This window comes from Lolium rigidum, chromosome 5 (genome assembly GCF_022539505.1).
Source record: "Lolium rigidum isolate FL_2022 chromosome 5, APGP_CSIRO_Lrig_0.1, whole genome shotgun sequence".
NCBI classification, from domain to species: Eukaryota; Viridiplantae; Streptophyta; class Magnoliopsida; order Poales; family Poaceae; genus Lolium; species Lolium rigidum.
This window is the reverse complement of record NC_061512.1, coordinates 90,785,670-90,857,543: the sequence shown is the minus strand read 5'-3', so window position 1 is coordinate 90,857,543 and position 71,874 is coordinate 90,785,670. Positions and strand designations below refer to the sequence as shown.

Below are 71,874 nucleotides of genomic sequence, written 5' to 3'. Positions count from 1 at the left end.
TATTAATGTTTTCTTCATAATACAGTTAGAGCATGACATGAAACTAATTATGAATAATTGACATATAATGAATAACTATTATTATTTGTTGCTAGAGAACTATCTCCAACAGTCTCCCACTTGCACTAGAGCAAAAATAATCGAGTCATATTTGTCACTCATCATAACACCATACTCTTATGAGCTTATGATCATGCTAATTTGTGGAGCAGGTTGTTTTAGTGTCATGAATTATCAGATTCATATGTTCTTTAGGCATTTCATAATCCTCACTTTGATAAAATAATGTCAAACAAGGTGACAATATGAATTTGCAAAGAACATATGAATATGAGGATTATAAGTGGGCAATATAAGTATTGTAACACGATCATGCTATATTGAGCTCAATGTTACAATGTTTATAACAAGTGCATAGTAACTTAATCCTTAGACCATGAGGTCGTATTAATCACCATCTCCTGAGGTTTCCTTAGCTCATCAACCGTCACACCGTAGTAGGGGGATCATAAAGGTGTAGTTAGGTATACCGATGGAATGGTTGAGGCCTACGTTATCAAGAGCGGGGATACTTTGTAAGGGTCCACTCGGTGAGATTATATCCATGAAAGCTGCAGAGCATATGACTAGGTCATGGGGATATAATCGCATCTGAACGAGCTAAATAGTCTTGTCGGTAACAAGATCGAACTAGGTATCAAGATACTGATGATCATGTCTTAGAATAGTGCCGGTGTCGAATGAACAAAAGGATTACGACTATTTGCATAGGTTCAAACGATGATCATATCTTCGTGAAATTTATAGTGATCGCAATGGTTCCCTAGACCCCCTAGTGATCATATGGTCGGTGACCTAGTCCTGTTTCATAGCTATGTTATTCCAAACCGTAGATTAACAAACTTGAGGGTTCAACGAAACTACAGATGGTTTTGGATTCATTGAAGTTGAGAGATATATCTAGAATAGGGTTCCGGTGAAGTCCGAAAGATGTTCGGAATAGTTCGGGGGTGTCTCGGACTAATGGAAATTAAAGGATATATTTAATATGTTGATTAGAATTAATATATTAAAATATATTTAATTTAATATAAATATGATTTTTTATTTAATTAAAAAGGGCACCCAAATTTTATTAGGCCCCTGGAAGGGAGCGATGCCGGGATCTGGATCTAGAAGATCTACTTCCGCAACTTCGCTGGATCGGAGCCGGGAGTGTCGCTGAGCACCGTACGTGTGCGAAACTACGAGGTGCTGCACTTGCGGCAATTGACGTCGGGGAGAGGACTTCTTCACAACCTCAAGGTCGGCGCCGACTGTTCGACTACATCATCCACTTTCTAGAGGACGTTAACCGCTATCGATCTACGAGGGTACGTCACCGATATCACCTTCGGTACTGCATTACTACATGGATAGATCTTGGGCGTATTATGGTTCGCGTATAGTTAATTTTTTTTTTGTTTTCTGCTGCGAGACCCAACAACTGTTTGTGTGGGCTTGACCATGTTGTTGTAGGTTTTTGTCCGAAAACACTCTCTTCTTATTTAATAAATGAGGCAAAGTTTTTGACTCCGTCTTTTTAAGAAAAAATAGGCTCGCAGTTGCAAGTTCTAGAAAAGAACTCTTTCTTCTTCCTCATTCGTGAACTTGGAGTTCATAAGATTCCATCTTCTTCGACGTGATGCTGAGAAAACAGAAACACCACTGTGTCGACTATCCAGAACTGACCAGCCATCGATAAAATGGAAATAGCCACTACTTTAACTTTATGTTCGAACAACAAAACTACTCCTACTAAAAGATCAACACAAAAGTTGCACATAATAATTTGATGTCACGAGTCTTTGGCGGCCAGTGTATCATGGTCAACAGGCCATCCCAAATCCTCCCCCTTCTTGATCCTTGTCATCCTCGCCATCACCTCATCAAAGGCTACGTCGAACGCATCCCTCATGTCCCCCTGGAATCTCTCCCTGGGGTTCTTGTACAGAAACCTGGGGATCATGTTAATGACCTCCTCCCTCATGGCGGCCACCTCCTCGTCTGTGTACTTGGCCAGCACCTCCTCGATGTCCACTTTCCCTTGGAGGACTTGGTCGGGGTCGATGAGCACCCAGTACCGGCGTTCGTCGCCGTTGCTTCTGTCCGGGTCCGGGTGGTGCCACCGGTACTGCTTCTTGAAGGTGGACTCCTCGTGGAAGAAGACGGGGATGCATCCGGCCATGATGGAGTCCACCGAGGAGCGGCGCATGAAGGAGTCCCCATGCGGCTGCAGGCAGAAGCGGGACGAGGCGAAGGCGGAGACAAGCCTCCGCGGCGACCGGCAGGTGAGGAAGCCCTGGAGGCCGTGGCTGCAGTCGACGAGCCCGCACCGGCTCGATGAAGCGCACGAATCGATGATGCGGTCGCGGATGGGCAGTATCCCGTTGGCGCGCCGCGCACCGGCGAAGGCGAAGAGCCGAGGCCTGTCCGCGGCGCGGGCGCGCGCCTGCCACGCGGCCACCGCGTTCGCGGACGTCGGGTGGAAGTAGCTCGGGTACGGCACGGCGAAGTCCCGGCGCTCCCAGATGTGTGACTCGTAGGTGAGCACCGTCATGTTGCCGGACTCCGGGTGCTCGAGGAAGTTGTTTCCGCACACCCTGTTGGTGGCGTTGCCGTCGCCCTCAAGGTGCCGGAACATCCAGGTAGTCTTGGCGGCGACCATGAAGTGGTCGCGGCCCCCGAAGGCTGCCCACTGCGGCCGCGACGACAGCCACCGGAGGAACTCGGAGGAGGGACCGTTGCGCACCGAGGCGTTGAAGCCGCAGCGGTGCTGCTCGATCTCCAGCGCCGGGTAGTAGGGCACGTACACGGCCGTGGCTGCAGCCGGGTCGTCGGTGAGGCACTCGTACCGCCGCATCCGGTTGTGGACAATCACCTCCAGGGCGTACTGGTCCGTGCTGTACCTGTACGTCCGCAGCTAGCTCGTAAGCACCATATATACCATACGAATACTTGACTTGGTACTACGATCTAGGACTAGGAGTTTACCACCCGGTCCCGGTGTTGGGGATGACGCCGGTGTCACCGTCGCTGCCGTTGCCGGTGGCGGGGGGGAACGCAGGGCCCATGCCGGCATTGGCCATCAGGGAGCACATATGGTACTCATCCTGAAACACAGGGGAACCCTCGACGCAGTCCCTCAGAACATCGAATCGCGACGGCACATCCACCATGTACACGTACCTCCCCTCGCACGACGGCGATGCGGCCGATGAAAGCCGGCGCAGAGCGCCATCCTGATCGGCGACGACAGAGGAAGCTGGATGCTGGATGCTGGTGTCGAGCCCGTTGGGGACCGATAGCGGCAGGACGATGGGCGACGCCCGGGAGCCTTGGGCTCTAGAGGAGAAGAGGGAGAGGTGGACGAACTGGAAGTGGAGAAGGCAGGAAATGAGCCATGAGCCGAGGATGAGGAGGCCGTAGAGGACGTACTTGGGGTAGTGAGCCTCCATGGCTGTCTAGCTAGCTTGGCAGCAGCTCGATGAGGAGGTGGGCAGCACGCATCTGGCTAGCAAGCTGAGGGGTTTAGTAGGGGATTGGTGAACCATACCAAGTACTAATAATTAACTAGAGTAGTAAGCGCTATGCATCCAAGTTTGACCTTTCCCTCCCTCTTAACTGATGGAATTACAGTGTCTGATGATATATTCTAGTTCCTCATGTACAACACTATTTCAGGATTACTTGTTATATATACTCCAGGTACGCATTGTGTGATCTTGGTGCAAACTAGGAGTAGTACTTACTGCTATAGTAGTTGGTATGCATATGCATCCAAGATTGACCAACTCTTAACAAATGGGGATACTTCTTACTCGCAATTTAGTTATTTTGTTATGTGTATCAGTGTGCGTGGTGCTCAGACCGTGCTCAACTAAACTTGTTCCTGATTATCGCCACTGGCAGACCTAGAAAAAAAAATTCAGTGGGGGCAGAAGGCTTTGACTGGGAGCAGTTATGTTGTGAGTACAAAATTTTCAAGTTTTTTTCTTCAAATTTCTAAAGGATTTGAGAAATTTGAAATTATCGTCACTCAGCTCCTCTTGGGTCCCCCCCCCCCCCCTCCCTCCTGATTATAGCAAAGAGATTTGACAGCAAGTCAGCAACCATGATAATAATATTGAACTTGCTCGTATATTTTAGGGTGGTAGCCAGACTAGTTTGATCCTCCGTACTACTTGATACTGTATCTCTCTAAGAGAAATCTGTGTTTCTTTGTAGCTAGCTACTCTGTTGTAACTACTTCCGAAATGTGCAAAACAATGCCTACATTTGGCTGTCAATATCAAAACGTAATTAGAACTCCATGGAACTGCAACGCATAGCTAATCTTCCTTCAGACACACACATCATATTACTTGGGGTGCTGTGCTAATCGTCTGCTTGGATTGTACGAAATGCAGCCTAAAAAATAAGGCTGGTTTTGTTCGATCCAAAGACTCAAGTTAAGTCGAGCTGTCTCCAAGAAACTCTTGGTGCTACGGTTCTTGTTTATGCTGCACCTCTTGTATTCTTAATCCCAACTTGGCATTCCTATGCATTGTTTAAACCCTGCATTGTGAATTGACTTGAGCTGCTCATTAAGCTTTGCTCATCGGGATTCCAAGTAGACTCCCGGAGTAAGATTCTAGACATGTTTCAATTAAAGAAACCCGTGTGAATTCTAGATCGAGGACTTGATTGATTATGTGTAACAGATTCTACGGTCATCAAGAGCTCAAGGCAGCCTTGGACTCTTGACCCCTCTGGCTTACCTGCAGTTATTCAGCATAAGCTCACATTTTTTTCTCTTGTTAAGAGTATATTGACAAAAGGGTAAACTGATTCTTGGGTGATAAGCGGCCCTGTGACGATTGATAACTATTATTAGTGGACTTCTCCCAACATGGGTTCCACGCGCACTGCACGCGACAAAGCATCTACGAGTAGATCTGTTTTTCAAGGTTCTGTTGACGTGAAAGTGGGGGAACTTAAATTGGCATTGCATATACACATGTTCTGTTGACGGAAACAAGCAAGCAAACAAACACTATATCACTGGAGCTCATGTTCAGATATTATTTTCCACAGATAAAGAGTTTAGGATCCATTTTTAATAATGGTAAAAGGAAGGATATTTGTGTCCCGCCTATTTTTTTTCTTCTCAGGTTCATTTCCAACCGCACTCAAATGGAACTGAACATTTTGTATCAGTATTCACCATGCCCTTCAGGTGGAAGCTATTGCTGCTAGTTTTCTCTTCAGCAACAGGCTGGAGACAAAAAAAAAATGATGTTGGTCACTCGTCAAGCCAGCCGCATGAGCCTGGTTGAGGACGCAGGAACAAGTGCTTTGGCGCAAATGAATCGATGGGCTTCACCCGATGATGGCCAATTTCTGCCGGCTGAGGGGATTGAGATGGTTTGGAGGACGAGGGGCGGTCGAGTTGCTCATCTTTTTCGAGTATATCATGCTCCTGAGGTGTACCTCTAGCCCTTTTTGATGCAACAGGATTTCTCCCATCTGGAAAGAAAATATGATCCCTCATGGGAGTTCCCAGCTCTGGTTGAATTTCATGCTTCCTGCAAATATTTTAAGAATTCATCAGGTCTGGATAGGAAAGAGAGACAACGAGCTGAGTGTGTGATCGAGAAAGTAGGAGAATTTACACACATGCAGTAGATCAAAATTTGTTTGTGTAGAATTTTCTCCCACGCCCTCCGCGGATTACCCGTTTCTTCAGACTCTTCGAAGGAAATATCACTGCAAAACAATTAGCTGTTAGGAAGAGAATCTTGTTTACACCAATGAAGCATAACCAAAATGAGACAGGGTGGAGAATAGCAAGGGCATATCCATCTCCAATCTCCATTGCAAAGGCAAACCTTGGCAAGCACTTCCGGTGGTATGCAGTTGGACAGCGCCTACAAACTGCAAATTGCATCTCTTTATAATCCTTGTTCTCTGCTTCCTTACACGACTTACATTGATGCACAGGACACTCAAATTCCAGTCCACCAGCAATATGTTGCACATGAAGTACGGCCCGGGTTTTGCTATCAGGGTTGAGTAGTTCAGCAACACAGTTAGGGTGGTAAAAGTGCCCACACTTTTGATGCTTACATTGGAATACCTGAAAATACATGAAAAAGTTGGCAGAGAATCAAGTATTTTCAGATGTCAATTTGTGGTGGCAGTCCATCGACCTTTGATTACACCACTTCCCAATTTGAGTCAACCGCTTGAAGTGACATGGGATGTGTGTATTTTTGATTTTGCATGGATGTCAGAAAGTAATTAACACAGCATCTTTTTTAATCAGCAGCAAAGCAGGGGTATTGTGCTAGTTTCTTAAATTTTACTAGGAAAATGCTGCAATAGAAAAAGGCATCTTAAGATACATCCTATATCTTCTGGCAGTCTGAAGTCAACAGAAAAATGCTTCATACCTCAGGTCCTGATGCCAAGTCTGAAGACCCCAACAATCCACAAGCAAAACACTGATGCTGCTTATACTGGCAGTTCTTGCAGGTATACAAGGCCGCATCCTGAATTACCATCGAGCAATATGAAACAGATGTCAACTTCTATACATAAAGAAAACAAGTGATAAATAAAAAGAACCAGGAAACTTAATCAAATATACCCCTTGTGCTACATGCTTTTGCCACTGTTCTTCAGGCATCCCAAGGGTTGCGCACATTGAGTCTTCACCATGTTCTTCGGTTGGGTGAAAGGATCTCTGACATCCACCATCACAGCTAAAAAAACAAGGGAACAAGGAACACTGAGATAGAGCACGGTATATGACACATTCAAAGCAACAGGTATTTCAACAACATTCATCAGAGACGTTAGGAATTTAGGAGGCACTACATGTTGCATCTGTAACATTAAAAAAAAAAGCGGTGCTAAAAACACATTTGACGACAAGCTTGAAAATCCATATATATATATATATATCATCGAATATTGGTGGGACTGAATCCAAGAACTTCTGAGCATAGTGAATGTGCTATCTCTATCTGGAAGCAACTATCATGAGAAAATCGGCTATCGAAGTAGATAAATGCAGTATAATCTTCTAGTACCGTTAGTTTAATTGACAAAACATGAAATCTATTGCTAAGAGAATACATATTAACTACGTACAATATCACACAATCACTAGCTGTGTATATGTCAAGAATATAAATTGAGGAGAACAAATTCTTAAGAAAAAAATGTGAATTGGCGACCGCAACTGCCCATTTATTAGAGATGAATCCACCGTTAAGGGTATACCTACCAGATTAAATCACCACCATCGTCGCACAGTACACAGGCACCCCTCTGCATAAGAAAATAGACATCTTAGCAATGTATTACTGGATTAATCTTGTCAACGAGTTAAATAGGAGGAAGAGAACTTTTAAAAAAAAAGCCAGGCGGGTGAGCAAAATTGAAGCGCACGTGCACAACAATGATGGGTGCTCTTCTTGCGCGGCAGCGCAGAAGTAATCCACGAGAAGCAACCGGTAAGGCAACCGAATAGTGTAGCTCTAGAGAAACAAAACAAGCAAGCAGATCAAGCTATCAGGTGAATTTTCCCGGTACCTTCACCTTCTTAACAGGCCTCTCGCCACCGGCCCTGTTTGGGTTGCTGCCCTGTTCCCCCTTCGCCTTCCGGCGCCTGCTCACTGGCATCTTTATCACGGCCATGATCTTCCCCCGGGATGAGACAAGCCAAGACGCGGATTTGGTTTGGGTTTCTTCCTAGGGTCCCAAACGAAACCCACCCGCCAATCGCCCTCTCCGCTCGATCCGCGGTGAAGTCCGTCGACCGATATGTAGATCGGACAGGGCAGCAGCAGGAATAGCTCACCAAGAATCCTCTCAAGTGTCAAACTAGTGCTAGGCGCGTTTCTTGAACTCGGGGAGGGGAGACTGGTGATCGCAGTATATAACGACGGGGGCGGAACCGACGAGCCACCGGCGCTGAATCCGATCCGGTTAAGGTGGACGGTGAGACTGTGAGAGGATAGCGTCGCCGCCTCCGGTACGGAGTCCGTTCTGCTCCCGGTCCCTGTATTCCGCCGCCGCCGTACTGGCGTTACGGCTTGCGACGCGTGGGCAGTGGGCACACCTTTGCCGTACCGTCTGGTCATCTAGCGAGCAGCATAACTTGGATCTATTCTGTCAAAGAAAAAAAAAACTTGGATCTATGGGTACCCACCCTGGGCTGGAATGGGCCGGGTTTTGGGGCCTTTGGGCGCTGCCCAAACCCGACCTAAGTATTCCCCAACATTTGGTGTTTTAATAAAGGAGGCGGATGGTTTTGCTCCCAAAAAAAACAAAAACAAAGTCGTGCGTACGATTGAAATGTTTGGCGGTTGAGCTCCAGTCATCTTGTTATTTCAAAAAATTAAAAAAATCATATTTATAAGTGTTACTGTATAATTTTCTAAAATCCAATCGGATGTAGCGAATAATGTATCCCAAAAACTGCAAAATATCAATTTCAAATAATTTATATTCCAGATCGCAACAAAAGTAACACAAGTGTAGATCCGAGAATGCATGTTTTCAAATCTCCAAACGTTTTTAGATTTTATCATTTTTTGTAGCCCATAATATAAAAAAATCACGTTGCAATTTTTCCTGCTTGTAAGGGCATCTCTAGCTGGGTCACGCAAACGGACGCTAAACGACCGTTTGCGTCCGCCCGGGCGAAAATGCGTCTGGTACAACTTTCAGCGGAGGAACGCATAGTGACCGGGTCGTCCGCGGCGACGCAAACCTGGCCCAAATATGTGTCAGGTTTGCGTGTCTGCGGACGCAGCGGTCATCCGCCTGGTCCTCGCACGGGCCCGCCTGGCAGGGGCACAGATGTTTCGTCTTCCGCGGCATTACTTACGGGCGGCACGCTGCAGCTTTTCCAGGGCCGCGTTAATGACGCGTCTCGGCTTCCGCGAGCGTGCGCTGCTGGGCGGCGTCGCAGTGGCAGGACATTGAAGGCGAGCTGGCGTTCGAGCCTCTTAAAGGAACGTTGTCGGCGCCCATTTCCCCGACCACACCATTGTTTGAGCCCACCCTATCCACCCGACCGACGCCATGGGGAAGAAATGCTAGCCGTTCCGCAAGACCAAGAACGACCACGAGGCTAGCGGGTCCGGCAAGAAGCCAAGGGTCGGGCGGTACGTCCGCATCAAGCTCGCGCGCCGCCTTTCGGAGGATGCCGGCCGGTGCCATGGCCAGACGCAAACCTGCCTGGATGGGGCTGGTACCTCAACTTCAGGCGCATGCTTGTCCCCCAGTGCCGCGCGAGGGCCAAGAGCGCTGGTACGAGGTGCGCCTCCGTCGAGCGATCTTGCCGCCGGATCTCCAAGAAGATCTGGCGTACGCGCTCAACTCCTACAACTGGATCTCGTTCGGGGCGTGGGAGTTCACCGCGCGCCGCCGCACTGGCTACCTCGGCGACGTTGAGTACTTCGACCGCGAGATCACCGCAGAAGAAGAGGAGAACAACCAGGAGGACGAGGACGAGGACGAGCACGCGGAGTGCGCAGACTACGACCACGAAGACGGCGCGCTGGCGTGGGATCCGGAGACCGGACATTACCGAGGAGTAGGCCATTGCCATGGCACTGGCCAATAGCGAGCTCGACGAGCTCAACGAGCTCGCTTTGTGGGACGGGCTCGCAATCCAACTCCACGAGTCCGCGCTGGCGCGGGGGAGGCCGGCGAATCCTCCGGCCACACCGACGTGTTCCAACGACGGCGCGCCGGCTGCTGCTCCGGCCTGGGATCCATGGCCACCTTCACCACAGCCTCCTGCGCATGCGATGGCCTGGCCGCAGTTGTCGTAGCCTGCCCTACCTCCTCCACCGCCGGTGTACCAGCTTCCATGGTCGACGCCGGAGTTCATCGACCTCGTTAACGACAACGACCAGTAGGCAGTACCTAGTTTTACCACTCCTTTATGACCTTTTTAATGTATTTTTATGTTTTTTTATTAATGTAAATTATGACTTTCATGAATGGAAAAAAATTATGCTTCGTGCAGCTGGAGCCACCCCGACACAAACGCACGCGCGGTCGATTTCGATCATTTGGGACGACGCAAACGGACACGGGGACATCCAAAATGTGTCGCCCCGATGGAGATGGGCAGGTTGAATGCGAGACGCCTCCCTAGGGGGATGCCCTAGCTGGCGGTCGACCGCCAGGTTCTTATTGCGCGATGTGTTTCCGACAGCCCAATTCGGGAAAAAAACCGTGTTTCTCTTTCGTGGTAAGAAACGTGCGGGAAGTAATTTGCGCGTTGTGGACCATAGAGGTTACGTGTCGTAATGTATTTTCTTTCTATCGCACGTGTAGAAAACACAATTCCCTTTCCTGTGCGATACAATTTCAGAGTCGTACGTTATTTTGCTTTCTGTAGGACCGTGCAATTCCCTTTACTCGTTGACGAAGCAATTTTTATTCCCTTTTTTGGCTAGTGAAATTTTAGGGTTAAAAAAGGGAGGGGAGCAGCATAATCCACTTGCAAATGAAATGAACTACGACTTGCAACATGTATGAAAATAACAATTCCCTTCTTCCGCAATTCCGTTAGCCTAGAAAGGAGGTAGGTAACTTCAGAACGTAGGTGTTGGTTAAACGTTGAGATACATGTTGATGAAAAGTAAATGGCTGGGTTGATAAAACATTGGGTTACCCGTTGATAAAAAGTGAACAGGAAGGTTGATAAATAGGTTTCCCTTCTTCCCTTAAGAAAACAAAGGACCAAATTTTCCATGAGAGAAAAAGAAGGACGTAACAAGAAAAAAGGTTGGTAAAATAATAAGTTACATGTTGATGAAGACTGAATTGGAGGGTTGATAAATAGGTTCCCTTCTTCCCTTAAGAAAACAAAGAATCAACTTTTCTATAAGAAAAAGAAGGACGTAACAAAAATAAATGGGTTGGTAAAATATTGGGTTACCCGTTGATAGAAAGCGAATGTGAGGGTTGATAAATGGGTTCCCTTCTTCCCTTAAGAAAACAAAGAAACAAATTTTCCATGAGAAAAAGAAGGACGTAACAAGAAAAAGGGTTGGTAAAACAATGAGTTACCTGTTGATGAAGACTGGATGGGAGGGTTGATAAATAGGTTCCATTCTTCCCTTAAGAAAACAAAGAACCAACTTTTCTATAAGAAAAAGAAGGACGTAAAAAAAGAAATGGGTTGGTAAAAACCAATGAGTTACCTGTTGATGAAGACTGAATTGGAGGGTTGATAAAATAAGTTCGCTTCTCCCCTTAAGAAAACAAAGAACCAACTTTTCTATGATAAAACGAAGGACGTAACAAAAAGAAATGGGTTGGTAAAACATTGGGTTACCCGTTAATAGAAAGCGAATGGGAGGGTTGATAAATAGGTTCCCTTCTTCCCTTAAGAAAACAAAGGACCAACTTTCCTATGAAAAAAAAGGACGTAACAAGAAAAAAGGGTTGGTAAAACAATGAGTTACCTGTTGATGAAGACTGAACAGGAGGGTTGATAAATAAGTTCCCTACTTCCCGTACGAAAACAAAGGACCAAATTTTCTATAAAAATAGAAAGAAGGACGTAACAAAAAAGAAATGAATTTGTACAACAATGAGTTACCCATTGATAAAAAGCGAAAGGGAGGGTTGATAAATAGGTTCCCTTCTTCCCTTACGAAAACAAAGGACCAACTTTTCTATGAGAAAAAGAAGGACGTAACAAAGAGAAAATGGGTTGGTAAAAACATTGGGTTACTTGTTGATAAAAAGTGAACGGGAGGGTTGATAAATATGTTCCATTGTTCCCTTAGGAAAACAAAGGGACAAATTTTTCTATAAAATAGAAATAAGGAGGTAACAAGAAAAAGGGTTTGTAAAAACAATGAGTTACCTGTTGATGAAGAGTGAATGGAAGGGTTGATAAATAGGTTCCCTTCTTCACTTGAGAAAACAAAGGACCAACTTTTCTATAAGAAAAGAATAACGTAACAAAGAGAAATCGGTTGGTAAAACATTGGGTTAACTGTTGATGAAGAGTGAATGGGAGGGTTGATAAGTAGGTTCCCTTGTTCCCTTAAGAAAACAAGGGACCAAAATTTCATATAATAAAAAAAGATGTAGGTAAGAAGGAAAAGGGGTTGATAAAACATTGAGTTACCTCTTGATGAATTGTGAATGGGTGGGTTGATATTTATTGTTTCCCTTGTTCCCTTAAAAAAACAAAAGGCCCAAATTAAATACAAATAAAAAAGGAGGTAAAAAAGAAAAAATGGTTGGTAAAACATTGAGTTACATGTTGATGAATAGTGAATGGGTGGGTTGATATTTATCGTTTCCCTTGTTCCCTTAAAAAACAAAAGGTCCAAATTTCGTATAAATAAAAAGAGGAGGTAACAAAGAAAAAAGGGTTGGTAAAAAACATTGAGTTACCTGTTGATGAATAGTGAATGGGTGGGTTTATAATTAGGTTACCTTTTTCCCTTAAAAAAAGGAAGGCCCAAATTTCATATAATAAAAAGAAGGAGGTAACAAAGAAAAAGGGTTGGTAAAACATTGAGTTACCTGTTGATGAATAGTGAATGGGTAGGCTGATAAATAGGTTCCCTTGTTCCCTTAAAAAACCAAAGGACCAAATTTCTTATAATAAAAAGAAGCAGGTAACAAAGAAAAGGTGTTGGTAAAACATTGAGTTTCCTGTTGATGAAGAGTGTAACATCTCAAAATTTTAAAATAGGAGAAAATTTCCTTTTTTCTATATTTTCCAAAATTATGGTTTACAAAAAAACTTGCCATATGCAAAATATTTTTCCATAAGGTGTTTGGTGAATGTTTGAATTATTCCCTGACTGTCTGTTCGGAGTGTTTGAAAATGTTTCTAAACCCAAAACCATGCCTATTGGATCAAAGAGAAACAAAGCAAAAAAAAAAAAAGAATAGAAGCATATATGAGCAAATGGCCACATTTGCAAATATTAGCATATGCCATGTTTACTTTGTTTAGATGGTTTGAAAACATTAATAAACTCAACATAATACTCACTGAACCAAAACAAAAGTGAAAAGCAAAAGAAAAATAGCAACATGCATGCAATGGTCACTTCTGAAAATATTATCAGGATGCCCACTTTGAGCCCCTGTGGTTATTCTTTTCTAAACCAAGCATCCTAACCTTTTTGCTCAGATCACAAGTACACATGAAAGTGAGTAACTTGGTGTTGGCCAACCTTACTGATTCACTCTCAAATGCTTATCATAAGCATCCAAAGTGGCAACCTTAAAACAGAATTAAGATCACCCATTTTGGGATTTTCATCTAACCAACCTCATTTTGCAAACCAATGCCACCAAGGAATGTCAAATAATATTAGATTCACACCCATGAAATATTTTGGCAAAATTCAATTAAAGTTCTCTTGCGGCCATTTTGACAAACACCTTGTGAGCAGAATAATTCAAAGGTACAAACCACTATTTGTGGCACAATTCTGACCTCACCCCACTCTCCTAGCTCATTCACAGTGTTCCTTTAGTACCTTATTAGCTTTCCCAAGTCAACTTGTCATATGCCATGATTATTTGCAACCATGGCAAGCAATGCCAAGCACATGCCACTCACCATGACCTCATCCATGCCACTCTTCTCTCCTCTCACTCCCACCATGTCCTGGAGGTAGCCCTCACTCTCCTGATCGAGATCGTGCCAGCCCAGGGAGGAGACAAGGTGCGAATCGACGAGACCAGACCGTGCCCATGCCCTGCGTCCACGCCAGCGCGTGCACGACCACGCCCACGCCCACGCGCACGCCAGAGCACAGCCTCGCCCCGTCGCCTCTGACCTCCCACTGCCCTCTCTTTTCTCCCACGCACTCACCCATGACCCAGCTACCTCCCAGACACGGCCGTTTGTCCCGGAGCGCCCTGTACCCGTCGTCATCGTAGCCGATGCTGCCACTGTTCCGCAAGGACGCCGCACGACGCTCGTTGATTGAGAGCCCCATTCGCTGCAAGGAAACGTCCCTGACGCTCACCAGACGACGCTGCCCCGTCCACGCTCCTCGCACATGCCTCTGCGCCGCTGTAGCACCGTCGACACCGACGACCCGCCCGTGCCCCTCAGCCCTCTCGCTCTCCTATAAAAGGAGACCTCCCCCGCTCGATTTCTTCACACCATCGTACTCCCCTCTCTTCACCGATCGCACAAGCACACTCGCCCTTCCCCTTAGCGGCCTAGTTCGCCGGAATTTCACCAGAGCTCGCCGCTGCAGTAGCCAGACCGAGGCGATGATTCCGACCACCTCCGCCGCTCCCTCGACCCTCGCTGGACTCGCCTTCGTCTTCCACCCAATTGCCCACCTCGCCGACCCTCGCCGGACCTCCGGTAAGCCGTAGTCGACCCTCTCTGCCCGGGCTCCTGACCAGATTCGTCGAATCGCCTTGTTAAAATTTCTTAAGTCGTGTACCCCGTACCTTTTCGCCATGTGTCGTCTTGTAGGCCTATATAAGGACCCATGACACCCCCCTTACCTCTTTAGACTAAATCCGAGCTTGAAACTACTTTTGAGCTTTGTCTCCCTAGGGTTAGATCCCCTTTGTAATCAAGGCTACTCTTGTTGAGGATTTGGATATTTGTGAGTGAGATTCAAGTGTTCCACTCTCTCTCTCTCATCGGTCTCCGTCTCCAACACCAATCTCTCCTCTCGGAATTCTACCTCGAGTCTCTTTCGGGTGGATTCTATTGACGTGGTCCATCGAACCATGAGGGTAAGAATCGGTTGTATCGGGTTGGTGTGCGTGGTTTTGTTCTTCGTGTTCTTCGTGTTCTTCGTCCCCTACCTCTTTACCCCACTTGGATTTGGGTCAATCGCGAGATCGGGCCACACACGGGGTCTTAGACCTCATCATATGGTATCAGCAGCTCTTGGTTACCGCGAATTTGACCCCCCACCCTCCCAATTTAGTTTCTAGAAAATTTTCCCAAAAACCAAAAAATAGCCCTAAATTGCCTTTGGATGGATCTACGATTTTGTTGAGTTTTTGGTGGTTTTGATCCGTGGATTTGGTGTTGTTAGTGTTGATCTACTATTTCCCCCACCTTTTAGCCTCCAATCCCTCCGTTTCCCTTCGATTTGCTCTTTTGGATTTGGTTTGGGGAAGAACAGGAGAGAGAAACTCGCGCAGCCGGTTGAGAAAACCGGTTGACCGGACCACAGACCGGACCGCCAGGCCCAGCACCCAGCCGACCGGCCGCCAGACCGGAGCAGTCGGCCCCAGGCCCGGCTAGACCGGCCCCCAGACCGGTTTCGTCTGCTAACACCACCGCCGACCACCACCACCACCACCATCATCGCAAGTTGAGTGTTCATCACCGCCTACACATCTTAGGTATAACTTGCATTTCCCCTTGTCACCCCTCTTCCTTTTGCGATCTATCCTATCGACCATTGCTTTTCAAGTGTTGCGAGACATTGCACGTGGCCCCGATTGTGAGGTGTGTGTGTAGTGTGGAGTCAAGCTTATAAGCAAAACTCGTGTGGAAAGATACAAAAAGCGAGGCTAACGCTAACATAGTGTGAGAAAAAGCAACAAAAACACAAAAAGAGTGCAAAGTAGCACCATACATACAAAAGAGTGCAAAGTAGCACCATACATACAAAGGAGTGCAAGTGCCACCATCGATACAAAAGAGTGTGTGTACCACCATATACAAAAGAGTACAAAGCTTTTAAGCAAAAGAGAGAGAAGAGAAGAGAGGCCGCGTGTGAATCTTGTTGTCTCTCCAATTGCAACCAAGCTTTGATCTCTTCTTGTGTTAGTGTGACACCGAGCACCACCTTGCATATAGGTTTTTGTTTTTCCGCTCATTCCTTGGTCGCACTAACCCCGCTTATCCCGTGTGTGAGTTCCACAACTTTTCCGTGTTTATAGTGATCTCCACTTTTGACACTTGATTTTTGGACCTTACCCACCTTTAACAACACACTTAATTTTGGATTTCATCTTTTGGCTTTCCACCACACTCTCCTAACACCATATTTGATAGCTTTTGCGTGTGGCTTTGCGTGTGTACCCGATACAATTGACTTTGCTCTCGGTTCGGTTGATCTCCTCAATTCTATCACACCAAGGTAAGAGTGCGAGGTAGTTTTCTTCCACTAACATCCACAACATAGTTCTTGTCTTGCTATCATGGATAGGCACGGAGACGAAGCTCGGGACGATGAAGTCCTACGCAACACCGAGAGGTTGGCTACCCAACACAATCTATGGGCACAACGCCAAGAGTTCAAGGAGCAACTCACCTTGTTCGAGACACGCATCGACGAGCAATATGAAGAAGTGTCCCACAACTTCTCCCAAGTGAACCAAGATATATCTCTCCTTCGCGAAGCTACGGACAACTTGCATGGCCAAGTGACGGCCAATGATGCAAACATGGAGCGGCGCATGGATAGTCTCGAGCGCGCCATCAACAACTTGGGCCGCCAACATCGACATCGCTCTACTTCCTCATCATCATCAACATCGTCACAAGCTTACTACTCTCATGATCGCCCTACGTCCTCAAGCTCCGACTCAAGGCATGGAGACCATCATCGACCTCGTCGCCCGCATGCTCGTCAAGAAGACTCTCGCTCTAACTCAAGGAGAGGAGAATTCCATCGCCATGCTCGTCCTCATGAACGTCCTCCACAAGAACAAGTTCTTCACCAAGATCGTCATCAAGCGGCTCGCCATGCCCACCATGGGCATGACGACCAACCCCACGACAACGTCATCCACAACATGGAACCGGCACCTCATCGTCAAGCACATGTTGATGCTCAAGACCAAGGTCATCAAGATCCACCGAGGCGTGATCTCCGAAACCACCCTCGCCATGACCAAAGGGGTCGAGGAGAACCGCAACATGATCAAGATGAGAGGGCCATCCATGGACATCGCCAACAACCTCATCAAGATCCTCAACAACATCATCAACGTGAACGAAGTGAAGCTAGTGTTCAACTCCACCGCCAACCCAATGCTATGGTTGGCCGTGGAAGACCTCCTATACCACCTCAAGCCGCAAGAGATGAAGGCATCCGCCCTCGCCGGCGAAATTTGGAAGATGAAGAGAACATGTATGGCAAACTCAAGTTCAACATGCCCAAGTTCAAAGGTGAAGAAGATGCCGAAGCCTACCTCTCATGGGCACTCAAGGTTGACAAGATCTTCCGCATCCACAACTACTCCGGTGCCAAGAAAGTGTCCATGGCATCTCTTGAGTTTGAAGACTACGCCAACACTTGGTGGGAGCAAGTCCTCACTCTACGAGAAGAAAAGGGTGAACCTCCAATTGACACTTGGGAAGAGATGAAGGAAGAGATGCAAGCTCGCTTTGTCCCAACACACTACATGACCGACCTCTTCAACAAACTCCAAAAATTGAAGCAAGGCACCAAGACCGTTGAGGAGTTCTTCAAGGAGATGGAGTTAACTATGATGCGAGCCAACATCCAAGAGTCCGAGAAACAAACCATCGCTAGATTCTTCAATGGACTCAACTACCCCATCAAGAGAATTGTGGAGTTCCAACAATATTCCAACATGGTTGAGTTGGTTCATCAAGCCTCCAAGGCCGAGCGCCAAGTGAATGAGGACATCAAGTACTCCAAGTCCAAGTCATACTTCACCTCCAAGCTCGCTACAACACCTCCTTCAACAAGTGTCATGCCCGCCGTGTCCTCTACACCATCAAAGGAACCGACTATCCAAAGTCGCATGAAGCAAACGGTGTCCTCCACCGCCTCCTCAAAGGCCTCTAAGGGACCCTCTAATGTCACTTGCTTCAAGTGTGGCACACAAGGCCACAAGTCCTTCGAGTGCAAGAACACCAAGGTCATGATCACTATGGAGAATGGCGACATAGAGACGCTAAGTGAAGGCGAATATGAAGCGCTTGTGCAAGCCGCCGTCGCCAATGAAGAAGATTATGATGAAGAAAGTGGAGAAGACCCTCTCTTATGCATGCATGATCCAAGCCCTTCTCTTGTGGTCACTAGGGTGCTAACAACTCAACCTCAAGCTATGGAAGACCAACGTTGTAACATCTTCCAAACCCGTGCCGGAATTGGTGGCAAATCAATCAAGTTCATCATCGACGGCGGAAGTTGCCACAACTTGGCAAGCACCAAGTTGTGTGAGAAGCTCAACCTCACACTCCGCAAACATCCTCATCCTTACCATGTCCAATGGTTAAGTGACAAGGGCAACGTCAAGATACAACATACCGTCACCGTCAACTTCAAAATTGGACCCTATGAAGATACTATTGAGTGTGACGTGGTGCCCATGACGGTGTGCCACATGTTGCTTGGCCGCCCATGGCAATTTGACAAGAAGGCTATACATGACGGATACTCCAATGCATACACCTTCACGGTCAAGGATAAGAAGTTTGAGCTTCGCCCAATGACTCCTAGCCAAATCATCGCGGCCAATGTGAAGGATTTAGCGAGGGCACAACAACACTCCCACCATAGTGAGTTGAGAGGAGAGGGCGCGACCCACCAAAAGGAGAGTGAGCGCCACAAGCCATACATGAGTGAGCGAAAGAGCGTCCTCCTAGCCACCAAAAGCGAGTGGAGAGAAGTGCAAGAAAAACCATCCACCACTTTGCACTATGTGCTTATTTGCAAGGGCCCGTCATCGGAGACTAACGTCTTACCCAACATTCCTTCGTCTTTGTTGTCTCTTTTGAAGGAGTTCCAAGACGTCTTCCCCGACGAGCTACCTCATGGACTTCCACCGCTTCGAGGCATCGAGCACCGCATCGACCTCATACCCGGCGCTCCCCTTCCAAACTGTGCCACCTACCGCACCAACCCCGAAGACACAAAGGAGATTCAACGCCAAATACAAGATCTCCTCGCTAAAGGGTACGTTCGAGAAAGCCTTAGCCCTTGTGCCGTTCCGGTGATTCTTGTTCCTAAACCGGATGAGACGCAACGAATGTGTATGGATTGCCGCCCCATCAATGCCATTACCGTTCGTTACCGCCATACCATTCCATGTTTAGATGACATGCTTGATGAGTTGAGTGGTGCCACTACTTTCTCTAAAGTCGATTTGCGTAGTGGCTACCACCAAATCCGCATGGCAATTGGTGATGAATGGAAGACGACATTCAAGACCAAACTTGGTCTCTATGAATGGCTCGTCATGCCATTTGGTCTTTCAAATTCTCCGTCTAATTTCATGCGTCTTATGAATCACATCTTGCGTCCTCTCATTGGCAAGAGTGTGGTTGTCTATTTCGATGATATTCTCATTTATAGCCACAATCTCGAGGACCATGTGCAACATGTGAGAGAAGTCTTATGCATCTTGCGTCATGAGAAGCTTTATGCCAATCTTCCCAAATGCACTTTTGCCCAAAACAAATTGGTTTTCCTTGGTTTTGTGATTTCCACCAATGGCATTGAAGTGGACTCTTCGAAGGTTGACGCCATACATAATTGGCCCACGCCGACCACCGTTGGTCAAGTTCGAAGTTTCCATGGACTCGCCGGTTTCTACCGCCGCTTTGTGAAAGACTTTAGCACCATTGCTTGCCCTTTGAATGAGCTTACCAAAAAGAATGTTCCGTTTGTGTGGGGCAAGGCCCAACAAAATGCTTTTGATGAGTTGAAGAAACGCCTTACCGAAGCTCCCCTTCTCGTCCTTCCAAATTTTGCAAAAACGTTTGAGATTGAGTGTGATGCGAGTGGACTTGGTATTGGTGGAGTCCTTATGCAAGATGGAAAACCCGTGGCATATTATAGTGAGAAGTTGGATGGTGCACGCCTCAACTATCCTATATATGACAAGGAACTTTACGCTTTGGTTCGTGTTCTTGAAGTTTGGCAACACTATCTTTGGCCAAAAGAGTTTGTTATTCATTCCGACCATGAGTCTTTGAAGTATTTGAAAAGCCAACACAATTTGAACAAACGACACGCAAAATGGGTTGAGTTCATTGAGTCCTTCCCGTATGTAATCAAATACAAGAAGGGCAAGGACAATGTAGTAGCGGATGCGCTTTCCCGCAAACTCACCCTTTTACTCACTCATTTGGATTTTCATGTCTTGGGTCTTGATGAAATCAAAGAACTATATGCCTCCGATGCTTTCTTTGGCCCAATTATTGCGAAGTGTTCAAGTGAAAGGGGCATCGATGATTTCTATTTGCACCAAGGATTCTTGTTCAAGGGCAACAAACTTTGTATTCCTTCATCGTCGCTTCGCCTTTTTCTCTTACAAGAATCGCATGGTGGTGGTCTTATGGGACACTTCGTACGAGAGAAGACATATGCCATGCTCTCAACCCACTACTATTGGCCAAGAATGTACCGCGATGTGGAATGCCTTTGCCGACGGTGTACAACATGCTTACAAGCTAAGTCCACTTCCAACCCCTATGGCTTATATACACCGTTTCCTATTCCTTATGCTCCTTGGTCCGATATAAGCATGGACTTTGTACTAGGCTTACCACGAACAAAGCATGGACATGATTCGATCTTTGTGGTAGTGGATAGGTTCTCCAAAATGGCTCATTTCATACCATGCCATAAGACCGATGATGCTTCACACATTGCTTCATTGTTTTTCAGGGAAGTGATTCGCCTACACGGAATACCGGCAAGCATTGTGTCGGATCGAGACGTCAAGTTTATGAGTTATCTATGGAAGTCGCTCATGGCAAAGTTTGGAGTGAAGCTCTTGTTCTCATCGTCCTCGCACCCTCAAACCGATGGACAAACGGAAGTGGTCAATCGAAGCCTCTCTACTCTCCTACGAACACTAGTGAAGAAAAATTTGAAGTCATGGGAAGAGTGTCTCCCCCACGCGGAGTTCGCCTACAATCGCGCCAAACACTCCACAACATCACGGAGTCCGTTCATGGTCGTATATGGCTTCGAACCACACACGGCGCTCGATCTCCTCCCACTACCTCTTCATGAAAGGACCAACATGGACTTCGACAAGCGCACCACCGCCATGAAGAAACTACATGAAGACACAAGAGAAACCATACAAGAGCATGTACTTCGCCAAGCTAACCGCCTCAACGCCAAGAAGAAGGAACGAGTGTTTGAAGAAGGAGACCTCGTTTGGATTCACCTAAGGAAAGAAAGGTTCCCTCAAGAACGCAACTCCAAGCTCAAACCAAGAGGAGATGGGCCTTTCAAAGTCCTCAAGCGCATCAACAACAACGCCTACGTCATCGACATACCAACCTCAAAATACTTGGTGAGCAACACGTTCAACATCTCGGATCTCTCACCCTATCATGGAGATGAGGAGGAACAAGAGTCGAGGACGACTCTCTCCCAAGGGGGGGGAGATGATGCGGGGTGGCCTTTGGACACCTCCTCACCAACACCAACAAGTCCCCCAAGTGGACCAATGACACGGGCTCGAGTCAAAGCGCTACATGATAAGGTGAACTCGCTCCTCACTACCCTCGATCTCGGTACACCATTGGATGGATTGCTACCTCATGCCGACACGCTTTGTGTTATTAGGTACAAGGAGCATCAAGACCCCGGAGAGGAGGACACACCATGGTCAAGAGGAGGAGAGGAGCAGCTGGACGAGAAGATGCCCGTGGAGCTGGACCCGACGTCATCCGAAGCGCGCCAAAGAAGAGAAGGAGCCACCCGGTCCAGGACCCGGTCTGACCGGACCCCTGACCGGGCACCCCCGGTCGAAACCGGAATCTGCGCTGGCTGCGACCGGGCGCACTACTGAGCCGCCGAGACCCTCCCCGGTCGAGCTCCGGTCCAGACCCGGTTTGGACCGGGCGCCCCGGTCCCAGGGCCGGTCTGACCGGGCTCCTGACCGGATTCGTCGAATCGCCTTGTTAAAACTGCTTAAGTCGTGTATCCCGTACCTTTTCGCCATGTGTCGTCTTGCAGGCCTATATAAGGACCCAGGACGCCCCCCTTACCTCTTTAGACTAAATCTGAGCTTGAAACTACTTTTGAGCTTTGTCTCCCTAGGGTTAGATCCCCTTTGTAATCAAGGCTACTCTTGTTGAGGATTTGGATATTTGTGAGTGAGATTCAAGTGTTCCACTCTCTCTCTCTCATCGGTCTCCGTCTCCAACACCAATCTCTCCTCTCGGAATTCTACCTCGAGTCTCTTCCGGGTGGATTCTATTGGCGTGGTCCATCGAACCAGGAGGGTAAGAATCGGTTGTATCGGGTTGGTGTGCGTGGTTTTGTTCTTCGTGTTCTTCGTCCCCTACCTCTTTACCCCACTTGGATTTGGGTCAATCGCGAGATCGGGCCACACACGGGGTCTTAGACCTCATCAATTGGTCTAGACATGGAGTACTACAAGAGCATCAAACTTAGCCTAGATAGCTAAAATTTAGTTAGCACCCCTCATGACTAGTTGCTAGTGCTAAAACTAAAACTGACCACTCTAGATGGAAACTTGTGAATCAAATGACTTTGAAAACCTTAGAATGATGAGTCATTCTACTGAAAGTTTTGAAGGTGAATATGACCTTTGAATGACAAGGTGAATTTGACAAAGACTGATGGTTGGGTTCGGATGCGATACCATTCCAATTTTAGAGTACCCCCACAATACCTGATAATGGGTAGGGCTTAACTGGAAATTTATGCACTTTAGTATGGGTTCCCTCTGAACAAGCGTCATAGGGGTTATGCCGAGGCTGCCTCCGTGAAAAGTGAAATGACGTGAAAAAAGAGATGAATGTCCTACCCAAGCCCTGTGCAGTTCCCAGGATGGCAGATTGCCATCACTGGGAGGCCAAGCTCATAGGGGAGGTGCATATACTAGGGTATGTAAGTGAAAGGTTAATGGTTGATGATCCGCATACTGAGTATGATTATTCAGGGCTATCCCTGACGGATGTAATCAAAAGTTGTGGCACAAGTGTACAACCTCTGCAGAGTGTTAAACCTATTCGAATAGCCGTGTCCGCGGTCATGAACGGTTGGATGGCCATACTATTCCGTTGTCAGATGTTTTCTGAAAATGACTTGTGACTTGAAAGATGAAGTTGACTTGATCACAACAGAGTTGTGGGAATGACACTGATGTTCCCACTTGAGTAATTTTAGACAAATAAAGAGTCTTTGAATATTAAGTGTTTATGAAATAAAACTAGCTTTATGCAAATAAAACCTAGAAGCTTAAAACCCTTATTAGAGCTACTAGTACTTCTATTAGTGTTAGTTTGCGAGTACTTTATAAAGTACTCATGGCTTTGTCCCTGGCTATTCAAATGGCCAGACTATGAAGAAGAGCACTAGTACCAGGAAGATGGACAGCAGGATGTCTATGATAACTAGGATCACCTCCCAACGTCGAGCATTGCCTGTGGAACAGATGGACCGCTACTACGTTTCTTCCGCTATGTGTTTTGTATATGATCTTTAGATCAACTTATGTTTTAAGATTGGATCATGAGATCCCTTGTTGTAAGACGATTATGGTTTGTAATGAATAATGTTCTGTGATATCGACTGTTATGTCTCGCAAAAACAATCTTCCAGGGATTGCGATGTGTCGCATAATAGGCATCTGGAATTAAAAATCCGGGTGTTGACAAGTTGGTATCAGAGCCATTGTTTGACCTTCGGAGGCCCTAGTTATAATGGACGTCTGAAAAACTTAGTTTCAAAACAAATTAAGTGAATATTTATGAAAACTTATTCTCACTCTTATCCTTGAGATGTTTTCCAAAATGAGAAATCCATGCTCTACTTTTCCTTGTGTTTCTACATAAAATTTGGCACACTTGATCACTTCACTAACTTACTCATCCTAATTGTGCACAGATGGAGTACAACTATGAGTTCTATCAGCTTGGCCACGGAGGAGACCTAATGTTCGAGAAGGATTTGGAGCAACTAGCTGAATATTTAGGACGTCCGTATCCCAAGTTCTTTGGAGTACCACTCAATAATTAGTCAGGAAAACAACCTCAGTGGGTAGTTACTGCAGATCTGAGAGGAAATCTGGGAGCCCCAATTTGGGAAACCGTATGGTTTTCTGTGAGGGAGAACAATCGGATGGATGGAATAGCCAAAGCCATGCAAGAAGCACTTGCCCGTCTGTGTGGACAAAATGTGAACAAGATCAAGAACACTCGCTTCTTTTACTACCCAAGACATGACCCCATGGGAAGGCCAATAACCATGCCACCGCACCCGGAGATGAACCACTATGTTGCATACCTAGACTTCATGTTGTACAAGACCCGCAAGGAGTTGGACAACGCCCGCGCCTTTCGCCAAGCACATTACCCATGAAGATGAAGAACCCACCATTCCCGATGAGGAGTAGTATCACTAGAGCACTTGCGTAGGTGTGAGTTTGTATTAGACCCCTTTGTATTGTAGAACGATGAGATGGTTCTAAAAACCATTGGTGTGTTAGCTTGTAATGGTTGTTTGGAATGAATGAAAGTGTTGTTTGATTTCAACCTGATAAGTACTCAAGTTTTAAACTTTTAAAACTTTACCCAAACAAGCCATAGAAAATTCCCTCTTATCTTATGATCTATCTCAATGTTCAGATGGCCCCTCCAACACGCAGCAACCACCAAGATGCAATGTTGCAGATTCTACAAATGATGGTGGCAGATAGAGAAGCCGAAAGAGCTGAACGGCAAGCCAACCTTGCCGTACTACAGCAGATAGCCCAGAACAACCAAGGACATGGACCTCATGATCATCCTGGGTCTAAGTTGAAGAATTTCCAGAATACTAATCCTCCAATATTTAGCAAGACTGAAGAACCCTTAGATGTAGATGACTGGCTCCAATCAATGGAGAACAACCTGGAAGTTGCAGGAGTTGAAGCTGCTGAGAAAGTGTTGTTTGCCACCCATTATCTGTCAGGACCTGCTAGAGCCTGGTGAAACAGTACCCGTGCAATGAATGAAGGACAAATGATGACTTGGGAGGAATTCAAGCTCAAGTTCAGCAGATACCATGTGCCACTGGGTTTGATCAAGAAGATGAGAGATGAGTTCAGAGAGCTCAAGCAAGGAAGAATGTATGTGGTGGAATACCGTGACAGGTTCCTTACTCTTTCTAGGTACGCCCCGGACGAGACAGACACCCATGAAAAGAAGAAGGAAAGATTCCTGAATGGACTGCATGATGAGATGCAGACAGTGCTAGTGAATATTCAGTTTGTTGACCTGGAAGCCCTAGTTGACTCTGCTATCCAGATGGAAGGAAAGCTCAACCAAGCCAATGAGAACCGCAAGCGCCGTATGATGCACCAGAATGGACCCAACAATGCACAGAAGTACCGCACCAGTTCACCTGCAGGATTTGCACCAAGACCCAACAAGCCACCTGTTCCGACGTCCCGTCCAAACTTCACCAACCACAATGGAGGACACCCGAAGCCCGGAGGCAACAACAACAACAACCATAATAGTAGCAACAACAACACCAACACTGCCCCAAGGACTGGAAGCAATGTTGTCCCCATTGCCCCAAAGGACAAGTCAACTGTGACATGTTATGAATGTGGAGTTACTGGGCATTACTCCAATGAATGCCCCAAGAAACTGATGAAAGCAGCACCCAATACCGCTGCACCTATGATACGTCTCCAACGTATCTATAATTTCTGATGTTCCATGCTAGTTTTATGACAATACCTACATGTTTTGTTCACACTTTATATCATTTTTATGCATTTTCCGGAACTAACCTATTAACAAGATGCCGAAGCGCCGCTTCGTTTTCTCGCTGTTTTTGGTTTCGAAATCTTACACAGGAAATATTCTCGGAATTGGACGAAACAAAAGCCAATCTTCCTATTTTCCTCGGAGGGTTCCAGAACATCGAAGGAGAGTCGAAGGCGGCCAGCAGGGGACCCACACCATAGGGGGGCGCGGGCCCACCCCTGGCCGCGCCGCCATGTGGTGTGGGCACCCCCTGGCTCCTCCGAGGCTGCCCTTTCGCCTATATATTCTCTCCGCCACGAAAACCCTAAATCATCCAGTCATATTCCACGAAGAGTTCCGTAGCCACCGCCGCCATCGCGAAGACAAGTTTCGGGGGACAGAATCTCTGTTCCAGCACGCCGCCGGGACGGGGAATTGCCCCCATAGTCATCTCCATCGACACCACCGCCATCTTCATCGCCGTTGCTGTCTCCCATGATGAGGAGGGAGTAGTTCTCCCCCGAGGCTGAGGGCTCTACCGGTAGCTATGTGGTTCATCTCTCTCTCCCATGGTGTGATCTTTATGAATATGTAGATGTTACTCTTGTCTATTATGCACTCTAGAGGTTACTTTAAATTTGAACTCCGGATTCACCCCACGGGTGACAGTCTGTGCATCGTGTGTGTTTCCTTTATGAAGTTGTGGAGCTTGTTTACTCCGGGTTGAGGGAGCTCTTGTAGCCCTACACAATGAATGGTGTTTGTTATACAACAAGAGAGTGTTTGAGAGTAGCATTTATTTGTTCATCTATGTGATCATAGGCTTTGCAATCTAGATGTCATATGCTATTCAAGTGTTTTATTATGTGAACTTTGGAGTTACTCGTGACCTCGGTGTAATGGTGACAGTGTGTGCGCCGTGTGTAACTCCCTTATGAATTGTGGTGTGTTAGTACCTCCTATGAATGCTCACGGTGACAGTGTGGGGTGTTTATTAGTACTTGGGAATACGCCTTTGAGGTGTGCTTTTGCACACTTGCCCAATGAATTTGAGTTCTTTATTCAACAGGAGAGTAGTATGATGAAGTGCTTATATTTATATTCAATTATGATTGCAATGTTGAGAGTGTCCACTAGTGAAAGTAGGATCCCTAGGCCTTGTTTCCAAATACTGCAAACATCGCTTATTTACTGTTTTACTGCATCTTTACTTCCTGCATTATTTACTTCGGATCGCAATTACCGTTTACCACCATCTATACCATCTGTGTTTTTATATATCTTCGCCGAACTAGTGCACCTATACATCTGACAAGTGTATTAGGTGTGTTGGGGACACAAGAGACTTCTTGTATCTTAATTGCAGGGTTGCTTGAGAGGGATATCTCTGACCTCTACCTCCCTGAGTTCGATAAACCTTGGGTGATCCACTTAAGGGAAACTTGCTGCTGTTCTACAAACCTCTGCTCATGGAGGCCCAACACTGTCTACAAGAATAGAAGCACACGTAGACATCAAGCTATTTTCTGGCGCCGTTGCCGGGGAGGTAAGGTAAAAGGTATTCACATCCTACGACTACTAAGCTATTTCCTAGCACTGTTGCCGGTGTGTGAGTGCTCGAAGCTATTTCCTTTAGATCCTGCAATTATATCTTTTTGTCTCTTGTTTTTATTTTCACTAGTTAGGCTTAATGGAAAACAACAACAAAATTAGAGATCTTTATGAACTTTATCTTGTATTAGGACATGATGTGTTTGAAGAGAGAATTAAAAAACCCATGGAACTTTGTTTGCAAAATAGTTGTAGCAATGTTATTAGCATGAACTCTTTGAACACTATTATTGCTAATGCTATGGAAGAATTTAAGCTTGGGGAGGTCGGTTTTGATGAAAATGATATTTTTAGTCCCCCAAGTTTTGAGGAGAAAATTTTTTTTGATGATACTTTGCCTCCCATTTATGATGATTATAATGATAGTGGTATTTTGGTGCCACCTGCTATGGAGGATAAAGTTTATTATGATTATACCATGCCTGCAATTTATGATGATTACAATGATGGTTGTGATAGTTTTACTCCCACTATTACTAATAAAATTGACTATGCTTATGTGGAGAGTAATAATTTTATGCATGTAGCTCATGATAAGAATGTTTCATGTGATAGTTATATTGTGGATTTCATCAATGATGCTACTAAAAGTTATTATGAGAGAGGGAAACATGGTTATATGCATCTTAATAATATTAAGTTTCCCCTCTTTATGTTGAGAATCTTGAAGTTGAACTTGTGTTGCCTTTTTATGCTTGTTGCTATGTGCTTTCAGTACTTGTTCCCTTACAAGATTCCTTTTCATAGGAAGTGGGTTAGGCTTAAATGTGTTTTGAATTTGCTTCTTGATGCTCTCTTTTGCTTCAACTCTTATTTCTTGCGAAAGCATCATTAAAATTACTGAGCCCATCTTAATGGCTATAAAGAAAGCACTTCTTGGGAGATAACCCATGTTTTTATTTTGCTACTGTTTTGTTGTGTTTTGGAAGTTGTTACTACTGTAGCAACCTCTCCTTATCTTTATTTTATTGCATTGTTGTGCCAAGTAAAGTCTTTGATAGTAGAGTTGATACTAGATTTGGATTTTTGCGCAGAAACAGATTTCTGTCTGTCACGAATTTGGGCAGGGTTCTCTGTAGGTAACTCAGAAAAATCTGCCAATTTACGTGCGTGATCCTCAGATATGTACACAACTTTCATTCAATTTGAGCTTTTTCATCTGAGCCTGTTAAGTGCCTCTTAAAAATTCATCTTTACGGACTGTTCTGTTTTGACAGATTCTGCCTTTTATTTCGCATTGCCTCTTTTGCTATGTTGAATGGATTTCTTTGTTCCATTAACTTTCAGTAGCTTTGTGCAATGTCCGGAAGTGTTAAGAATGATTATGTCACCTCTGAATATGTGAATTTTTGATTATGCACTAACCCTCTAATGAGTTTGTTTCGAGTTTGGTGTGGAGGAAGTTTTCAAGGGTCAAGAGAGGAGGATGATATACTATGATCAAGAAGAGTGAAAAGTCTAAGCTTGGAGATGCCCCCGTGGTTCATCCCTGCATATTTCAAGAAGACTCAAGCATCTAAGCTTGGGATGCCCAAGGCATCCCCTTCTTCATCGACAACTTATCAGGTCACCTCTAGTGAAACTATATTTTTATTCCATCACATCTTATGTACTTTACTTGGAGCGTCTGTGTGCTTTTATTTTCGTTTTGTTATTTTCATTCTCTGAATAAATTCATCCTTGTGTAGAAGATTTCTTATCTGTCACGAATTCGCGTTTTTCTCTCTGTAGAAGAATCAAAAAAATCTGCAAAAATTCATGCGTGATCCTCAGATATGTACGCAACTTTCATTAGTTTTGAGTTTTCTGATCTGAGCAAGTTAAGTGCCTCGAAAAAATTGTCTTTAAGGACTGTTCTGTTTTGACAGATTCTGCCTTTTATTTCGCATTGCCTCTTTTACTGTGTTGAGTGGATTTCTTTGTTCCATTAACTTTCACTAGCTTTGGGTAATGTCCAGAAGTGTTAAGAATGATTGTGTCCTCTCTGAACATGTGAATTTTTTATTATGCACTAACCCCTCTAATGAAGTTTATGAGAAGTTTGGTGTGGAGGAAGTTTTCAAGGGTCCAGAGAGAAGGGTGATATAATGTGATCAAGAAGAGTGAAGAGCCTAAGCTTGGGGATGCCCCGGTGGTTCATCCCTGCATATTTCAAGAAGACTCAAGCATCTAAGCTTGGGGATGCCCAAGGCATCCCCTTCTTCATCAACAACTTATCAGGTCATCTCTAGTGAAATTATATTTTTATTCCGTCACATCTTATGTACTTTACTTGGAGCGTCTGTTTGATTTTATTTTTGTTTATGTTTGAATAAATTCGGATCCTAGCAATCCATGTGTGGGAGAGAGACACGCTCCGCTTTTTCATATGAACACTAGTGTTCTTCGGTTTTACTTTTAATGTTCAATGGCGAAAGTTGATCGCTTTACTTATTGCTATTTGGTTGGAAAAAGAAAATGCTTCATGTGGTAGTTGGTATATGGTCTTGAATAATTTGATACTTAGCAATTGTTTTGAGCTCTCATAGATCATGTTTAAGCTTTTGCATCATGTAGTTTAAACCTATTAGTGGAGAACTACCGTAGAGCTTGTTGAAATTTGGATTGCATGATTGATCTCTCTAAGGTCTAGATATTTTCTGGTAAAAGTGTTTGAGCAACAAGGAGACAGTGTAGAGTCTTATAATGCTTGCAATATGTTCTTATGTAAGTTTTGTTGTACCAGTTCATACTTGTGTTTGCTTCAAACAACCTTGCTAGCCAAAGCCTTCTACTGAGAGGGAATGCTTCTCGTGCATCCAAAACCTTGAGCCAAAACCCATGCCATTTGTGTCCACCATAACTACCTACTATGTGGTATTTCTCTGCCATTCCAAGTAAATTGCTTGCGTGCTACCTTTAAAATTTCATTCCTTGTCTTTGCAATACATAGCTCATGGGAAAATAGCCTAAAAACTATTGTGGTGATGAATATGTTGCTATGTATCTTAGTTCTTATAAGTTGCTTGTTGAGCGGTAACCATGTTTCTGGGGACGCCATCAACTTTTACTTTGTTGAATATCATGTGAGTTGCTATGCATGTTCGTCTTGTCTGAAGTAAGGGAGATTTCTCATGATTAAATGGTTTGAGTATGCATATTGTTAGAGAAGAACATTGGGCCGCCAACCAAAGCCATGTATCGTGGTGGAAGTTTCAGCTTGGACATTAATCCTCAATCTCTTATGAGAATATTATTTGTTGTTGAATGCTTAAGCATTAAAGAGGAGTCCATTATCTGTTTTCTATGTTGTCCCGGTATGGATGTCCTCAAGTTGAGATCTATCAAAACTGAGAAATCAAATGCGATCTATCTCGTTGGACCTTTGTACAGGTGGCATAGAGGTACCCCTTTGTGACACTTGGTTGAAACATATGTAATGCAATGATAATCCATGGAAATCCGAGCTAATTAGGACAAGGTGCGGGCACTATTGGTATTCGATGCATGAGGCTTGCAACTTATAGGAGGTTTTATGCATAACACATATGAATTATTACTACCGTTGACACAATTGTTTCCATGTTTTCAAAATAAAAAGCTCTAGCACATAAGTAATCCCTGCTTCCCTTTGCGAAGGGCCTTTCTTTTACTTTACGTTGAGTCAGTTTACCTACTTCTTACTATCTTAGAAGCAAACACTTGTGTCAACTGTGTGCATTGATTCTTACATGTTTACTTATTGCACTTGTTATATTACTTTATGTTGACAAATATCCATGAGATATACATGTTACAAGTTGAAAGCAATTGCTGAAACTTAATCATCCTTTGTGTTGGTTCAATTCCTTTCACTTTGAATCTATTGCTTTATGAGTTAACTCTTATGCAAGACTTTTTGATGCTTGTCTTGAAAGTACTATTCATGAAAAGTTTTTGCTATATGATTCAGTTGTTTAGTCATTATCTTTTTGTTAGCAAACTATAGACCATTGCTTTGAGTCACTTCATTCATCTCATATGCTTTACAATAGTATTGATCAAGATTATGATAGTAGCATGTCACTTCAGAAATTATCCTTGTTATCGTTTACCTACTCGAGGGCGAGTAGGAACTAAGCTTGGGGATGCTTGATACGTCTCCAACGTATCTATAATTTCTGATGTTCCATGCTAGTTTTATGACAATACCTACATGTTTTGTTCACACTTGATATCATTTTTATGCATTTTCTGGAACTAACCTATTAACAAGATGCTGAAGCGCTAGTTCCTGTTTTCTGCTGTTTTTGGTTTCAGAAATCTTACACAGGAAATATTCTCGGAATTGGACGAAACAAAAGCCAAACTTCCTATTTTCCTCGGAGGGTTCCAGAACATCGAAGGAGAGTCGAAGGCGGCCAGCAGGGGACCCACAACATAGGGGGTCGCGGGCCCACCCCTGGCCGCGCCGCCATGTGGTGTGGGCACCCCCTGGCTCCTCCGAGGCCGCCCTTCCGCCTATATATTCTCTCCGTCGCGAAAACCCTAAATCATCCAGTCATATTCCACGAAGAGTTCCGTAGCCGCCGCCATCGCGAAGACAAATTTCGGGGGACAGAATCTCTGTTCCAGCACGCCGCCGGGACGGGGAATTGCCCCCGGAGTCATCTCCATCGACACCACCGCCATCTTCATCGCCGTTGCTGTCTCCCATGATGAGGAGGGAGTAGTTCTCCCCCTAGGCTGAGGGCTCTAACGGTAGCTATGTGGTTCATCTCTCTCTCCCATGGTGTGATCTTTATGAATATGTAGATGTTACTCTTGTCTATTATGCACTCTAGAGGTTACTTTAAATATGAACTCCGGATTCACTCCACGGTGTAATGGTGACAGTGTGTGCATCGTGTGTGTTTCCTTTATGAAGTTGTGGAGCTTGTTTACTCCGGCTTGAGGGAGCTCTTGTAGACCTACACAATGAATGGTGTTTGTTATCCAACAAGAGAGTGTTTGAGAGTAGCATTTATTTGTTCATCTATGTGATCATAGGCTTTGCAATCTAGATGTCATATGCTATTCAAGTGTTTTATTATGTGAACTTTGGAGTTACTGTGACCTCGGTGTAATGGTGACAGTGTGTGCGCCGTGTGTAACTCCCTTATGAATTGTGGTGTCTTAGTACCTCCTATGAATGCTCACGGTGACAGTGTGGGGTGTTTATTAGTACTTGGAAATACGCCTTTGAGGTGTGCTTTTGCACACTTGCCCAATGAATTTGAGTTCTTTATTCAACAGGGGAGTAGTATGATGAAGTGCTTATATTTATATTCAATTATGATTGCAATGTTGAGAGTGTCCACTAGTGAAAGTAGGACCCCTAGGCCTTGTTTCCAAATACTGCAAACATCGCTTATTTACTGTTTTACTGCATCTTCACTTCCTGCATTATTTACTTCAGATCGCAATTACCGTTTACCACCATCTATACCATCTGCGTTTTAATATCTCTTCGCCGAACTAGTGCACCTATACATCTGAAAAGTGTATTAGGTGTGTTGGGGACACAAGAGACTTCTTGTATCTTAATTGCAGGGTTGCTTGAGAGGGATATCTCTGACCTCTACCTCCCTGAGTTCGATAAACCTTGGGTGATCCACTTAAGGGAAACTTGCTGCTGTTCTACAAACCTCTGCTCTTGGAGGCCCAACACTGTCTACAAGAATAGAAGCACACGTAGACACCAACCTACCCAGCAGCAGCGCCGTGTCACAACTAGAAGGAACCCGAACAACCGCAATGGCCGCCTCTTTCACATGGTTTACAAAAAAACTTGCCATATGCAAAATATTTTTCCATAAGGTGTTTGGTGAATGTTTGAATTATTCCCTGAATGTCTGTTTGGAGTGTTTGAAAATGTTTCTAAACCCAAAACCATGCCTATTGGATCAAAGAGAAACAAAGCAAAAGAAAATAAAATAAAAATAGAAGCATATATGAGCAAATGGCCACATTTGCAAATATTAGCATATGCCATGTTTACTTTGCTTAGATGGTTTGAAAACATTAATAAACTCAACATAATACTCACTGAACCAAAACAAAAGTGAAAAGCAAAATAAAAATAGCAACATGCATGCAATTGTCACTTCTGAAAATATTATCAGGATGCGCACTTTGAGCCCCTGTGGTTATTCTTTTCTAAACCAAGCATCCTAACCTTTTTGCTCAGATCACAAGTACACATGAAAGTGAGTAACTTGGTGTTGGCCAACCTTGCTGATTCACTCCCAAATGCTTATAATAAGCATCCAAAGTGGCAACCTTAAAACAGAATTAAGATCACCCATTTTTGGATTTTCATCAAACCAACCTCATTTTGTAAACCAATGCCACCAAGGAATGTCAAATAATATTAGAGTCACACCCATGAAATATTTTGTCAAATTTCAATTAAAATTCTCTTGCGGCCATTTTGACAAACACATTGTGAGCAGAATAATTCAAAGGTACAAACCACTATTTGTGGCACAATTCTGACCTCACCCCACTCTCCTAGCTCATTCACAGTGTTCCTTTAGTACCTTATTAGCTTTCCCAAGTCAACTTGTCCTATGCCATGATTATTTGCAACCATGGCAAGCAATGCCATGCACATGCCACTCACCATGACCTCATCCATGCCACTCTTCTCTCCTCTCACTCCCACCATGTCCTGGAGGTAGCCCTCACTCTCCTGATCGAGATCGTGCCAGCCCAGGGAGGAGACAAGGTGCGAATCGACGAGACCAGACCGTGCCCATGCCCTGCGTCCACGCCAGCGCGTGCACGACCACGCCCACGCCCACGCGCACGCCAGAGCACAGCCTCGCCCCGTCGCCTCTGACCTCCCTCTGCCCTCTCTTTTCTCCCACGCACTCACCCATGACCCAGCTACCTCCCAGACACGGCCGTTTGGCCCGGAGCGCCCTGTACCCGTCATCATCGTCGCCGATGCTGCCACTGTTCCGCAAGGACGCCGCACGACGCTCGTTGATTGAGAGCCCCATTCGCTGCAAGAAAACGTCCCTGACACTCACCAGACGACGCTGCCCCGTCCACGCTCCTCGCACATGCCTCTGCGCCGCTGTAACACCGTCGACACCGACGACCCGCCCGTGCCCCTCAGCCCTCTCGCTCTCCTATAAAAGGAGACCTCCCCCGCTCGATTTCTTCACACCATCGTACTCCCCTCTCTTCACCGATCGCACAAGCACACTCGCCCTTCCCCTTAGCGGCCTAGTTCGCCGGAATTTCACCGGAGCTCGCCGCTGCAGTAGCCAGACCAAGGCGACGATTCCGACCACCTCTGTCGCTCCCTCGACCCTCGCTGGACTCGCCTTCATCTTCCACGCCAATTGCGCACCTCGCCGACCCTCGCCGAACCTCCGGTAAGCCGACGTCGACCCTCTCTGCCCTATCTAGGGTTAGCTCGCCGTCGAGGCTGGAGACGAGCTCCCAGCCGTCGATCTGGATTCTAATCCAACGGCTCTCCTCGCCATACCGCTTCGGGTTTTAAAAACCCACTGACGGGTGGGACCCGCTGTCAGGCAGCCCACGCCAGCTCTGTGCACTGCTGGGCCGGCCCGTTTAGTTTTCCCGCCTAAGCCCGTTAATTCAAATCCGTTTTATTCTTTTTAGCCTAGACCTAATGCAGATGCCCTGTTCAAAATTAAATACTCCCTCCGATTCATATTAATTGACTTCAATATGGATGTATCTAGAACTAAAGTGTGTCTAGATACATCCATATTAGAGTCAATTAATATGAACCGGAGGGAGTATAAAAATATCTACTAAGCCAAATTTGATGATTCAAATTTGGTGGGAAAGTAGATAAAAATATCTATCCAACCCAATTAGTCTCAACCCCTGAATTATTACAGAGCACTTGCAATAAAAATAATAAGGCAGTACCTTTGCCAACTTCAAACATTTATTTAAAATCAACCATAATTTATTTTGAGGTGATTCCACCTCTCAAAATTCACATTTCAGATACTCTATCTAAATATGTAAAAATATAGATTTTTAGTACAGTAGTCATGGGCTAGATTTAAAATAATGGCTATGTGGCTATTTCTAGCCCATTTAAATCATTCAAAAATATCAGTCAAACACTATGAGATGTAGCATCTCATTTAAATCACTTTCCCAAGTAATTTAATGTGAGGTGATGTCATTAGTCTTCATGAACTCATATTTTATTATTTGAGAATATTAAATCTTAGCATATGTTTTTCAATGAGAGGAAATTATTTTTCCAAAAAGAAAACAAAGCCAACCATAGTATTAAAAATTGTGTTGATGCTAGATCATCTTGTGTGAGCCATTTGAGTGTTAAGTCTAGTACTTAAGTATTGTTTGGTGATTGTATACCCTGTATCCGTTTATAGACACTAGTACCGAAGGATACGAGGAGGAGGAGGTCTTCTACGAAGAAGAGGAGGAACACTTTGATCACTGTACCAACCAAGGCAAGCTCTACTAATGCAAGCTATACTAGTGCAAGATACCATTGCAATATTAATTGTGTTTAAGGATTTTCCTTTCCAAGCCCAAGTCTTTTATCTTGCAATCTTTTACTTTGGATATCAAGGCTTATTTTTGAGTTAACATTGGTCTAGACATGGAGTACTACAAGAGCATCAAACTTAGCCTAGATAGCTAAAATTTAGTTAGCACCCCTCATGACTAGTTGCTAGTGCTAAAACTAAAACTGACCACTCTAGATGGAAACTTGTGAATCAAATGACTTTGAAAACCTTAGAATGATGAGTCATTCTACTGAAAGTTTTGAAGGTAAATATGACCTTTGAATGACAAGGTGAATTTGACAAAAACTGATGGTTGGGTTCGGATGCGATACCATTCCAATTTTAGAGTACCCCCACAATACCTGATAATGGGTAGGGCTTAACTGGAAATTTATGCACTTTAGTATGGGTTCCCTCTGAACAAGCGTCATAGGGGTTATGCCGAGGCTGCCCCCATGAAAAGTGAAATGATGTGAAAAAAGAGATGAATGTCCTACCCAAGCCCTGTGCAGTTCCCAGGATGGCAGATTGCCATCACTGGGAGGCCAAGCTCATAGGGGAGGTGTCTATACTAGGTATGTAAGTGAAAGGTTAATGGTTGATGATCCGCATACTGAGTATGATTATTCAGGGCTATCCCTGACGAATGTAATCAAAAGTTGTGGCACAAGTGTACAACATCTGCAGAGTGTTAAACCTATTCGAATAGCCGTGTCCGCGGTCATGGACGGTTGGATGGCCATACTATTCCGTTGTGAGATTGTAAGGGCATTTTACCCTTATCCATTATTTTGGTTACAATGACACCGTGCTAGAGTATGTGGCCTAATACATGTTTGTAAGGATAATCCCAGGTATTAGCCAAAGAGGCATAAATGGTGTATCAAGGAACAAGAAGGCTAAAGGAGACCCCCCCCCCCACTTCGACAACAAACAAAAGGGGTTCTCCAGCAGGCAGCCGGTCAGAGACCCGGTTGGACCGGTCCGTGCGCCGTCAGCCTCCGGTCTGCCGCCCGGTCGACCGGACGCTGGGCTGGGCGCTCCGGCGCCAACCGGCTCCTGCGCTGATGGCAACCGGATGAGCTACTGGAAGACACGGAGCTGCCCCCGGTTTGGACCGGCGGGTCCGGTCCCTGGCCCGGTCCGACCGGGCTCCCGACCGGGCGCCGAACGAGCTCTGCGCTGACTGCAACCGGAGGGAGTACTGCGCGACATTTCGAGGGTCCGGTCATGGTCCGGTCTGTCGCGCGGTTTGGACCGGCGGGTCCGGTCCCTGGTCCGGTCCGACCGGCCCATGCGCCGGGCTGTCCGGTCTGTGGTCCGGTTGACCGGGATTCTCGGGAGGAAGCTGATGTGGCAAGTGAGCAACGGCCATATTTCAAGTGACACTATAAATAGCCCTTCTCCTACCTCTGAAAGCTTAGGCACTACATTACAAACTGTTCTTGAGCTCTCTCTCACATACTCCATTGCTAGAAACACCAAAAGCCTCAGATCTCCCTCCTCCTCCACCCAAACTCAAATCCCTCCGGGGAAACGATAGAGGAGGACCCGATCTACTGTTCTACTAAGCCAAATCTCATTCCCCCTTGTATTCATCAAGAAGCTTGCTACTTAGGGTTCCTTGGAAACCCTAGGTGGGCAAGAGTGGTCCGGAAGCATCCGGGCTGTGGATTTGCTCCTGACAAGATTGTGAAGGTTTGGAGGCTACCTCAAAGTCTACCACAAGTGAGTGAGCTATTCCTTCGTGGGATAGGCTCCGGAGAATAGGGTGAGCCTTCATGGCGCGGGGAATCCTTCGTGGGACCTCCACTCCTCCAAACGTGACGTACCTTCTTGCAAAGGAAGGGAACACGGGAATACATCCTCGTCTCCGCGTGCTATCGGTTATCTCTAACCGAACTCCTTACTTGTGATTTAACTACCTGTGAGAGCCTTCGTGCTCGAGTTAGTTGTATCCTCATATAGGTTGTTTCACCTAGTTTGCATTAGGATCACCTTTATATTCCGCAAAGCCTAATATTGCAAGGAAAGAATTAAAATCTGTAGAAACCTATTCACCCCCCCCCCTCTAGGTTTACCATCTCTGAACTTTCAATTGGTATCAGAGCCTGGACTCTTATTAAGGGCTTCACCGCCTTAAGAGTGAGATGGAACAACTATTCGAGGGTTAGAGAAATGAAATCTAGATTCTTGGCATATGATGCCGAGAAGAAGAAAAAGGAGGATGACCTACAAAGCCAAATGGCAGAGATGACTGCCATGCTTAAGAACTTGACTAATGGGAATCCTAGTTGGGCTTCGGCCCCTCAAGGAAGTTTCCATCAAGTCAACCATGACTATCCCAAAAACACTTCACCCATGCCTCATATAAACCATAGTGGGACCGTTCCCCATTTTGATGGAACTCACTTTCCTTTTTGGAAATCTGCTATGGAATCTCATATTCGGAGCTGCAGTGTGGAGCTATGGGAGATCATTGTTCATGGATACCGGGAGCCACATGATCCCATTCGGTTGACCTCCACCGAATTCTACAACCGTCAACTCAATGCCTCCGCACGTGACAAGATTAGAAGTGGCATCAACCGCAAGCTCCTTGATCAAGTGAATGACATTGGCTCCGCTAAAGAGTTGTGGGATCGAATCGTAGTACTCCAAGAGGGAACCGATTTGATCCAATCAGCTCTTTATGAGACCGCAAAGCAAGAGGCCCACCAGTTCATGATTCGAGAAGGAGAATCCATGGCCGATGCCTATGCAAGGCTTGGTGCTCTTAGAGTAAGGGTCAAGGGACTTGGTGTTGAGAAGTACAATGACGGCTTCGAGATGAATGAAGCATTCATAAAGTCCAAGGTCATTGCTATGATTGCTGTCAAGCAAGAAGACACCAACCTTGCACTCAACTTGCAAATCATGACCAAGAGTGCTGATCTGAACTCCGATGATCTAGTCTCCTATGTGGCCGTCAATGAAAACATGGCCAAGGAAGGAAAAAGGCTCATGGCAATGAACCGTGTTGATGAAGCGTCACACAACCTTGCTCTCAAAGCTAGAGCTGACCATGGAAGAGAAGAAGACTATGAGATTGAAGAAGATGAGGAGATGACTTCAACTAGTGACATCACTACCGACTTTGCCTTCTTTGCCAAGAAGTACAAGGGAAAGTTGCCAATGCTCCTCAATGACAAGAAGAAGAAGAGAACATGCTACAACTGTGATGAAGATAGCCACTTTGCAAATGAGTGCCCTTATGAAAAAAGGGTAGACAAGCCAAAGTTCATCAAAGGGGTCAAGCCAAGATTGAAGCCAAACCCAATCAACGATCGATACAAGAAGAACAAGGGAAGAGCCTTTGTTGGGGCCGAGTACTTGTCCGATGAAGAAGAGGAAGATGAGGAGAAGGAGGCCGGAGTGGCCGGCTTGGCTTTCTCTAATCCCGGGTCACTCTTCACATATGACTACTCCAAGGACTACTCCACGGAGAATGATGTTGGTTCTTCCTTCATGGCAAGAATAACTCAAGATGATGACTCCGATGACTCTCCCTCATCTACAATCGTTGGCTCTTGTCTTATGGCAAGAGAAACCAAGGTAATGGAACCCCCACCTTCTTTATCTAGCGTTCTTGATAATGAAGCTGAAAAAGAAGACGAATTAACTGTGCTTAAGGAACTTTACAATGTTAGATGCACCCTTCGTGGTGAAGCTCTTGTCAAATTTGATTTCTTGATGGACTCCCTCAAAGAAAAGGATGAGTCCATTGAGGAATTAGAATATCATTTGAATGATAAGGAAAGGAGATTCGATCTCCTAAGACAAGAGCTAAAACCGAAAGGTGCATATCTCAAGGTCTTAAGCAACAAATTGAAACTTATGAACTAGATAAAGTTAAGGATCATGAAACTATTGAAAGGGCTCAATCATTGACCCAAGAGCTTAATGCCTCAAAGGAGGAGCTTGAAGTTGCTCATGCTTCTCTCACTAGGGATCTTGACCACCTTGAAAGAGCTAACAAGCTTGTTAAGGATGAGCTCAAGAAACTAGATAAACCTCTTGAGTAAGCAAAGGTCAAACAATCAAAAGCATGGACTTGGGGATGTTCCCAAGCCCTACAAGAAGAACAACTACAAGAAGGAGAAGCCCGCTCAAGAAAAGAACAAGAAGGTCACTAATGATGGCAAAGCCCCAAAGGGCAAAGCCACTAGTGGTGACCGCACGGGGCCAAACAATCACTATGCTTTATTTATTGATTATTATGGTGATGTGTATGCTAACTATGTTGGCCCTCGTAATGGCTATGCTTATAGAGAGTACTCAATTTGGGTACCAAAAGATATTGTTGCCATTGCAAAGGAACCCATTAATCATTGGGTTCCTAAATCCTCTACTTGATTTTGTAGGGGTATTCCTCCGGTGGTCCAAAATGGGTGTTTGATAGTGGATGCACCAATCATATGACCGGAGGAAGAGGTGTGCTTGATCAATTCATTGAGGATATCAACAAGAAGTCGAGCATCACCTTTGGTGACAACTCAAAGGGAAAGGTACTTGGGTATGGCAAGGTGGCAATCTCTAAGGACTTGTGCCTTGAGACGGTCATGCTTGTTGAATCCCTTGGCTATAACTTACTTTCTATATATCATCTTGCTGATGCCGGCTACAATTCATATTTTACTAAGTATTATGTGCAAGTCTTTAGGAGTGACAATCTCAAATTGGTCCTTGTTGGATATGTGGAGAACAACCTTTACGTGGTTGACCTCTCGAAAGAGAGCCCCTCTCCCTCCACATGTCTAATGGCGGCCAAGCATGATGAAGGATGGTTGTGGCATCGCCGCCTTGGTCATGTTAACATGAGAAATCTTAAACAACTCCTAAAGGGTGAGCACATTGTTGGACTAACCGGAATTTCTTTTGAGAAAGATCGTGTATGCAGTGCATGTGTAGCCAGAAAACAACTCAAGAAGAAACATTCTATCAAGAGTATCGTCACCACATCTAGGCCTTTGGAGCTCCTTCATTTGGATCTCTTTGGGCCATCATATTATGATACTCTTGGTGGGAGCAAGTATGGACTTGTCATTGTTGATGATTACTCAAGATACTCTTGGGTCTTTCTCCTTAAGTCTAAGGATGAGACACATAGAGAGTTCATCATCTTCGCCAAGAAAGCTCAACGTACGTATGAATCTGAGATCAAGGCGATTAGGACCGACAATGGCACCGAGTTCAAGAACTACACTATGCAAGAGTTTGTTGATGATGAGGGCATCAAGCATGAGTTTTCATCTCCATATACCCCTCAACAAAATGGTGTTGTTGAAAGGAAGAACCGGACCATCATTGAGATGGCAAGAACCATGTTGAGTGAATTCAACTCACCCCACAACTTTTGGGGAGAAGCCATCTCTACGGCCGTCCACTACTCCAACCGGCTCTTCCTCCGCCCCCTCCATAACAAAACTCCATACGAGCTTCTCACAGGTAACAAGCCTAATGTCATGTACATTCGTGTCTTTGGATGCAAATGTCTTGTTAAGAACAACAAAGGGAAGCTCGGTAAATTTGAAACTAGAACCATTGAGGGCATATTTGTTGGATATGCGGAGAACTCTCACGCCTATAGATACTACAACCGGTCCACTCGGGACTATTGAAGTATCTTGTGACGTGGTGTTCTTGGAGGATAATGGCTCCCAAGTGGAGCAAGTTGTTCCATGTGTTGCAGGTAATGATGATGATCCATCTAGTGCCATCAAGCATATGGGCATTGGACACATTCGGCCCATGGAAGTTCATAATGATGATCAAGATGATGGAGTAGAAGTATCAAGCTCACCTCAAGTTGAGCCTAGCTCAACTCAAGTTGAACCATCAAGTGCAACTCAAGATTTATCCTCCACTCAAGATGAGTCACATTCCGAAGAACAAGAAGAAAGTCCTCAACCCACTGAGCAAGACCATGATGATGATCAAGAAACATCCTCAACTCATGTTCAAGCTCAAGTTGTCCCTCATGCTCAAGTATTAGCAAGAGATGAATTCATTGATCATGAAGGAACCATTCGGAAGATCAAGGCTGCTACAAGGGCAAGTGACATGAAAGTAGATCAAGTCCTTGGTAGCATCTCAAAAGGAGTGGTAACTCGTAGACATCATGCATTACTTATCACTTATTGTCAACATCATGCTTTTGTGTCTAGTTTTGAGCCACTCAAGGTACATGAAGCCTTGGTTGATCCGGATTGGGTTATTGCCATGCAAGAAGAATTGGAGTGTTTCACTCGTAATGAAGTATGGTCTCTAGTTGAGAGACCCAAGGATCATCGCATCAATGTTATTGGGACCAAATGGGTATTCAAGAACAAGCAAGATGAGAATGGTATTGTCATTAGAAATAAAGCAAGGTTAGTGGCGCAAGGGTTTGCCCAAATTGAAGGTATGGATTTTGAGGATACCTTTGCGCCGGTAGCCCGTCTTGAAGCTATTCGTCTTTTGCTTGCATTTGCATCTTTCCACAATTTCAAACTATATCAAATGGATGTGAAAAGTGCATTTTTGAATGGTCCTCTAAAAGAAACCGCATATGTAGCTCAACCCCCGGGTTTCGAAGACTCAAGCCGACCCAACCACGTGTATTTACTCCATAAGGCACTCTACAGTCTCAAGCAAGCTCCACGTGCTTGGTATGAGTTCCTTAGGGATTTCTTACTACATGATGGGTTTTGCATGGGTACGGTCGATTCCACCCTTTTCACCAAACGGGTTAAAGGGGGTGGCTTGTTTATATGTCAAATATATGTTGATGATATTATATTTGGTGGAACTAACCCCAATCATAACAAAGCTTTTGAGCTATTGATGACTAGGAAATTTGAGATGTCCATGATGGGAGAGTTGAAGTTTTTCCTAGGCTTCCAAGTGAGGCAACTTGCAAAAGGCACCTTCATCTCTCAAGAAAAGTATGTGAAGGACATGCTCAAGAAATTCAACATGACCAATGCAAGCCCAATGAAGACACCCATGCCCGTAAAGGGGCAACTTGGCTCATGTGACGGTGATAAGGATGTGGATATAAAGGTATACCGCTCCATGATATGATCCTTGCTCTACCTTTGTGCCTCTAGGCCGGATATCATGCTAAGTGTAGGGATGTGTGCTCGTTTTCAATCCGCTCCTAAGGAGAGCCATTTAATGGCGGTCAAACGGATTCTAAGATATCTTGTTCTCACTCCTACTCTCGGGCTATGGTATCCAAAGGGGTCAACCTTTGAACTCATTGGCTATTCGGATTCCGATTGGGCCGGTGATAAGGTTGACCGGAAGTCTACCTCCGGGGCTTGCCAATTTATTGGCCGGTCATTGGTGAGTTGGTCATCCAAGAAACAAAACTCCACCGCTTTATCCACCACCGAAGCCGAATACATATCCGCGGCATCTTGTTGCACTCAATTGTTATGGATGAAGCAAACCTTGAAAGACTATGGTGTGTCTCTTGGTACGGTGCCTCTTCTTTGTGACAATGAAAGTGCAATTAAGATCGCCAATAACCCGGTTCAACATTGTCGCACCAAACATATTGACATTCGCCATCACTTCCTACGTGACCATGTTGCCAATAAGGATATTGATCTCACTCATGTGGGGACAACCTACCAATTGGCGGATATTTTCACTAAGCCTTTGGATGAAGCCCGGTTTGTAAACTTGAGAGGAGAACTTGGTATTCTTGATCCTAAACACTTGGATTGATTAACTTCTTGCACTATATTCTTGCATTTATCTAACTATCTAGCTTAGAGGCACATCACATATGGGGATAGTCATCTTACCATGTCTTGGTATGATGCATACCTATGTGTGCAACATAAATAGACCCAATGTCATTATATGGACCCAAGCATGTCTCTTCGAGGTCTCATGACATTTGCGCTTTCACATAGGGGGAGTAATCCTCCGCCCCTCATTTAGCCTCAATTGCAACTTGATTTGACTATACAAGGCTAAATGATCTTATTGCAAAAATCACTTCAAAATGACTTATGATTCTTGATATATATATTTCGAATCATGCCCATTGTTGCTATTTACATCTTGTTTGGATTTTCACTCCAATGGGTATGCCTAGAGAACTTTGTGTTTCGAACCCCATGTCTATGCTCATCTCATCATCATCTATCTATCTATATGTACATGTCATCATCATCTGAGCATTCATACACACTTACACAAAGAATAGGGGCAAAACGAGGCAAAACGAGACAAAACTGGGCAGAATAACCCTGGCCGGTCTCTGGCCCGGTTGGACCAGCCTCTGCGCCGGGCCAGCCGGCGCCAGGCTCGGTCGACCGGGCGCCAAACCGGCCGCGCGGCTGGTTATGTTTTGGAGGAGGATACCCCTTGGGGTCTTCTTCCTCCTTGTCCCCCACCTCCAAAACCTCCATGGCCGCCGCCTCCACCATCTCCACCGCGTCCTAGGCCCTTCCCACCACGAGGTTCTCCCCAATCTTCACCCACTCGTAGATCGGGATCTCTCAAGTCTCCTCACCAAAGGATTTGGTCCCCTTCAAGCTATTTTGGGAGATCTTGGGGATTTGGCCCTCAAGCCCTCTTCACAAGTTCTTCTTGCTTCACTTGGGCAAAGAGGACGATGTCTTCGGGTACATTTTTCTCCCATTCCCTCTCCCTCTTGCTTTCCCTCTCCCATTGCCAAATATTGAGGAAAGTTGAGAAAATTTAGGGTTAGGGTTAGGGTTTGTAAGTCCTCATGCCATTAGAGTGTCTCACTGCACCATGCACATATTCCACTCTATTGCTATAGTCTATGTTCAAGTTTATGAGTTTTTGCATGATTTTGTGGTAGAAATTCTGGGCAACACCTCACAATTCGATAGACCCGGTCATAGGCCCGGTCAACCGGCCCCTCAACCGGCCGGTCCGGCGTGCGGCCCGGTCGACCGGATTGGCAACCGGCTCGTCCGGTCTGTCGTCCGGTTGGACCGGCCTGTGCGCCGGCTCGCCCAGTTTTCGCACAACTTCGTCAAAACACTTGAATATATACTATGATTTTTTGCCTCCATATTTACTGATGACATGTACACTTACCCCACTGCTATCCTCGCTCTATTTGCTGATTCACAGGTGGTTCGAGTGATGATGACTGTGGTGGCCTTGCCAAGAGAGGAAGGCTTGCGCCAAGGCCTCCTGGCTGTCGTACTAGCAGCCGCAAGCCTTCTAAAGCACCTCAAACTACTAACACTGGCAGCTCAGCAAGGGGAAGAAGCAAGACAGTTGGTAGTAAGAGGAAGGACAAGCACGCAGCCCAAGAAGATGATGAAATAGTGCTAGACTTTAATGTGGGAACAGCACATCGTGGTGATTGGCAAAGTGTGAGGATGGAGACCCGTATCGCTTTGAGCCACGGACTTACACTGGTGGGGACAAGTTCTTCTGGACCAAGACTCAAGCACGTCTTTGGGATGATTTCTATAACACTAGAGAGTGTATGAAGAATGGTGCTGTTGTGATGCCCAAGGCCATCAACACCGACGAGCTTGCCTTGCACGAGACCACAAAGTACCGCTTTGTAGTTGATACCTTGAAGGCTTTGGGACTATATGAGCTTGTGTGCCTGAAGCCCGATGATGACCAAACAGAGAGCATCTATTGTCCCCTTCTAGTCCGTCAATTCCATTGCACCGTCTTCTTCCATGATGATGAGGATCGCACTATGACTTGGATGATGGGCAAGGAGAAGTACTCATGCACCATACACTCAGTTCTGTGCAGCCATGGGTTTTGGTGGTAGCCTTGCTCAAGGGTTCATGATTCATTCTCGCCCTAAGCTTGTTAAAGGTGACATCTCCTTTTGCTATCCATCGAACCCTACAGCTGGGCCTCCCACTATCTCTGGGATGTACTACTCTTATCTTGTCCTTGCCAAGCTGTTCCGTGAGAATCTCATCAGCAAGTCAGGCGACACCAGTGAAGTCAGGAACTACCACCTGAATCTGATGTACTATTGCCATCCTGACAGGCTAAGGAAGATTGATGGATGTGATCTCGTTCATTGTGAACTGAAGCGTTCAGTTTTGGGCCGCATGACTCCCAACTATGCTCAGTATGTTCAGCGGCTCATCAACTACATAGTACCTGCTCCTCTCAACACGCTAGACGAAAGGATCATCATGGAACCATTCAAGTTTCCTGTTCAGGACACACGTCCGGAAGTCCCTGCCATGGTGCCCTCTGAGCGTCGTTCCAAGGAACGCCATGATCATGATGCTAGCTCCAGCTACTCTCGGCGCCCCAAGCGCGGTGCCGCTCGCTTCCTCTCCAGCTTGTGGCAAATGTGCAAGAACACCAATGATGTTGCACATCAGAGTCTTGCTTTGAACCAGGAGACAAGGAGGCGACAGAATGAGTTCATGGCTTCACGGAATGCCCCTGTTCCTCCTTCTGGACCTGAGATGGAGCCTGTGGTTGCACCTCAGTGGGAGATGCCTCACATTACTGATGAGATGTTCCAGAATTTCGACCTCTCCATGTATGCTCATGGTGGTCTTCCTCCTAGGACTGCTCGTGCCCCTGCTGATACTGATGCTGCTGAAGAGGAAGAGGAAGAGGATGAAGGTGATGAGGATGACGATGACGAGCACGATGACGAGGGCTCATATTCCACTGGGCATGAGTTCTTCTGATGGGTGCGCTAGCATCTCTCCTCTTTTCTTCGCCTTTTTGGTGTTTCGATGCCAAAGGGGGAGAAGAGAGTGGAGTCTAGGACCACGGGGTTCTTTGGTTGTCACAAGCCATGGGTGTTGCTTTATTTGATTCTTATATGGCTTGTGCTTATTTGCTTTGATTTCTCAAGAACCATTTGCTACTTCAAATAATTCGTGTATGGACGACTATTTGTATGCTTAATCACTCTACTACGATTATCATGCTTTATGCTTATATATGTCCATACCATGCTTGTTTCCTAAAGATATTGGGGGAGCTTCTCATGTTCCACAAATGGTGCACTTTGCATTCAAACGCAAATTCTCCAAGTGCACACATTATGGGGGAGCTGTCGTAATATCTTATATGGAATCAAGGTTTAGAGCTTATCATAATATCTATATGTGACTCTAGCTCGGTTTGTCATCGTATACCAAAAAGGGGGAGATTGTAAGGGCATTTTACCCTTATCCATTATTTTGGTTACAATGACACCGTGCTAGAGTATTTGGCCTAATACATGTTTGTAAGGACAGGTATTAGCCAAAGAGGCATAAATGGTGTATCAAGGAACAAGAAGGCTAAAGGAGACCCCCCCACTTCGAAAACAAACAAAAGGGGTTCTCCAGCAGGCAGCCGGTCAAAGACCCGGTTGGACCGGCCCGTGCGCCGGCAGCCTCCGGTCTGCCGCCCGATCGACCAGACGCTGGGCCGGGCGCTCCGGCGCCAACCGGCTCCTGCGCTGATGGCAACCGGATGAGCTACTGGAAGACACGGAGCTGCCCCCGGTCGGGGTCCGGTCTGCCGCCCGATTTGGACCGGCGGGTCCGGTCCCTGGCCCGGTCCGACCGGGCTCCCGACCGGGCGCCCCGGCGCCGACCGAGCTCTGCGTTGTCTGCAACCGGAGGGAGTACTGCGCGACATTTCGAGGGTCCGGTCATGGTCCGGTCTGTCGCCCGGTTTGGACCGGCGGGTCCGGTCCCTGGTCCGGTCCGACCGGCCCATGCGCCGGGCTGTCCGGTCTGTGGTCCGGTTGACTGGGATTCTCATGAGGAAGCTGATGTGGCAAGTGAGCAACGGCCATATTTCAAGTGACACTATAAATAGCCCTTCTCCTACCTCCGAAAGCTTAGGCACTACATTACAAACTGTTCTTGAGCTCTCTCTCACATACTCCATTGCTAGAAATACCAAAAGCCTCAGATCTCCCTCCTCCTCCACCCAAACTCAAATCCCTCTGGGGAAACGATAGAGGAGGACCCGATCTACTGTTCTACCAAGCCAAATCGCATTCCCCCTTGTATTCCTCAAGAAGCTTGCTACTTAGGGTTCCTTGGAAACCCTAGGTGGGCAAGAGTGGTCCGGAAGCATCCGGACTGTGGATTTGCTCCTGACAAGATTGTGAAGGTTTGGAGGCTACCTCAAAGTCTACCACAAGTGACTGAGCTATTCCTTCGTGGGATAGGCTCCGGAGAATAGGGTGAGCCTTCGTGGCGCGGGGAATCCTTCGTGGGACCTCCACTCCTCCAAACGTGACGTACCTTCTTGCAAAGGAAGGGAACACGGGAATACATCCTCGTCTCCGCGTGCTATCGGTTATCTCTAACCGAACTCCTTACTTGTGATATAATCGCTCGTGAGAGCCTTCGTGCTCGAGTTAGTTGTATCCTCATATAGGTTGTTTCACCTAGTTTGCATTAGGCTCACCTTTATATTCCGCAAAGCCTAATATTGCAAAGAAAGAATTAAAATCTGTAGAAACCTATTCACCCCCCCCCCCCCCTCTAGGTTTACCATCTCTGAACTTTCAGAGATGTTTTCTGAAAATGACTTGTGACTTGAAAGATGAAGTTGACTTGATCACAACAGAGTTGTGGGAATGACACTGATGTTCCCACTTGAGTAATTTTAGACAAATAAAGAGTCTTTTAATATTAAGTGTTTATGAAATAAAACTAGCTTCATGCAAATACAACCTAGAAGCTTAGAACCCTTATTAGAGCTACTAGTACTTCTATTAGTGTTAGTTTGCGAGTACTTTATAAAGTACTCATGGCTTTATCCCTGGCTATTCAAATGGCCAGACTATGAAGTAGAGCACCAGTACCAGGAAGATGGACAACAGGATGTCTATGATAACTAGGATCACCTCCCAACGGCAAGCGTTGCCTGTGAAACAGATGGACCGCTACTACGTTTCTTCTGCTATGTGTTTTGTATACGATCTTTAGATCAACTGTTGTTTTAAGATTGGATCATGAGATCCCTTGTTGTAAGACGATTATGGTTTGTAATGAATAATGTTCTGTGATATCGACTGTTATGTCTCGCAAAAACAATCTTCCTGGGATTGCGATGTATGGCATAATAGGCATCTGGAATTAAAAATCCGGGTGTTGACAAAGAGTGAATGGGTGGGTTGATAAGTAGGTTGCCTTGTTCCTTTAAAAAACAAAGGACTAAAATTTCTATAATAAAAAAGAATGAGCTAATAAGAAAAAGGGGTTGGCAAAACATTGAGTTACCTGTTGATGGAGAGTGAATGGGTGGGTTGATAAATACATTCCCTTGTTCCCTTAAAAAACAAAGGACCAAAAATTCCTATAATAAAAAGAATGAGGTAACAAGAAAAAGGGTTGGCAAAAACAATGATTCACCTGTTGATGAAAAGTGAATCAGTGAGTTGATAAATATATTCCCTTGTTCCCTTAAAAAGAATGAGGTAACAAGAAAAAGTGTTGGTAAAAATAATGAGTTACCTGTTGATTAAAAGTGAATGGGTGTGTTGATAAATAGGTTCCCTTGTTCCCTTAAAAAACAAAGGACCAAAATTTCTATAATGAAAAATAAGGAGGTAACAAGAAAAAAGGTTTGGTAAAAAACATTGAGTTACTAGTTGATGAAAAGTGAATGGGAGAGTTGATCAATAGGTTCCCTTATTCCCTTAAGAAAACAAAGCACCAAAATTTAAAATAAAATAAAAAGAAAGTATGTAACAAGAAAAAGTGTTGGTAAAACATTGAGTTGTCTGTTAATGAAAAAGTGAATGGGTGGGTTGATTAATATGTTCCCTTGTTCCCTTAACAAACAAAATTCCAAAATTCCTATAAAAAAGGAGGAGGTAACAAGAAAAGTGTTGGTAAAAACATTGATGTACTTGTTGATGAAAAGTGAATAGGTGGGTTGATAAGAAAGAGGTAAGAAGGAAAAGGGTTGGTAAAAACATTAAGTTACCTATTTGATGAAGAGTGAATGGGTGAGTTGATAAGGAGGTTCTCTTGTTCCCTTAAAAAAACGAAGGAACAAATTTCATATAATAAAAAAAGAAGCAAGCCAGCTTATCAAAGGATTGTGAAGAACATGGCACTTGATGTCAAGCATTGAACCAAGATCCATATCCTCAATCGATTTCTTCTGATCAGAACTTAGATGATCATATAACCTGACAATAGGAAAAGGAGAGGCCCGATTCCTAGCACGCTCACTAGCATTCGGCATTTTGCAAACACCGGGTTGATCACCACCATGTTTCTTATTGCCCGCCATGGAAACAACAACGCTGCAATACAACAAGTGCCATGATAATGAGAAAAATTCTTAGTGACATCAATGATAACAAGTCGAAAATCAAAATAACAACACAAAAAAGGGCTTGGTTAATATATCAAGCCCACCCAAAATCCCCACTGTAAAGGTAGAAATCAGCACCAGCAACAAAAACATATGGAGGAGTACAAATGTGTTCATCTTTCCCTTAGCCAAGGAGGTAGGTAACTTCAGAACGTAGGTGTTGGTTAAACGTTGAGATACTTGTTGATGAAAAGTGAATGGGTGAGTTGATAAAGCAAGTCTCATAACAGAGATTTGTGAACCCTAGAAGCAAGTCCCATAATCTCTCCTATCTACTTCTACAAAACCCTAGAAATTGTGCACGAACTGCAGTGCAACGGGCCAAAACATATCTACAATGAACATGGAACAGAGACAACACAATTTACAGCCGCCCCATAACAGAGATTTGTGAACCGAGCGACGGAGCAGAAACCTAGGCGGAGAATAAAATCCGCCCAACACAAAGTGAACAAATAACAACGGATATGTACACAAAAATCCCATCAGCATAATCCACGGTGGAACAATCCCTCGCCGGACAAACAAATCGGCCGGCGACTACTACATCGACCCAGATCTGCCAACTAGATTCCGTTCGAATACTAACCTTACAACGGCGGAAACAATTGACCCTTGCTAGTGAACTGAGAGCAGGAGAAATCTAGGTCGCGCGCTCTAACCACTGGGAATCGAACCCTCGCCGTCGCCATCGCACTCTCCGTCGGAGCTGAATAGGAGGAGAACAGGGGAGAGAGGAGAACGGGAGGGGGATGGGAACAAGAAATCGATTCAAAATATTTCCAAAAAGACGGGCCAAAAAGGAAAAGTCGAACGGTTATCAAAAACAATATTTCCAAAAAGACGGGCCAAAAAGGAAAAGTCGAACGGTTACCAAAAACGCCACGCAGCGAAAAGGGAAAAGGGAATTGACTCGCGCCTCGCGCTCCGCGCTGACCAAAAGAGACCGCTCGAGCGGTTGATTGCCAAGGAGGGGATTTGAAGTGTAGAGCTATTGCACCAGAAAAATAGTTGGAAATATTGGTAAGAGCAAAAGCAATAATACTTCCTCCGTATATCAATGACGATTTCGAGATAGCGCTTCGTCAAATTCATCACCTACTGATAACGATAGATCATGGAGACAAACATCATTTTCATGTCAATCTGCTCCTTTTTTTAAGTCAGATAATAGTAACTAGTAAGTCCCCACAAGATACAAGATAGAACTACAATAATAAGGTAGTGAGCTTAACCGTGCATCTCACACACCAGCACACCTCCAGTTTTGAAGTGCAGAGACCAACCATTGGTCGATGATGAGAAGTCCAAAAAACCAAAGCACACACATCCATACAGGCTTAGTTCGAACTGAAACCACCATCTATATCAACATGAGACCACAGTGATGGCTTTAAGGCTCTACAGCGCACAACCCTGTCAGTAATGGTTGCGGCTTCCCTCTGCCCAGGGCGAAACCACGGGTTCCATCTGGCATACGTGGGCCAGGAGGTTGTTTGTTGGCCACAGGTAGTGGCTGCTCAGGCTTGACGGGCTGCTTGTTCGGCGGCGTGCCGACCGGATGGGTGCCACCACGGTTGATAACCTGGTGATGGTTGCTGCCATTGTGATTGTGGTGCTGATTGTTGTTTTGTTGATGGTGAGCACGCCCACGGCCTCTGCCGCCATGGCCACGGCCTTTGCCACTCTTCGGACCTTCTTTGTCATTGGAGTTATCATCAAACTGTACAATATCAGGGTGGTAAGGTACATGTCAATGTGATCAAATACAGAAAAACACTAAACCCTACTCTTAGAACAGACTGTATAACAAGTTAACAGCACATGTAACCAAATCCAGAATAAGTAGTACCATATCTTTGGAATGGAAATTCAATAACAGTTCCCAGCAAAAACAGCAGTTCCGAGACATCCCAACTTCCGGGCAGTTCTTGAAGTTATTTTAGAAGAATATTATGTCTGGGTTGCTTCAGATCCAAGTGGGATTTAATTTTATATAACTTTGCGCTGTGTTAAGTACACTATAATGTGACTCCTTACCAAGTGCTCTGGCAATACATCTGAGATTTGAAAGGATCCTTCAAGTTGTCTCTCGTTCGATTGGTTTGATGTGGAGACATCCTCCTCGCAATTTCCATCACCTTCATGTGCTCCCTTTTTCCCTTTTACCGGCCCATTTGTCTACACCGAAATCATCACAAAAAAGATTAGTACCAAAAGCAGAAGACATCATATTTGGAAATTACATAGGAAGGATAGCAATTTGCGACATACATACAATTCATTTAATGTCATTTTTTTGCAACAGGCTCTACATAGATTTTAAGAAAGAACAAACACCAAATATATTGATGGCCACACCCAATAGTAACATAAATTGGCACAGCTGAGATGGCGACAACATCATTGCCACAACAGCAGGTCACTGGCAAGTGAAGTCATTTGTGTCAATACCACTACTGCATTCCACATTTATAAGATAATGGCAGGAAATGGTAAAGAATGAAAAGGAAGTAACAGACTAGTGGAATCTGCATAGTTAGCAGAAAAGTAGTGGCAAATTCATAGTTCCGAAATGAAGTGCATTGACATAAATTTCCCTACCTTATATGGTCAATACAGAAGTGTATACATTTCAATTAAACATATCCATTTGGACAACAACTGAAGAAAGATAATATCATTGGTGGCTAACCATGCAAGTATTCAGGAGCCGTACTCTAAGCCCATTTCTCCAGTTCTTTTCATCATTTAGCTCCAGAATCTGTAAGAAATCAATCAACATCAAGAAAAACACCGTGCAAACATTGTATTGAAGAATTCAAAATCTGTAGCACATACTGCCTTCTCAGCATCCTGATGAGTCTCGTACTCCACAAAGGCATGCAGCTAATTTCAAAGACAAAAGTCAATTTGTTAGCAAAGCAATGAACAGGAACTGCTGCCTACTATAAACACAGAAGTATACAGAAAACCTATTAGAAAACCCAATGCTAAATTAGGAGTACGCCTAGATGAACTAAAGAGTGCTTAATCGCTGAGCAACAGCCTTGCACCTAGCAGTGCATGCTAAGCAGCGCGTGCAGAGAAGGAGCTAGGCGCGAGGAAAGCGGATCCTGAGCATCGGGAAGCCAGCAGGTGGGATAATAGAAATTGGGCATCAGGAGAGGGAAAGGTAGAGCAACTATTCCTTAAGAACTTTGAAAAATAGGAGATTTTTCAAATAAAAATATATTGCACCTTTTTAACTTGTTGCTACCTGATGAAATTTCTGTACCCTGATGAAGTTTCTGTGCCCTTCTGCGTTTGGTTTCAGGTGATACACGAACAGCATAGCCATCATGCAGGTATGGGAACATGGGTTGCACACACTTGGCAGCTCCATATTAGTTTAAGTTCTATATGTAAACGACTGCTAAAATTTGGCCCTAGTACATAAGAAAAGGATAGTTTGTCAAGCTTAAGCAAACAGAACCTGTGGCCTCGCTGTGTTATCATTTGTATGAATTATGATTAGTCCAGTTTCTACGTGCATTCCTGCTGTGTTCGGATGTGGTCCAGCTTCTTAGAAATCCGTCGATCCAGCTTCTAGGAACGACTCCAGCGTCGCTGGTGGAGCACGGAACGTTCGGGTGAGCTCCTCGGTTCGGCAGGGTTGACAACCCTTTTTCTCTGGGCCTCCTGCTGAGGAGGGGCGTGATCCAGCCTGCTAGGGAGAAGGGCAGGGCTGAAAACCCATTTACTTATTTGTTCAAGAATTTGTTACAGTACAGAGGCAGTTTGAGCTGGTGATGCAGGTGACAAGCGGAAGGTCGGAGGCCAGAGCACCTGCACCAGACAGAGCTTGGGACGCGCCGACCGGAGTTGCTGGAGGAGGACGGAGGGGGTCGGGGACGTAGCTGCTGGAGGACGGAGGGGGTTGGGGACGTAGCTGCTGGAGGAGGAGGTCAGGGTGAGGCCGCGGCTCAGGCTGGCTGCTGGCAGGAGCACGGAGCAGCTGCGGCCAAGGGAGCTGCTCGAGCCAGGGTTCGAGGTGGCGGCCAGTGGCAAGGATGGAGGTGACTCTGGGGTCGCGACAGAGTAGCCCCTTCCTGCAGCTAGGGTTACAGGCTGATTGGATCGAGATATCGTGGCGCAGTAGCCCAATCGAGCGAGGTATCGAACCGTTTTCACTTGGCGGTGGCAGAATGTCTCTAATTTCGCACTGCTCCATGATTTGCTGATCCAGGAATTTGCTGAACTGGTGCTCCGCATTTTGTAAACCGAACTGGCTCAGCCTCGCGGATCTAGCTCTACGGAGCTGGCGTGTTTTACACTGCTCTGTGGTGGAGTTCCGAGAAGATGGAAGCCGGAGAGCTTCCAGACATGCCCTTGCTCGCTTTATTAAGGGGCAAAATTCTGATTTTGATAGCAATAGTAGCACTGAGAGGTCTCGGATATTTTGTGCATGGCAACATGGGTGTTCAACTGTTCATTGCGGTCGCTGGGTTGCATCACACTATAGCATGGTAAGATTCATAATCAATGGTAACACATTTATCTTCTGTGAATAGAGCAATTTTCAATAACTTTAATGAACTCACTTGCCCAAACAAGTTATGATCAAGTAACTATTCTGTTGCATAGATCCATGGGACATGTTCAGGTCACATTAATTTTAGCTCATCTACAGAACAAAGAGATTCAATTTTGAGTATCTTGCGGAGGTTCTCCAAACATAAGAGCATGCACTTGTTACAAGATTCAGAGGCAATGCAAAAAGGGATAGAACAAAGGAGTCCTAGATGTAATGGTCAAATTACGTATACTTTCTCGTGTAAATTATGTATTATTATGTATTAAGTCAGTGCCTAAAGTTACAGATAAAGAATATTGGTTCAGGTCTAATGCATTAAGAATTATTCAGTGAGAACATGCAAGTTAATAGTACTCATTTCCCCACAACATTATAAAAGAAGCATTGAAATCGTGATTACCTTGTTGGCAAAAAGCATATCTAGCTTGGCAGACCTATTAGTAGCAGGACCAGGGCCGTTTGGAGTCTGAGGATAGCATGTACGAATTGATTTCACACTGATACATTACAAAAAAAAACAAAATAATGTTAGTATATATTTATATTGTTCTTTCTTTGGGGATGGTTATACTGCTTTCTTTGGGGGGAGAGGAATGCATGCTTCAATGACCATTACCTGCCAACAGCTGAAAAGATCTTCATAAGATTCTGGTAAGAAGGATCACCAGGAAGATTTTCTGCAACAACAATTCGGGACTACGAGAGAGAGGGAGACAAATAAACCAGCGTCGATTCTCCAAAATTACAAAATGTATGTGCAAAGACATTCATGAATACCTGGAACTCCTGCATATCAGATTCAGTAAATGGATGTCGACGTTTTACTCTTTTCCCATCACCACTTACAATCTACAATGTAAGGTTGTAAGTAGATACACATACCTATTTTATTCTAGGATATAAGTAGACAATTGCCAACATTTTGCTCTTTTTTCGAACGAAAAGTTCTCACTACAGAAAACAACTTATATGTATCTTACCACATGGAAAGACTTACAAGTTTTGATGAGGTGCGGAGAGCTGCAGCAAGCATTGTGTTATTATGCACTAAAGCTTTTATTTTCTTGAAGCCAGCAATAACTGATATTGGCACTGCACTTAGGGAGGCAGCATGTTACTTGCCAACATACATTAGCTGGAAGATTGTATAGAACAAATTCTAAAGATTTGGACCAAAGATGAAGACATGAAACCCACCTTATAACCAACTATGAGTACCAGATAAGTTAAACAAACAAAAACACAGTGTTTTAATTTAGCCAATATAAAAAGCATAAGATGCATCTAGATGGAACAGACATGAGGATCTTTGACTTCTCTCTTTCTGGTAAAGCAAAACAACAGTATGATGAATACAATGCCGTGTTATCGTAAGACTTGCAAGAAAAATGTCTAGTCCCAACAAATGTGATTGCTACTGAAGGAACAAACTACAGGCATAAGCACATCAACAGATCCATCTAGATGCAAATCTGGAGTTATCCAGAAAAGTAGATCCAAATGTAAATATGGAACTTACCATATCCCTGAGGATCCTTGCTAATAAATCTCATCAGATGTTCCGTAGTAGCCAGGTTTATGTCACTGAAATAATACTCCACCTACAAAATTCCAACTATGAAGATAAGAACAGGTAAAAGCAAAATAAAAAGGGAACAGAACACATAGAGAACATTATCATTGATCATTGCCCTGGAGTTCTCTACCGATAAAAATAACAGGACCATCGTTGTTGCCAAGACTTAATTTCAAATTACAATGCATCCCAGATAACTCCACTTAATATACCATTTCCAGATACAGTAGTTTGTTAACTGATTAAATGTATTACAAGGAAATTATCTCTAATATCGACATTGCACTACGTAAAGCTGCCTCTCAGACAAAATAGAAGTCCCATCAAACTATTAACTGGCAACCATTCCCTCTGAGACAAAATAGAAGTCCCACCAACCCATTAACTGGCAACCATTCAACACAGATGCAAAAACATTGCCCAGAGAAAGAACTAGTCGCATTTCAACACTCTTAAGCCAAGGTAGGATAGTGTGATTTTTCATTGAAGGTAAAGATCCCTAAGTATGTCGTGCACAAAAGAAAATATGCATGTTGAACTTTCTCAATATTTAGCAATGGTGCCTGCTTTTGTAAATCTGCCAGATAGTCTGAAAGATGATAGTACAAAGTATAATGGGAAGGTTCTGATTTTTGCAATTTCACCACTCTATTTCCTCCCATGAATCCAGCATATTTAATCAGGATGAAAATAGCCATGCATCCACTTTTGAAGCAAGCAACACAAATGAAACTATTAACTTCTAAATATTCTCCCGTCTCAACTATGTCTGGCTAATCCCCTGCAGCATGCAGGCTGGCTATCTTTAGTATGGTACAAGAATTACGAGTCGACGAGTCGAGCCGAGTTGTCCAGGTACCGACTCATAGACTAGCCGTGACTAGTCTACCCTACTGCTCGACTAGTCGGCATATACTTTAGCAGTCGCTTGTACAAAATACTATCATATATGAAAACCAAATAAGAGATTTAATAACTAAAACTGACATAATTTCAACACAAGTTACATAAATAATAATGCTAGAGCCTAGAACATCATGGCATAGGCCTCAAATTATCTCCTCTAGATAAAGTTCCTAATTTTGGCTCCCGAGAGCCTCACTTAACGAGGAAAATTTTGAGTCGACAGACTCAGGAAGCAGGACTAGTCGAGACTAGTCCACAACTAGTCGGTCAACTCGTCGACTCATGGAACTAGTCGAAACGACCATCTGAATCGACAGTGAAATAACGACTTGTAGACTAGTCGCTCGACTCATAATCCATGGTATGGTAGTTATCCTGTTGTCAAGGTCCACAACAAATATTGATAGAATGAGGGTTTTTCATGATTGTGGCGCATACTGAAGCAACCTTTAGGATAAATAGGTACAAGCATACTTTGTTTCATTTTTCCTACTTTCATATCTTGATTCTCTTCTGTAGAGTAGAAATGTTTTAGTACAAGAACAATCAGAGAGATTCAACCAATTCATGTAAAGCAGATGCCAAAAAATCAAACTAAGAATGATTAACCCCATAGTCAATACAAAAAAAACTACAAAAAGAAATGGAGCTGTTCCCAAAACAAAGAACTCGGTAGCTCGTGAATTAGCTAGGCTAGCTCGTGGATCTGATCGACAAGTCTGGTTAGATGAGCGATCCTAAATGTTGTGTTTGATCCAAGTCCCAAGTGCATCTACCCAAAAAAGCGAGACCGACCTGCTTGGTAATCTTTTGCGCCACCTCATCGGCAAGCCCGTCGGCCGTGGACGGCTCAGCCGCCGCTGGCGCCGAGCGCTCCAATTCCGGCTCCGGCTCCTTGGCAACAAATCCAGCGCCAACCCTGACCGGCGCAAAGAAGTCGAATGGCGGGGGAGGCGGGGGCGCCGCGAAGAAAGCCGTGCGAGGCGGCGGTGGAGGCGCTGCGAACACGCGGACCATCGGTCGTCGTGGTGGCACCACCGCGGCGACCCGCGGCACAAACTCCGGCGCCTGCGCGTTGAGGCGGCTGTTGGAGCCGCTCCTCTGCAGGCTCCCAGGCCGCTCCGACGGCTCCACGGCGAACCAGCCGGCGGCGATCTGGTCGGGCACCTCCTGCTGCGGCATCAGGGTTAGGGTTTGGGCGGCTGCGGTGGCGGTAGTAGCACGATGGCAACCACTACTAGCTAGAGAGCAAGAGGCAACAGTTGAAGATTCCTCTAGTAGTAGTGGCGGTGGCGGTGGTGGCGCGGCGAGAGCTTGGATAGTGGCGGAGAAGGGGTTTCTCAAAGGTAGGGTTCCGGTGAGGCCGGGTTATTTATACGCGCTGACCATCGCGGGCTTCTTCCGGCGGAGAGCTGGAGGCAACCGGGTTATTTATCTCTTGGTATTTAGGCGTACATAACAGGATATGTAACTAGTGAACATAGTTCGAATTAGATACGACAAATATAGGAGTGATGTTTTGGAACATGGGAGCATATGCTCCCTATATTTTGAAATGCATCTTACACATATTTTAAATTTCAAAAAAATTGAAACAAAAAGTTCGCACGTACATTTTCATGTGCTACGCGCTCACAAGGTCGTTTCATAAAAAATGAACTTATCATGTGACGTGTGTAAAAAAGACAAAATTCAGTGCTAAAAACAATGTTTTTCACAGGATAAGTTTTCTCTTTTTTACATAGGCCACAAAAAATATTATTTTTTCGTGAAACTTGACGCATACACATATATTATGGAGATGTACATGTAGATTTTTTTTCAAAATTTTTCCACACTTCGAAATATGTTTTGTTGGTAGAGGGAGCATACGCACCCGGGAGCCAAATTGAATTTCCGGAGCTAAACGACTATTTATTACAGTACTACTCTTCTTCTTTTTTTTCTTTTTTTTTGCGGGTAAAACTGGACCTTTATTAGACAGTAGGGCTTACAAGGGACTCACACTCAATCTCCTGAAGCGCAACAACAGGTCCTGAGCCGAGCCAAGTTACAGTACTACGCATAGTTCTTGCAAATTTTGCGAGAACATGACCAACCCTAACCTGTCCACGATCACCTTTACAAAGGAGCAGGGTCTACTAGCAGAAACTAAAACGTTTATCTCTGAAACTATATGACTATGGATAGACCGATCCATCCCCGGAGCTTGAATCATCGAAACCATTTGTGTCGAGTCTGTGTCAATGATGACCGGAAGGGAGGAATGAGCCAGGGCAAGATCCAGCCCGACCGTACACGCTTGTAGTTCTGCCTCTAGCGGTTCAATACAGGGGCTGATCCACTTGCATGCAGAGAAGATAATCACACTCGTGTCATCTCTGAGGATCATGCCTGCTCCACCAACACCATCCTTGAAGGATCCATCAATTGTAAGCTTAACGGATCCAGCATTTGGTTTCAGCCAGGGTTTTGCGGGCATCGCCTAACGAACGACAGTAGAGGTGGGGAGCGCGGTGACAATCGGCAACTTCCCCTTCAAGATGGCCTCTGTCGAATGTGCCTTGACATCATTCAGCAATCGACTATAGCTGAGAAGAAAGCTCCTGGAGCTTGCTGGGTTGGGTAGAGGTTTTGAATGTGTGACCTCATTACGAGCATGCCAAACGCGCCAGGCCACCAGTAGTGTGGTATCAATCGCATCCGCTGGCAGGTTGGCGATCACAGACCGAAACCAAGGCCGGTTTTGGGCCCGAAATAAATCCTCGGAGGGGAGAATCCATGAAGCACGCATACACCTCCACAAATTAAGGGCATGGGGACAACGAGACAGGGCGTGTCGTGTATCCTCTTCCTCCAATCCACAGATCAGGCATGTACCAGTAACTGGAATATGCCTCTGACGTTTGTTTCCCTCGGTGGCCAGAGCTTCCGAGGCAGCCTTCCAAGCAAAAAATTTAACTTTCGGAGGTACATTAGCCCTCCAAATCTTCCGCCAACAAATATCGTCTCCCTCTGGTTGTGCACTAGATGATGCAAAGTTAGTCTGTGCAGGAAGCTCGGAGATTCCTAGCTTGTATGCGCTACTGACAGAGAAAACGACATTCTTTTCAGGCAATAACATCATCAGCCCCTATCCTCGAGGGTTTAATGGCCAAAATTGCGTCTGGGTCCACCGGGAGGAAGGTGGAGTGAATGATCGGAATGTTCCAGCTTCCATCTACTCCCAAAAGTTCAGAGACCAAGCGTATACGGCTCCTTCTTCTCGGAGAAAAAACTTTCCCATATGAATTTCTGGGGATCCAACTGTCCCGCCACACCCTAATTTGCTTACCATTTCCGACCCTCCAAACTAGACCCTTTTTCAGAAGCTCAAGACCATGTGTGATGGTTGTCCAGGTACTCGAAGGATTGCCAGAAAAAACAGTATCGCTGAGAACTCCATGCGGGTAATACTTGGACTTCAAAACCCGGGCGCATAAGCTATTGGGAAAGGCGATCAGCCGCCACGCCTGCCGAGCCAATAAAGCTTGGTTGAAGATTCTCGTGCCCCTGAAACCTCGACCTCCTTGATATTTTGTTCGTATCAATTTATCCTAGCTCACCCAATGGGTCTTCCTCTTTCCATGCTCCACGCCCCACCAATAATCTCGGATCAGCCTAGTTAATTCATCACATAGGGTAAACGGCAGTTTAAAAACACCAATGACATACGTAGGTATTGCTTGTGCCACAGCTTGAATAAAGATTGCACGAGCACTCTGTGACATCCAGTCATAGCCACAGTCCATCAATTTCTTGCTTAGACGAGCCTGCAAAATCTCAAAACGCCCCGTATGCATTCTACCAGAAGGGGTGGGCAGCCCTAAGCACTTGTCCTCAAATTCTACAGTGATCACTTGGAGTGTATTACGAATTTCCAGTTGCACCTTTCGAGCCACCGAGGCAGCAAAGGAGATAGAACATTTACTAGGATTGATTAACTGCCCTGTTCCAGCTTCAAAAATCTCCATAACATGCTTGATACGTGCAGCTTCTTCCGTGGTAGCTCGGAAAAATAGCAATGTATCGTCCGCGAACAACAAGTGAAAGATACCAGGGGCACTCCTACAAATTTTAATAGGGGAACTACCACGATGCTGGACTTCATGTGACAATAACGAAGACAGACCATCAGCCACGAATAAAAATGGAGAGGGGGACAAGGGGTCTCCTAGTCTTAGACCGCGCGTAGGAGAAAATGCTTCCAATAAGGTCCCATTGAATTTTATCGAATACCTCACAGTGGTAACACATGCCATTATCCATTGTATCCAACTGTGAGAAAACCCCATCTTTTGCATTGTCTTCTCCAAAAACGCCCAATCAACTCTATCATAGGCCTTTGATAAGTCCAATTTGTATGCGCAAAACTTCGAATTCGTAGGGGATCCATGCTCCATAAAATGCAAATATTCAAAAGCAAGCAAAGCATTGTCAGTAATGAGTCTCCCAGGAACGAAGGCACTTTGATTTTTTGATATGACACCTTCCAGCAAAGGTCGTAGCCTATTAACCAAGCACTTAGAAACCACTTTATAGATCACATTGCAAAGGCCAATTGGCCTATAGTCTTCTAGCTCCAAGGGATCATCAGTTTTTGGAATCAAAACAATACAGGTATCGTTGACCCCCTCCGGCATATTTCCAGTGGCAAAGAACTGTTGAACCGCCTTAATAACATCATCACGCATGATATATATCCCAATTCCGTTGGTAGAACCGGGCCGGGAAGCCATCAGGCCCAGGCGCCTTAAGCGGCCCAATCTGAAATAGTGCGTCAGAAATTTCCTTCACCGAAAAATCCTTGCACAACTTTGTGTTCATATCCTCATCAATTAACTCCTGGGTGAGTGCAATAATCGGATCACCATTGATGGTAGGACCACGAGTGTACAAGTGTTTGAAGAAGGACATTATCGTACGTTCCATGTCCGAAGGCACCGTTTTAATGGCACCACCGGCATCCTTAAGTTTTGTAATTTTATTTCTACGGGTGACGTGGGCATAACCTATTGGGTACTCGACATTGCCATACCCGGTGCAAACCATGAAGCTGGACCAGCACGAGGACTCGACAAGCTGGACCTGCACGCGCCTCAACTTGGACTAGAAGGAAAGAAGACTCCAATACGAATCCTACTAGGACTCTTGTAAACCCTAGCCTGGCCGATATATAAAGCCGAGCGGGGCACCCCTTAGGGATATATACAATCGAAACATAATTTTAGAGGCAACACGCCTAGACACCGCAACCCGCGGATTAGAACTAGACTAGATCCAACAACTCCGCCTATGGCGGCCCCCGTATACATATATTCATATAGTGGATTGCTAGCGGGATGTAGCGACCCTCCACCGCGGGACGTGAACCTGGGTACGTCGTGTACCGCCTCGCTCCCGGAACTTCCGTCGTCGCCTTTCTCTAAAACCCAAGCCCCTCATGGTGGGCATTGCCGAGGAACCGCCTCGTCAATTGGCGCCGTCTGTGGGAAACGCGGCGATTGGATTTTGTTATCCGGGCGGGATCCATCAAGTTCACAATCGACAATATTCAGATCGCATTTGGGTATTTCATCAACGAGCACTTTATCTGGTGGCTGGCCGGATTCTCTTGGACAAGAACGGGACGATCCGTCGAGAGCACACCTAAGCGGCGACCTGCAATAGTCGTTGTTTCGCATCTAGCTCGATTGGTTGTGCGACCGTCTCCTGCCAAATTCATCATGGCCGAGCAGTTTTCTTGCCAAGAGTCCCGAGCATCAGCGCTGGCCTGCACATTACTACCGCGCGCTCGCCATCAGCTCCTTCCCTGTCAGCAGATCGGTGCTGGAAAAGAAAGAGAACAACGTCTGTAAAGCATTACGTGAGAGCAGTACAGGGTCGGCAGACTAAGCTGGAACAATTCCCAAGAACTCTAGTGAATTGATTAAAGGCTGAAGGAAACGACACGCCGCTGATGGAAGATACATGGAGCTAAGATCAGTTGGACTTCACGTCTGGAACAAATTTCAAGAGGAGAAAAAGGAATCGCGTCTTCAATCAATCACTACCACCTGACCCTGGCCGATCAGTTTTGATGTTCCGCCGACGCCAACGACCTTAACTATACGAAACAAACCAGATGGCATGGGTTTTGAGGGATATTAGATTTCGCTGTGGCCATCTTCAATCATCGAAATCATCCAGAGAAAGCAAACTAATTAGTAGCCTGCGCCAGCCAGAAATCAAGCCCCAAGACGATCTACGGGGTACCTGCAATCGGAAGCCAGAGCGATTTTCAAGGAAGGAGCAAACCAATGAAATTGTCGGATACGCATGCATTATGAAGGACATCTGCTACTTAGCAGCATTACGTCACGTGGCAAAGTAAAGACCAACGAAGAAGAAAAAGAGAGATAGATCAACAAGCGACAACCTGCGTATCGTGTGTATCCGACGAGGATGACCATCAGCAATGCATAAGCAAGACGTCGAGTTGCTCAAAATCATCTGCTCCGTCAACTTCTTCCGGCCAAACGGCGCTCCACTTCGTCTGCGTCGTACTTCATCACGAACTCGTCATCCGATACAACATATCAGGCCAAAATATGACTGCAGATAGGAACAAGCTTCGACTGCTTCACCGTGCACAGTCGTCACGTTTGGGGCTCTCTCGTTGCATCACGGACTTGATATATTCGGGAGCTCGCCCGTCGACTGCCCTGCTCGGCTGACCGCGCCCGCCATCGCGCACTCTTCTTACTCGGGGGGCTCGCCTGCCGCGGACCCGACATTACGGACCCGATATATTCGGATGCTCACCCGTCGCGGATTGGCCACATCAACCGCGTCCTCTTCATCGGCCACGTCAGCCAAGGCGCCGCATGGGCTATTTTGGATGGGCGCAATTACTTCAGCTGCGCCCGCCGCACCGACTATTTTGGATGGCGCAATTACTTCAGCTGCGCCCGCCGCACCGACTATCTTGGATGGCGCAATCACTCAGCTACGCCCGTCGTATGAAGACTCAAAGTTTGAAGAATTGCAGTAATTCGGGACACCCGAACTGCATCGTCAGGAACCTTGTTCGTATATTACAACGAACCTCGGGACTCACAGTCCCTTGAAGATTCGACCGAAGGAAACAAAGAAGCCGACATTCACGAGAGGCGTTGCTCGAATGGAAACCCGACGTATCGGTCGGATGCAGATTAATCAAGCTAGAGCACACTTTGGAAAGAAATCAGCAAAAAACGGGATATCAAGACTGCCGGCGAAGCTAAGGGAAAAAGAAGTTCGGCTGGAAGCTACGCGCATGCATCCGCGAGACGCGCCGGCGAGACCCCAATACGACTCGCTCAAATACAGCTTCACTATTTCTTCATAATGGAGATAGCAGGTTGATAAGGACGCATCGATCCTGCATATACAGCATAGTCTCACGGTCAACCAAATCTTTCGGCTGCTTGGTCGGTGTATCTTCGTTGGCCTCCAGGATCATCAGACACGCGACGGTTCGCGAACCTTGGCAGCGTAGCGACACAATGGAATACTCGATAGCGACTTGGCGACCGCAATGCAGCTGAATAAAATCCGACCCGATCGCCGACCAAGTGCCGCTCATCGTCCGACGCAAAGATTATCAGATGGAAATTCTTCGACTACTCTGCTCGGACGATCGCGCCCGCCATCGCGCATTCTTCTTGCTCAGGGGCTCGCCTGCCGCGAACCCGACATTACGAACCCGATATATTCGGATGCTCACCCGCCGCGGATCGGCCATGTCAACCGCGTCCTTTTCATCGGCTGAGTCAGCCAGGTGCCGCGTGGATTATCTTCGAACTATTGCGGTTACTCCCATCGGGAGCGCTAGTTCGTTGGAATTCAAGAAGATTTAAAGACTATTACTCCCATTGGGAGCGCCGGTTCGCTGGAACCCGAGAAGATATGAAGACTATTACTCCCATCGGGAGCGCCGGTTCACTGGAGTTCAAGAAGATATGAAGACTCATTATACCTGAAATTGCCATCTAAAAGCCTCTGAAAATACGAGTGCCTTGAAGATTCGACTGGACTCACGGTCCCTTGAAGATTTGACTGTGCTCACAGTCCCCTGAAGATTCGACTGGGCTCACGGTCCCCTGAAGATTATTTCGGAGACCTTGCTCTTTTCCTTTGCTATAGATGCCTCAAAGAGTGCCGCAAATAGCAAGGATCATGAAGCAACGAAGACCTTGCTCTTTTCCTTTGCTATAGATGCCTCAAAGAGTGCCGCAAATAGCAAGGATCATGAAGCAACGGAGACCTTACTTTTTTCCTTTGCTATAGATGCCTCGAAGAGTGCCGCAGATAGCAAGGATCATGAAACACGTACGAAAACGACCCGCGGTCAAGACATGCATCGGTTGAAAGCAAAGTTGCGCATACAACAGGTTTAGCAAAACCTGCAACACGAGCTGATCACTCATAATGATTTGCTGACCAACTAGTATACATACATCTAACGGGCAATTAAGATTTGCTCCTTCAAAATTTGCCAACGGCATTGACACGGTAAAAGTGCATATATATGTACCTACCGAAAAACTTACAATGGCATCAACGATGCTCAAGGTGTGTTTTACCCCTTGAAATAAACAACAATGTGTCAACGGCACCTGAAGAAAACTGTAAACATCGGGTTGCTCGACTTGAGTCTACTCACGGTTGCAAGCATCAGTGCCCAAACTCGGGGGCTACTTCCGTCGGGAGCGCTGGATGCGCACCCGATAAAATCATCGGCTCCTCTGGGCCATCACCCCAATCATCGGCTCCTCTGGGCCATCATCTAAATCATCGGCTCCTTAGGGCCATCATCTAAATCATCGGCTCCTCAGGGCCATCATCCGAATCATCGGCTCCTCTGGGCCATCATCCCAATCATCGGCTCCTCAGGGCCATCATCCGAATCATCGGCTCCTCTGGGCCATCATCCCAATCATCGTCTCCTCAGGGCCATCATCTCAATCATCGGCTCCTCTGGGATATCATCTGAATCATCAACTCCTCTATCTATGGCATCACCAGAGTCATTGGCATCAAGTTCTCGGAACTTCAAAAAGTCTACGGTGTTTGACTTAGCATTTTTTACACCCTATACATAACTATTTCATATTTATCTACAGGCTCGGGGGTTACTCCCATCGGGAGCGCTAGTCGCGCATCCGATAAAAATATGGCAACCTCGCCAACAAAGAAGAATAAAGTTGAAGACATAGGCATCAACAATCAAGATCTTCGAGTAGTACAACTTGAGTCTATGCGTGGCTGCAAGCACCCACCCATAGACTCGGGGGCTACTCCTATCGGGAGCGCTTCGCGCACCCGACCAAAAGCAACTTCGACTCTACATCAAGCACAAGATTCAACAGATGATCAAGACATTCGGCGAAGACAACTTTAGTCCCTGCCCGAAGCTTCACTTCGGCCAGACACTCGGGGGCTACTCCCATCGGGAGCGCTGGCGCGCACCCGATAAAAGAAGGTGAAGCAGAATCAAGATGAACAAGAACAATGAAGGAGAAGAATATCATGCATTAGTCTCTACCCGAATTATCTTCGGCTAGACACTCGGGGGCTACTGACGTGGGCATAACCTATTGGGTACTCGACATTGCCATACCCGGTGCAAACCATGAAGCTGGACCAGCACGAGGACTCGACAAGCTGGACCTGCACGCGCCTCAACTTGGACTACAAGGAAAGAAGACTCCAATACGAATCCTACTAGGACTCTTGTAAACCCTAGCCTGGCTGATATATAAAGCCAGGCAGGGGCACCCCTTAGGGATATATACAATCAGAAACATAATTTTAGAGGCAACACGCCTAGACACCGCAACCCGCGGATTAGAACTAGACTAGATCCAACAACTCCGCCTATGGCGGCCCCCTGTATACATATATTCATATAGTGGATTGCTAGCAGGACGTAGCGACCCTCCACCGCGGGGGCGTGAACCTGGGTACGTCGTGTACCGTCTCGCTCCCGGAACTTCCGTCGTCGCCTTTCTCTAAAACCCAAGCCCCTCATGGTGGGCATTGCCGAGGAACCGCCTCGTCAACGGGCATGCCACTTAGCTTTCTGATGAAAGTACATCGTATTACGGTCACCTTCACGAAGCCAATCAATGCGGGAGCGCTGAAGCCACAACATCTCCTCCTTGTAGAGGAGCTCATTCATAGCATATGTTGCCTCTCTAATAACCGAGCTATCGGCACCTGAAGCAAGCAGTATCTTGATGTGTTCTCTCATACGGTTCAATTCCCTGGTGACATTGCCAAATTTCCTTTTACCCCAAGACTGTAGCTTGTCCATTGTTTGGCGCAGCCCTTCCCTAATTGAGCCAAGATCATGAACGTTCCCCATGTCCTTCCAAGCTGCTTCAATAACCTCCTTCATTGATGGGTCTCTTTCCCAAAAGATCTCATAGTGTGAACATTTTTTCGCCGGCTATGTTCGCTGCTCTCTAGCCAACCGGAGCAACATAGGGAGGTGGTCTGAACATGGAGTCACCAGGTGCTCCACAGAGGCGTCAGAATAAATGTCCCTCCAATTATCATCAGCTAGCACCGGTCTAACCTCACCTTCACGTTAGCTTGTCCAGAACGCTTATTATCATATGTGTACGGCAGTCCGGAGAACCCGAGATCGTGGAGGTCGCATCGCTGAACACAATCCCGGAAGGCTGCCATCTGAGCTTCTGGCATAGCACGGACAAAAAAATGTTCATATTGCCATAGCGCCTCATTAAAATCTCCAATCAACATCCAAGGCAGTGACGACGAAGCTCGAAGGGTCGATAACTGAGCCCACATGCGATGACGATCTTCGGTCCTTGGTTCACCATAAACAAAGGTGACATGAACCAAAGGATCGCCCGGAGAAAACGAACATGTGCCTCAATAAACCTCTAATTTTTCTCTTTTACGTCCATCATAATATTTTCATGCCAGAAAAGAGCAAGACCTCCACTCTGGCCGTCAGCATCAACTCCAGAAAAACCACGCAAACCCAGACGATTGTGCAACCTCTTCATATGATCCGAATGTTGGCGAGTTTCTGAAAGAAACAACACCTGGGAATTATACGTTCTCTGCAGAACGGTAATATCTCGAACCGTCGCGGCATTCCCTGCACCGCGACAGTTCAGACCTAGACAACTCATTGGTCCCGACGGTCATCCTCGAAGGATGCTGCCGATCCAGTAGGAGTACCACTCAGTTCCATGCCATTGTTTCTCTTGTGCCTTTTACTATCAGATGATCCTCCAGAGTCTGTCGGTTCAGTACCATCCACCTTCTGTGTCCCTGTGTTATTCAAGGCACTGTTTGAGGTGTTGTCTAGGGTGTCCTGGAAGGACAATCTCTTCCGAGCTGCTGTTTCAGTTTCAGACATGACCACATCACCATTTTTAATCGGGTTGGATGCAATATCCTTCAGTTTGCCATCCTTCCCTGGAACACGACGCTCAGGGTGGCTACGCCAATCCACAAAGGATCCCCGTCCACGTCCCATACCTCGCCCTTGCTGTTCCTCGCCTCTAGCAGGAGTACCAAACACAGAGTTTCCACCTCTCATACCACCTCTGCCCAAAGATGACCTGCCACGACCAGAAGGGTAGGCGTGAAGCCAGTCCCCAAATTTCAGTTGCTTTTCCTCAAAAATGCCATTGCCACACTCCTTGTATACGTGACCCACCAACCAACAAGCATTACAAAAGAGGCCCAACTTCTCATACTTAACCATGTAAAGTGATCTCTTTCCATCCAGGATGATAGAAACCCAGCGTGTTAGGGGAAGTCGCACATCATGTTTAACACGAACCCTGATAAAATCACCACGGAAGGAGCCTGCAGGTGACATCTCAATGAACATCACCTCACCAGCAACCCGACCAACCAACTTTTCAACCATCTTCTGCTTCCTATAACCTTATGGGATTTTATGAACCTGGAGCCATATAGGGAGAAGTTCTAGCTCGACACCAACATGATCTGAGAAGCCATCGTAGGGAGCTATTACCACCATCCAGTCTCTAAATAACCATGGACCACGCTCCATAACCTTCTCCCAATCACCTAAACAAAAGCATTGTATCACAAAGCGATTAGCAGCCACTGCTCTCATACTAATTTCCTTTGTCGGGTTCCATGCCAGGCGCATCTGCTGAAAGAACGCTTCATGGATGAAGGTTTTTGGGCAGTGAACCCTAGCCACAGCCAACCACATCGTGCTGGCCTTGATCTCTTCCACATCCTCCTCAAGGACGAAATCGTCGAATTCATCTTCACCAATGTCCAACATATCAAGCATCGAGTCGATGCCTATCCCCTTCTGATCCGAAATCTGAGAGGACGACACCGCGTCGCCATCATCAAGTTGTGCCTCCTTCGATTTGTCTGGATCCATCGATGCCGGCTCCGCCAACAAGTAAACTTGCAGCAGCCCTAGATCGCAAAACTTCTCACGTTCTTAGACGGAAAGCCTGGGACACCACTTTTACCCGGGAACGGGGAGGGAGGACCAGGCCACAGCGGAGACAAAGACGTACGTCCGGGGTGAGTACCAAGCGCGAACGTAGAAGGACACAATGTGTACTGGGGACTCGCCTCTGGGATCGCCGCCGCGGTCGCCAGAAGGAGGACATAAACCCTAAGGGTACCCCGTACTCTTCTTCTTTTGGGGCACGTAAATCGATAAATGAAAAGAAATGGGCCCAAGTCAACGATTAAGGTTGGTCATAATGCATATTATTATATACTAGTATCATGCATATGATACTTCTCTATGATACTAGCTCTATAGTGGGTGGTATTATAAAGTAGTATCATAAACTTTTAAATTTATTGTTTTATAGAATCCCAATGTAAATCTATGTACATGATCTATTTGACAATTACTTTTCTCGTAATGTGCACTATGATACAGTATCCACCTATGTTACTCTAATTCTATCTCTCCTCCTTAATTACATGCCACATCATCATTTTTGTGGGCCTAGTATGCATGATACTTCCTATGATACTAGCACTATGGCCAGCCTAATCGGCCAGTTAATCGCTATTCAGAGTTTGACCGTGTCCGTTACCTCGAATTGGCCATGTTAATCGTTTATCCTAACAAATGGATCTGAAATCCCGATTACTCGGCCCCCAAACGGCGCTGGATCGAGCGTTTGGGGGACGTCGCTCCCCAGTCGCGTCCCTTAAACGCGCCCCTAATAAATAAAAGTGCACGAAAATAAAGGTTCTCATTTAAATTTGATTATATTTTATAAGTTTGAATGAAAACGGCTAGATTATCTAACCCTAGTCTACTAGCCGCACGGCTGTGCGTTCGACGGCCCCGCCCCGTCGTCGCCTCTCCTCCGCCGCAGCTCACACGCCGCGCTGCCTCTCCCTACGGAGCGTGACGAGTAGACTCCGGTGGTCGTTCATCAGCGCATTGTCGCATGCCCTCCCCTGTTGCACCGCCTGGAGAGAGTTTTCGACGGCACGGCGAATCTGCTCGTCTTCGTAGGCACGGGCGTCATCATGTAGCTTCTTTGCGACTCGAACGACTCGACGGGCGCTCGTTGTTGTGGGTATACTTTATGGGTATATCAACGACATGGTCTAGATCCGGCAAGCTCGGGTGGCCCACAGATGGTGATGATGGCATACGGCCCATCGGGCGGCCCAGTTGCTGTGATAGAAGATGTATGAAGTCCAACCTAGGAACAGGAGCCGGATCTCAACTGACCTATACAGGAGTCGGATCCATTGAGGCCCATGAAGTATCCGGATCCAATACGGCGTATAAGGAAAGGTGGATCCTTGGCGTGCACGGCAATGTAATATACCGTAATTAGGCATCTTGTATTCCGGCTAGGACTCTCCGTGTAAACCCTAGATCCGTGTACCTTTATAAGCCGGATCCCGGGAGCCCTAGAGGCACAACCACAACTCATTGTAACAACGCGAAAGTGCCCAGATAATTCCAGACAAGCAGCAGTAGGCCATGTCATCGTGCAGGTGTTCCGAAGCTAGGTAACTCGCGTAGCACCGTCCCGAGGACACTCCGCCCAATGGCCCCTACTTCGTCTCCCCTCCATGAGGATCCCTCCTCTGGAGTAACATCGAATAAGCAACGACAGCTGGCGCCCACCGTGGGGCCAGCGGCGTCTGGAGGCGGGAATCGGGAGGGTTCCGCCATGGGAAGCTACGACGAATCCATCGTTGTGGGGCGTGTCCTTTACGCCGGGAACTTTCCGATCGTCCCTCAGGACGAGTGCTAGATTCTGGCTAAAACTGACCCCCATCAAGCTCTCCATCGTCTCAATCGGCGGCATCCACATCTTCATAGACGAGACCATTGATGGCGTGTATTTCACACGTTCGTTGGGGAACCCCAAGAGGAAGGTATGATGCGCACAGCAGCAAGTTTTCCCTCAGAAAGAAACCAAGGTTTATCGAACCAGGAGGAGCCAAGAAGCACGTTGAAGGTTGATGGCGGCGGGATGTAGTGCGGCGCAACACCGGATATTCCGGC

General features: G+C 45.8%; 3 protein-coding genes across 4 annotated transcripts; all 3 read right to left on the bottom strand.

Annotated features, from left to right (window-relative positions):
• Positions 1–1,837: 1,837 nt before the first annotated feature.
• On the bottom strand, positions 1,838–3,497 carry LOC124652090 (xyloglucan galactosyltransferase KATAMARI1 homolog). The gene is made up of 2 exons (XM_047191116.1): positions 3,034–3,497; positions 1,838–2,948 (listed from the first exon to the last, which is right to left on the bottom strand). The coding sequence occupies exons 1-2, from the start codon at positions 3,495–3,497 to the stop codon at positions 1,838–1,840; spliced, it is 1,575 nt and encodes a 524-aa protein (XP_047047072.1).
• A 1,560-nt stretch (positions 3,498–5,057) lies between these two features.
• Positions 5,058–8,136, bottom strand: LOC124654072 (protein ENHANCED DOWNY MILDEW 2-like). Of its 2 annotated transcripts, none has more exons than XM_047193106.1 (7): positions 7,621–8,136; positions 7,313–7,356; positions 6,671–6,785; positions 6,474–6,572; positions 5,910–6,157; positions 5,698–5,787; positions 5,058–5,606 (listed from the first exon to the last, which is right to left on the bottom strand). In XM_047193106.1, the coding sequence occupies exons 1-7, from the start codon at positions 7,723–7,725 to the stop codon at positions 5,324–5,326; spliced, it is 984 nt and encodes a 327-aa protein (XP_047049062.1). In that variant the 5' UTR covers positions 7,726–8,136; the 3' UTR covers positions 5,058–5,323. The 2 variants fall into 2 exon arrangements, with proteins under 2 accessions (XP_047049062.1, XP_047049063.1); XM_047193107.1 differs by having other exon boundaries at positions 7,627–8,136.
• Positions 8,137–51,356: 43,220 nt separating this feature from the next.
• On the bottom strand, positions 51,357–58,679 carry LOC124651621 (la-related protein 6B-like). Its single transcript, XM_047190672.1, has 10 exons — positions 58,077–58,679; positions 56,319–56,400; positions 55,797–55,891; positions 55,577–55,648; positions 55,416–55,495; positions 55,200–55,296; positions 53,065–53,112; positions 52,919–52,987; positions 52,264–52,404; positions 51,357–51,946 (listed from the first exon to the last, which is right to left on the bottom strand). The coding sequence occupies exons 1-10, from the start codon at positions 58,461–58,463 to the stop codon at positions 51,617–51,619; spliced, it is 1,401 nt and encodes a 466-aa protein (XP_047046628.1). The 5' UTR covers positions 58,464–58,679; the 3' UTR covers positions 51,357–51,616.
• Between the last annotated feature and the right edge of the window lie 13,195 nt (positions 58,680–71,874).

Coding starts and splice junctions, on each gene's coding strand:
- LOC124652090 (XM_047191116.1), bottom strand. CDS start 3,497: ATGGAGGCTCACTACCCCAAGTACGTCCTCTACGGCCTCCTCATCCTC. Junction 2,949..3,033: donor CCCAACACCGGGACCGGGTG/GTAAACTCCTAG, acceptor GCGGACGTACAG/GTACAGCACGGACCAGTACG.
- LOC124654072 (XM_047193106.1), bottom strand. CDS start 7,725: ATGGCCGTGATAAAGATGCCAGTGAGCAGGCGCCGGAAGGCGAAGGGG. Junction 7,357..7,620: donor GGCCTGTTAAGAAGGTGAAG/GTACCGGGAAAA, acceptor TTTCTTATGCAG/AGGGGTGCCTGTGTACTGTG. Junction 6,158..6,473: donor ACTTGGCATCAGGACCTGAG/GTATGAAGCATT, acceptor ATGTATTTTCAG/GTATTCCAATGTAAGCATCA.
- LOC124651621 (XM_047190672.1), bottom strand. CDS start 58,463: ATGCCGCAGCAGGAGGTGCCCGACCAGATCGCCGCCGGCTGGTTCGCC. Junction 55,649..55,796: donor TCCGCACCTCATCAAAACTT/GTAAGTCTTTCC, acceptor CTTACATTGTAG/ATTGTAAGTGGTGATGGGAA. Junction 55,297..55,415: donor ATCTTTTCAGCTGTTGGCAG/GTAATGGTCATT, acceptor GTAATGTATCAG/TGTGAAATCAATTCGTACAT.